General features: G+C 52.9%; 3 protein-coding genes across 5 annotated transcripts; all 3 read left to right on the top strand.

Annotated features, from left to right (window-relative positions):
- The first annotated feature begins 7,404 nt into the window (after positions 1-7,404).
- Positions 7,405-38,580, top strand: TBC1D10A (TBC1 domain family member 10A). Its single transcript, XM_035017359.1, has 9 exons — positions 7,405-7,674; positions 26,330-26,429; positions 30,650-30,757; positions 34,921-35,027; positions 35,712-35,826; positions 35,906-35,971; positions 36,649-36,838; positions 36,946-37,100; positions 37,699-38,580. The coding sequence occupies exons 1-9, from the start codon at positions 7,466-7,468 to the stop codon at positions 38,203-38,205; spliced, it is 1,557 nt and encodes a 518-aa protein (XP_034873250.1). The 5' UTR covers positions 7,405-7,465; the 3' UTR covers positions 38,206-38,580.
- A 2,282-nt stretch (positions 38,581-40,862) lies between these two features.
- On the top strand, positions 40,863-45,407 carry CASTOR1 (cytosolic arginine sensor for mTORC1 subunit 1). Of its 3 annotated transcripts, none has more exons than XM_035017360.1 (9): positions 40,863-41,098; positions 41,715-41,785; positions 42,942-43,129; positions 43,212-43,344; positions 43,608-43,731; positions 44,176-44,289; positions 44,460-44,542; positions 44,642-44,736; positions 44,867-45,407. In XM_035017360.1, exons 1-9 carry the CDS (start codon positions 40,986-40,988, stop codon positions 44,933-44,935), a joined length of 990 nt encoding a protein of 329 aa, XP_034873251.1. In that variant the 5' UTR covers positions 40,863-40,985; the 3' UTR covers positions 44,936-45,407. The 3 variants fall into 3 exon arrangements, with proteins under 3 accessions (XP_034873251.1, XP_034873252.1, XP_034873254.1); XM_035017363.1 differs by lacking the exon at positions 40,863-41,098 and adding an exon at positions 41,291-41,587; XM_035017361.1 differs by lacking the exon at positions 41,715-41,785 and having other exon boundaries at positions 40,869-41,124.
- Positions 45,408-57,312: 11,905 nt separating this feature from the next.
- Positions 57,313-62,770, top strand: OSM (oncostatin M). Its single transcript, XM_035017358.1, has 3 exons — positions 57,313-58,933; positions 60,527-60,660; positions 61,209-62,770. Exons 1-3 carry the CDS (start codon positions 58,900-58,902, stop codon positions 61,755-61,757), a joined length of 717 nt encoding a protein of 238 aa, XP_034873249.1. The 5' UTR covers positions 57,313-58,899; the 3' UTR covers positions 61,758-62,770.
- Positions 62,771-64,957: the final 2,187 nt, after the last annotated feature.

Genomic DNA, 64,957 nt, shown 5'->3' with positions numbered 1-64,957 from the left:
CAAGTGTGATGCAGTTCCGGGCCAGTGGGCAGCGGAGAGACACATGGAGATGAGACTGGAGGGTGGCAGTTTCCTGCAGGCCTGGAATCATCCATCACCTGATTGGCTCTGTGACCTTAGTCAGGTGGCTTACCCTGAGTGAGCACAGGGTCATGAAATTTTCTTTAGTTTTATTTAAATAGTACTTAGTTGTGCCACAGCTATGACTTATTCTAAGAATTTAAAAATTTAACCAATTTTTTGGTTACTGTTTGCTTACTGTTTTAAGTACTCCATCAATTTTAACTTATGTAATATTGAGTTTTCCTGTTTCATACTTGAGTCAGCTGAGCACAGAGACGGTGGGTTGCATGCCCACAGTCCACAGCGTAAGAAGCTGAAAAGAGAATGTGTGCAGAATGCTTGTCACAGGCCTTGCTCCCTAGTAAGAGCCAGATACAGGCTGTTTTTTTTTTTTGGAATTGTGCTATCACAGAGCTAGGTGCTGCTATGGGCGTTTAGAGGGAGGAAGGTGAGAGCCTGTTGAAAACTATTTCCTGATTTGAAACCTAAATCTCATTCTGTTCTAAAGATCCATGTGTGTTTATCCCGAGAGTATCTAGTGCCTTTTCTTTGCAGTCCCTCCATTGGATCCTCCTAGCTGCCCCACGAGGTCATCTCCAGGGCTCAGAGGGGTAAGGCCATTCCCAAGGTCATAGAACCAGTATTCTAGTCACCACCCTACCCTGCTCTGTACCACCAGCAGCCTCCTCGCCCCACCCCAGTCCCATACACACAATCTCAAAGCTTCTGACTCCAGACCTAGGGCTCAGGTGGCCCTTTTACAGTACCACTTGTATGGCTCCATTACAAACTACTGATGCCTCACATTTTTAACTTGGTCGAGGGATGTTATTCCTCACCCTGTTCGACATCTGCCTCCCACCTGGTTGCTGGAAGTTCCCCCAGGGGCCAGGGCTGAAGTGGGTTCCATGTTTTTGGGTATCTAAAATGAAGGCACTGCTGGTTGCTTCTCCATAGTCAACACCCAAAATTGCACTGAACACTGGGAAAGGGGGTCAGGATGCCTGGGGGTGTCCTATGCTCCAAGCTCTCCTTTCTTCCTGGGATTGTTTCTGGGAATGGGGAACAGGGTGTGGTGTTAGGCACTCTTCCCCCACAGATGGCAGATGACGGAGGCTGTGACTGGAGGCCAGGAATGCTTTTGGGTGGAATGTGAGTGAATGGGTCCTTTGAGCCACCCTCTGAGGCCCAAACCGTTTCCTGAAGCTCTTGAATGAACATCTGTCCTGGCTCATTCCCGTCGTAGAAGGCCCATTGACCAGGGTGGCCTTGTGACTGTCAATGGCCATGGGCCCAGCCCTCCACACTTCTGGTATAGGGCCTATGACATGAAGGCAATGCCTTGTGTACACAGCTTTTCTGAATCTCACTGCAGTCCTCAGGATTGTCTGCCCCATTTTTTAGATGAGGGAGATACACAAGGTCATGTGGCCAGTGAGGGCTCTGGAAGGCCAAAGCAGCTCTTCCATTCCTGGTGACCACACTGTCCTCACTGCCTCACCAGACCAGACTGTGAAATGGGGAGAAATGTTTCTGTTGTGGGACTGCTGGGAAAATGGGCATGATTTGATGCTCTCAGAGAGGCTGTCATTTTAGACTTACACAGAGGACTTTGGGAGTTGTAGACATTAAGGAATTTCACTTTCAGTTCCACCAGCAGCTTGACTTGAGTACTTGTCATAGCCCAGAGGAGGCCATCTATGATTAGACCCATTTCACTTTTTATTTATTTTTTAAAGATTTATTTAATTTAGAGAGTGGGGGGAGAGGGAGAGGGAGCGAGAATTTTTTTTTTTTTAAGATTTTTTTTATTTGAGGGGCGCCTAGGTGGCTCAGTCAATTAAGTGTCTGCTTCGGCTCAGGTCATGATCCTGGGGTCCTGGGATCGAGTTCCACATCAGGGTCCCTGCTGTGCCGGGAGCCTGCTTCTCCCTCTGCCTCTGCCGCTCCCCCTGCTTGTGCTCTCTCTCTCTCGCTTACTCTTTTTCAAATAAAATCTTAAAAAAAAAAAAAAGATTTTATTTATGACAGCGAGCGAGAGAGCGCACAAGCCAGGGGAGAGGGAGAAGGAGACTTCCCGATGAGCAGGGAGCCCCATGCGGGCCTCAATCCCAGGACTCTGGAATCATGACCTGAGCCAAAGGCAGATGCTTAACCGACTGAGCCACCAAGGCGCCCCAGGAGAGAGAATCTTTTTTTTTTTTTAAAGATTTTATTTATTTATTTGAGACAGAATGAGAGAGACAGAGAGCACATGAGAGGGGGGAGGGTCAGAGGGAGAAGCAGGCTCCCTGCCAAGCAGGGAGCCCGATGCGGGACTCGATCCCGGGACTCCAGGATCATGATCTGAGCCGAAGGCAGTCGCTTAACCAACTGAGCCACCCAGGTGCCCCTGGGAGAGAGAATCTTAAGCAAACTCTGTGCTGAGCCTGACACATGGCTCGATATCACAACCCTGAGATCATGACACAAGCCGAAATCAAGAGTCAGACTCCTAACCAAATGCATCACCCTGGTACCCCGACCCATTTCACATTTTAAGATTTTATTTATTTGAGAGAGAGAGCAGGAACACAAGCAGGGGTAGTGGGAGAGGGAGAAGCAGGCCTCCCGCCGAGCAGGGAGCCCGATGTGGGGCTCGATTCCATGACCGTGGAATCCTAACCCGAGCCAAAGGCAGACGCCTAACAACTGAGCCACCCAGGCGCCCCCCCATTTCACTTTAGAGAATATATACAAACGCTATATTAGGTTATGTTAGGATATATACTTAAATGGAAATATGTGGTGTACTTGAATTGTAACAATTCTTATGTAATATTTATCTATAATTCAAAAATCAAAAAGGCAAAATACAATATGGCTTAAACACATACTAGTACATAAGATCTTTAGAAGTTTGCTTTTTCTAAGTAAAAGTAAGATGTACCATCTTCAAGTTGAGATCATTAACTTAGGAATTTTCTTTTATCTTACATTGCTATATTTTGATAAAAAGTAAGTGAATAGGGGTGCCGGGTGGCTCAGTTGGTTAAGCGTCTGCCTTCAGCTCAGGTCATGATCTCAGGATCCTGGGATGGAGCCCTGCGTTGGGCTCTCTGCTCACCAGGAAGTCTGCTTCTCCCTCTCCCTCTGCCCCTCCCCACCCTTCGTGCTTTTTCTCCTTCTCCGTCTCAAATAAATAAAATCATTCCAAAAAAAGGTAAGTGAATTATTCTAGATACCCCTGAATCGTGTAATCTGAAGCAAGACAAGATACCTTACTATTCCTTATTACAGAGAAGGTACTGCTATTGCCTTAAACTGAGTTAAGCCAGTCAGTGTTCCCTGTCCCTGAGTTGTGATTAGATTAGGGGTAGGCATGTGTCCTAGTATAAACAGATGACACCTGAAGGAATGCTGCCCCTCACTATTGAGCAGAAGCTACCAGAAGAGTCTGTTGTATGGATGTGTGGTGAGCCTGGAGCTGCTACCATGAGGGTCTCTAGCTCGAGATGAAGCAAGAAGGAGGACAAAGAAAAAGGAAAATAAGGTTGCTTATTACTGGTCAACCTCTGGATCAGACATCTGAAGCTCATTTACCTATGATTTTTTTTTTTAAGATTTTATTTATTTGACAGCGAGAGAGAGAGCACAAGCAGGGGGAGTGGCAGGCAGAGGCAGAGGGAGAAGCAGGGAGCCCGATGCAGGGCTTGATCCCAGGGCCCCGGGATCATGACTTGAGCCAAAGGTAGTTACTTAACCAGCTAAGCCACCCAGTTGCCCTCTGCCTGTGATTTTTTTTAAGCTATAGAACCCACTAAATGCAGTTTTGGGTTAAGCCCTTTTGAATTCTGTTCCCTGTCACTTGGACCAAAAGAGTCTTTCTCTTATCCTCGGTGTAGGGATAAAGAAACTATAGCTTGCCTACTCTTCATTGGCTGCTGGGCACCACCTATCTACCTTCTGAACCTCAGCTCTCCTCTTATTACAAATAAAGGCTCTGACATCTGGACATCTACTCACAGCCAGTGCTGACAGATTTTCTGAGCACACGCAGTTCTACATTCCAGGGTCCGGGAAAGAGGACTTCCCTGGGGCCCGTGTGAGCACCTGGAGCTAAACTTTCAGGAATGACTCCAGTAGGATGAGTCTCCAGGTTGTCCATTCATTTGGGCAGTCCTGGCTAAGCATCTCCTCAATACCTACAGCAGCCAGTCTACCTGGATGTTTCACAGCATTGGCAAAGGCCTCTTAACTATCCAGGGAGCCATGTAACTCTGCGGGGCATTCCTTTGGATCTTTCATTCATTCATTCACTCCTACTTTCTCACTGCCGTCTAACCACCCCATTCTCTGAGCCTGCTTCTCTTTCTCCCAGATCCCCACAGAGAAGCTTCCTTATCTCCATCTATTCCCCACCCCCACCCGCACCCCCAGCATTCTCTATACCTTACTCTGCTTTATTGTCCTTTTCATACACGTGTTCTTCCTCTAGTGCAATGTAAACTATTGATCCAGGTCTTCATCTCTTGTTCAATAAATATCAAAGAGCTCTGAAATTTGAAGAAATGTAACTGAGTGTCTACTATGTGCTGGAGGCTTCAGAGATAGCTTATGTACTTCACCAAGTAATTTTTTTTTTTTTTTTGAGTAAGCTTTACACCCAGTATGGGGCTTGAACTCAACCCCCAGATCAAGAGTTGCATGGTCTACTGACTGAGCCAATCAGGCACCCCCTCACCGAGTAATTATTGACATTCTTATTTTTCAGAAGAGGAAACTAGTGTTCTGAGAAGTTAATCAATTTTGCACAGGAATGCTCAGTTCCTGAGGGGTACATTCATGAAGTGAAGTCTCCCAAGCCATGTTCCATGGGTTAAATTAGGTAAACCCTGCTGCAGCCAACAGACTGTGATGGGAAATATTCAAGACAGTAATGGATTTGCAAAGTGCTTTGTAAACTACAAACACCATCACTCCTGGCTTCCATCTACTAAGTACGTCCATGTGCCAGATGCTTAGCACATATTATCACACTGAAGTCTCAGAACAACTTCCATAAGGAGGTATATTTTCCAGTATTTCCACTTCACAGATGAGGAAATGGGCTGAGAGAGAAGTGACTTAAGGTATACAGTGACAGCAGAGATTTGAATCCTGGGTGGGCTTGTGTAAGAAAATTAAAAGCTGGGGCCTCAAGGCCTTAATTTGAGAAACATTTACTCTCCCAGAGATGGACACCCAGGTGCTTCTTACCTATCCCTCACCCTCACCCCAAATACCTCTGAGGCAAACATCACTGTACATGTGCCTTTACAGAGCCGAACGTGTTTGGGATATGGCCCTAGGACCAGAATTATGAAGTCAAAGGGTTGTGACTACTTTGCCAGGCTTGAGGCCTCACATCTGCTCCCCTTGTGTCTGGCTCCTCTTTCCCTTCCCTGGGTTAGGCCAACATCCCCATGTAAGGCCCACTCGCCCCTCCTACAACCTGGGACTAAGAACCCACCACTGTCTAGAGCCATTGGAGAGGAGGAATGTCTTCCTAGACTGAGAGTTTAAGACCAAAATAGCCTGTGCCCACTCCCATGTCTGCTGTTGCCCTGTTTATGGAAAACCAGAAGCCTATGGAATGTGAAGACTGCACAGTGAAGTCTTCAAGAATGTCTGGGCCATGTGGCATCGAGGACACGGCTGGTGAAATCACTCAAGTCTTAGGACCCCTCACTTGGGGCCATGCCTTGGGCCCCTTAGCAGCCTGTCCCAGGCCCTGCAGCCAGGCCTGGCTCTTCCAGTCTTCTCCTGTTTCTGGATCTGTCTCCCTCAGGTCTATAGGGACTATCAGATGACAACGTGGTTGCAGCTTATAAACTAAAAAGTACTGGGCTTAAGTGAGGAGCTATCATTATGGCTCTAAGAGTTGACAATCCCTGGGGTGGGAAGTAGGCTTTTGGGAGCTAAGTCTATATAGATACAATTGATCCATGCCTCCTGATACAAGCTGTTGTTGGTAAGAGCTAAGTTCAAATTCTGCCTCTGCCACAGCTATTGCTGGGACCTTAGGAGCTGATTCCACTTCCCTACACTTCAGTTTCTTTAACTGTAAAAATGGGACAAAATTGTACCTACCTCATTGCACAAAGATGATAACAGAAGGTGTGACCAATTTGGAAAACAGCTTGCCAGTTCCTCAGGAGGTTAACCAGTTACCATATAACCTAGCAATTCCCACTCCTAGGTATTTGCCCAAGAGAAAGGAAAATATATGTCCATACAAAAGCTTGTACCTGAATGTTGTTTCCCAAAAATGGAAACAACCCAAATGACCATCACTGATAAATGGATAAATAAAATGTGGAATTTGCATTTGGTGGAATATTATTCAGGCACACAGAGGAATGAAGTACTGATACATACTACAACATGGATGAACCTTGAAAACATGCTGAGTAAAAGAAGCCAGACACACAGGCCACATATTGTATGATTCCATTTATATGAAATGTCCGGAAAGGGCAAGTCTGTAGAAATAGAAAGCAGATTTGTGGTTGCCAAGGATGGGGAGTGACTGCTAATGGATAGGAATTTGTTTTGGGGTGATGAAAATGTTCTAAAATTAGGTTGTGGTGATAGTTGCAAAACTCCACAAATATGCTTTAAACCATTGAATTATACATTTTAAACGGGTAATTTTTATGGTAGGTTAATCATGTCTCAAGCTGTTGGGAAAAAGATTACGAGAGAAAGTGGATAGAACTTGGGGCAATGAGTAGCCCAATAAACGTTGGTCATTATTCTTATTAAATAGGTCTCCCAAGAGCTAATTTAAATCCCTAGAAGCAGTGAGCAGGGGCGGCGGAACTTTTAGCTCAGCCTGGGTCTTTAAGCCGTTGAGTGTCCCTGGGCGAGTCCCCGAATCCCGAATCCAGCCTGGGTCTCCTCAGAGCTTCTCATAAATGAATGGGTGAAACCATCCCTACCCATATCTCTTGGGTCTCGAGAGGAGCCTGGGTTCAGGAGGCAGATGCGGAATCCCCAGCGCACTCCCTCGGCCTCTAACCGAGTGGCGCTGCGGGCGACAGGCGGGCGGGGGCAACCCGGAAAGGCCCTGGGAGCTCTTTCAGGTAAGCTCTCTTGATTGACAGCCCGGGGGGCGGGCTCCCGGTGACGGCTGCCCCGCCCCCTCACGTCGAGTCGGTTGGCGCCAGTCTAGGGAGGTGGGCGGGCCCTGGGGTCCGCGGCGCCCATTGGGCGTGGGGGTAAGCTCCCGGGAGGGCCTAGGGCCCCGCCCCTGGCCTTGAGGCGGCCAATGGGCGCGGCGCATGGGCGGAGCGTCGGCGGCGTCGGCGGCGGCCCGGAGGCTGAGGCGGCTGAGGCGGCTGAGGTGGCCGCTGGGGCTGAGGCGGCGGGCGCGGCCGGGATGGCGAAGAGCCGCGGAGAGAACGGGCCGCGCGCGCCCGCGGCCGAAGGGAGTCTGTCGGGGACCCGAGAGAGCCTGGTCCCGGGCCCCGACGCCGCAGCCGCCGACGAGCTCAGCTCTCTCGGCTCGGACTCGGAGGCCAACGGCTTCGCCGAACGCCGCATCGACAAGTTCGGCTTCATCGTGGGCTCGCAGGGCGCCGAGGGCGCGTGAGTAGCGCCGGGGCTCGGGGCTGAGGGCCGGGGCTGGGCGCGGAATCCGCGCGGGGGGCCTCGACGCGGACGGAGCCGCCCTCTGGACTGACCGACACGTTCCCCTCCCAGCCAGAGACCAGCGACCCCTCCCCTCCCTGCCCCACCCCCACCTCCTCCCAGGCGGAGTCACCCGCCCCTCACTCTCGAGCCCGCTTCCGACCTAAGGACAGACAGGCCAACCCTACCTCCCCTTGCCCCCGCCCTCCAGACACATTGACCCGCCCCCAGGAAGCGCCCACAGTGCCCTCCTCCCAACTGCGGGACAGAACGACAGACACCTGGCCCAACCGCACTGCTGCCGCCGCAGCCTTAGGCCTAATTGACTGTGCCACCCCTGGGAGGCTCACAGATGGCTGCCCCTCCCCTGACAGATATCCTCTCTACCCCCATCCCCCAAGACCCACAGACGCCCTGTCTCCACTCTGCTACCCCCACACCAGGGAGATACCTTCGGCAGAGGGACTTCAAAGGGACAGACTGCCCTGCCCTCATTCCACTCCAGGACAGACTGACCCTTACCTCAAGACACGCAGACTTCTGGGTGGACCGGACTGACATTGATCAGCAACCTCCCAGACAGTCCCACCCTGGGGCAGGTAGTCCCTTCCCTTCACGGAAGGGTCACAGAGTGCTCTCCTCCCCCTTCAGAGGCAGATTTCTCTGTCACTGGCAACAGGTGGGCAGACACTCCCCCTTCCCAGGACCCACAGGGTGACAGTGCCTCACCTCCAGGACAGACAGTTGGCTGTCTCTGTGTATGCTGTGGAAACACCCACCTCCTCCCAAAACACAGACTCAAGGGGGCAGGCATAGAGACAGCAGGGTCCCCGCTGGTAGCACACCCTGACCCCCACCCCCAGAGCATCCAGGACCCAGCTGGCAGGCAGAGAAATGTGAGGCAGTCTCCAAGCTGGGTTACTGGGCAGCCACACTGCCCCACAGAACCCTCTGAGCCTCATCCTCACAGAGATCATATATATGGGCTGGCGGTCCCCTTAAGAAGGATAGACTCCAGACCCCACTCCCATCCCAGCTGTCCTGTCACATGAGACTAGTGTTCTGCACAGAAATACAAGCCTCTCTCATGGTGTGCCTCCCCTTTGACAGAGAGCCTCACATAATTACCTGTGGGGGCCCATAGGACTCAGCTAGGACCCTACTCCAGATGGTCCTTTGTCCCCTTCTCTGACTGTCCAAGACTCCCCCAGCCTGTCTTATGACTTACGAAGGTGCCTTGACCATCTCTTAAGAACCCCACCCCACACAAGCAGCCCCATAAAGGTCATTTCCGGGATTTTACCCAGTCCTAAAGCCTCATATTTACCAGGCCTGCTTCTCCTTTGGAGAAATGTAGCTCCCTCTCCTAAGGAGAGTTCTCTCCTACCCACTGGATCTGTCTCCTCCAGCCTCTCCCACTTGCTCACAGCAGGCTAAACATTGCCCAGTGCAGGACGCAGAGAGCACCCCTTATTCTGATGCCTCACCTTGATTTGATGCTTTGTCACAGCTCCCCTGGGATTAACTTGTGAGAAACCAAAGGAGACCTTAGGGTATGTTTTTTGAATTGAGGAGCAGTCACTAGGGATTAGGGCCCTGAGAGGGATGGGGTCTTGACAAGTGGGAAAGGAGTTCCCAATTGCATTTGTGGGTTCTTGGAAGGAAGAGCTCAGATTTGCTGGTGAATTCTAGGAGAAAAGAGTTCCTACTGCTTTCTTATAGGCAGTTAACCAGATATCAGGGTACAGAGCAGTGTGATATAGTGGGAAAAGGCCAGACTTAGGGGGAAAAAAATCACACTTGCTGGCTGTGTGACCTTGGGCAAGATCCTGAATCTCTGAGCCTGTTTGCTCACCATAAAAGGCAACAGTAACATGTACTCCGAAGATTACTGTGGGAATTAAGTGAACTCAGGTATATGAAGGTGCCTAGCACAGTGTCTGACCCAGGTAGTGGCCTAGAAAATGTTAGTTTCCTTTCTTTTCCTTCTAAGGGTCTGAGAATTGATGAGAAGAATGAGGGCGTACCTCTGGTATTTATGAACAGAGAGACGCCCCAGTGGGAGCACCTCCCTTTGGCTGTGTTCCCCCACCAGGCAGCCAGACATCTGTCTTCCCCACACTCCAGCCACAAACCCAGGCTTTGCAGATGCCCTCAGCATCACTGGTGTTTATAGAACTGGGTCTGAGGTGGGATCCCAGGTTCCCTCCTCTGTCCCTGCCTCACTTTCTTGACCCTGTTGATCAACCTAAAATCTCTGGTGTCTGAAAGCTTGACTGTGCCTGCTTAGTTTATATTGTGGTTCCGAAGAAGCCAAAAGTAAGTCCCTGCCCAAGGCCAGAAGAGGGGAAGTTATGGAAAGTTTCAGGGTGACTGCCCTAACGCTAATCTCATGGTTAAGGGTGCTAGGAGTCCATGTGCTATCCCAGAGAAGTGAAACGTTAGCACTAATGGCTGCAGTGGAGAGGGCAGGGAGTCTGGCTCCAGATTAAAGGTCCATTTCAGCCACTGTGGACCAAAGGTTGTCTCAAGACAGTCGGTTTTGGCAGTTGCCAGGGGCTTAGGGGGTGGGGAAGAAAGCAGATCAGAGGCTACCCTGTTCAGGTGACTGTTACGTGCCTGGCGTGAGCAGATCATAAAATCATAGACTGTTGAAACTGGAAGGGATCTTTTTTTTTTTTTTTTTTTAATTTATTTGACAGAGACACAGCGAGAGAGGGAACTCAAGCAGGGGGAGTGGGAGAGGGAGAAGCAGGCTTCCCGCCGAGCAGGGAGCCCGATGCGGGGCTCCATCCCAGGACCCTGAGATCACGACCCGAGCCGAAGGCAGACGCTTAACGACTGAGCCACCCAGGTGCCCCAAACAGGAAGGGATCTTAAGAGATTGACCCAGCTTAGCCTTTACTTTTACAGATGAGGAAACTGAGGCTCAGAGAGGAGAATCACTTGCTTAAGATCACACAGCATATTAGTTGGCAGAACCAAGACTTGAACCCAGGGTTTCTGACTCCTAGGTCAGGACAGTTTCCACTGCCTTCACCATCCATTAATATGGCCTATGGCCCCAGCAGAAAATCAGGTGCTGGGTAGGTGGAACAGAAGGTTCTTAGCAGGAACCTGCCTGCCCTCATCTTCCCTGACTTAGCTCAGCAGTGTAGGAGGCTAACAGGGACAAGCCAGCAAGGGTAACAATATGCTGTCATCACTGGTTTATTAGACTGAGCAGCTTGAGGGCTGGGACCAGGCTTATTCACCTTTTTCTACTCAGGCCTGCAGAGAAGTAAATGCTCAATTAGTATTTATTTACTGAATGACATTTACTGACAGACATTTCAAGTCAAAAAGCTGAAAGTGACCCTAGAGATGGCTGTCATCATACAGATAGGTAAACTGAGGCCTGAGAAAAGTGATTAGCCTCACCTCTTCAGTTTGTTAGGATCAGAGCCAGAAACTAATCCCAGAACTTCTGATTCCCAGCCCTAGGCCCTTTCCACTTCTTTACCTTGTCTGTCTTTTGAGCCTATTCTACAGGATACCTTTGGTGAGCCTGTGATAGTCCCTGCCTGCTCGTGAGCAGTAGCCAGTAAGTGAGGAGAGAAAGAAAGAAACCAGCCAGCAAAGGGCCCTGTGGTTGGCAGGCACACAAACAGAGGTGCTGGCAGCATTAGTTCTTTTGGCTTGGCTGGGGGCTGAGCTGGTTGCTGAAGACCAGGAAGGACCAGAGGAGGAAAAAGAAGTGTTCTCAGTGGAGAAGGGTAGGAAGAGTGATGTTACCATTCCTATCACTTTGGGGTAGGAAGAACAGATCTATATGGGGAGGTTCCTTCTGTAGCATAGAGGAGGTGGTCAGGAAGGGAAAGAAAGATACTAGTTGGATACCAGGTCTCCTGACCCAAGGGAGATGGCCTGAGAGAGGTGGGTTCCTGACCTCCCTCTTTTCCCATGTGATTGCCAGGAATGGCTTCCTAAGGCTGGAACTTCCCACCTAGTTTCAGTCTGCTCTGTGCTGCAGGCCAGATGAGGTGAGGAGCTATGCTTTCTGGGATCCCGTGGGTGTTGGCTTCCTGCTAGGGGAGAGAAGGATCTGAGCTGGGTCCAGAGAGAAACATCTGGAATAGTAGTATTGTCTTCTGCTGATTCAGTTCTCTTGTCCCCTGGGCCCTCCACTATTCCTAGCCAACTGTGGCAGCCCCGTAGAACTGGCTTAATTGGCATCCCTATAGTTTGGTCTGTGCCAGTTTTTGTTGGGGCAGGGCCAGGGCCCTCCTGACAGGCCACAGCCTGTCTCCCTGCCTTCCCACCACGTTCTCCAGCTTATAAGCTCAGAGCATCCTCTTTTCTTGAGTTATTATGGTTCCCAGGAGAGCATGGAACTGGCAGTGGAGTGGTCCCTGGGTGGTCCATCTGGAAGGAGGCAGCTGCACATGTGGAGCCCTGGTCTGTGGACTTTAGACCACAGGCCGTCCATTTTCTCTTTTCTCCAGCTTCAAAGGAAAATCCAGTTTGGTGGCCTTGTGGGTGTTCTGGGGCCTCAGACAAGACTTGGTGAAGTAGGAGGCCAGTGCACCAGCTGCTGCCCTGGGAAGGTGCCTGTGTGTCCGCCTGATAGGAAATCCTAAGCTGTGGGAAAGAGATAAGGCAGCGGGCCCTACTTGATGTTTTGTCCTCCCAGCATCTGGGCCTGAAACAGGACCTCCAGAGGACCAGTGAGGCCTGGCTCTGGTCCAGCCACCCAATCTGCTTACACTGAGGTGGGGGGAAAGAAGATGCTCTGTGTTCCCTCTTCATACAAACTCTGGAGTCTGGTTGTGTTTGTGACTTTGGACATGTTGCTTCACTTTACTAAGCCTCAGTTTCTCACTGTGAAATGGTTGTGATAATACTGATTTTTGCAGGGGTTTTTGTGAGGTTTACAGGAGCTGATGTTTAAAAAGAGTCTAGCACACTGTAGGTGCTCAATGAATGTTCTTGCTACTTTTTTTTTTTTTTTAAGTAATCTCTATACCCATTGTGGGGCTCAAACCCATTACCCCGAGATCAAGGGTTGTATGCTCTTCTGACTGAGCTAGCCAGACACCTCTGTTCTTGCTCCTTTTTAAGATTGGAGTGGCTGGTGGTCCCATCTTTTCATTTTCTACTTGCATCTCTAGATACGATGATGAGTGTCAGTGAGGTTCATTCCCCTGTGAGCAGGAGTGAACCGTAACCAATGTTGCCCCTGAGAGGGGCAGTTATCCCCATTCTATGGATGAGCACACCAAAGATCTGAGAAGAAAGTGCCCAAGGTTTGCCAGCTGGTAAATGGCAGAACTAGGACTAGAACCTGTTTCTCAATGCTAAATCCAGTGACTAAGCCTTGCTCAGGTGGCAGCAGGCAGATGACAGGTGCTCACTAGTCCCTGAGGCCCGCACACCCAGAGCAGGAGTTAGCAGGAACTTGGCTACCTCCCCATCCTGGTGTGGAGGGCAAGGTAGGTCTCATGACAGCGAAAGTCCATAGCCAGCCAAGTCAGAGAAGGAACCAGTGAGAAAGATACTTGGGGAGGCCCTGGAAGCATGGCCAGATGAGGCCTGGTCTAGCCCTCCCATAGGCCAGAGTCCATGCTGCATTGCTGTTGACCCCAAAATACTGCCTAATGGTCATCTGACTTTGATGTCCGTTCTGTGCCTTTGTTTCTTTGTAGCTAAGGCAAGAATTATGCTCCCTGTACAGGTGAGGAATCCAAATGGAGCCAAATTAAGGAGGAATCCCAGATCTTCTGATTCTCAGCCTACTGCTACCCTACATGTCACTCACTGCCCATTCTCTTCCTGACTCCCAGCCAGTTGAGCATCCAGGCCAGGATACATTGTCCACCAGAGCAGAACCCAGCCATCATCCACCCATTGTCAGTGCCCTAGCTGATGACTTTATCCTGCAGGCAGTACATGTGAGGGGGAGGACGCCTCCTTTAGCTGCTTTGCTCTCCTGGGCCCAATGACCCTCCCTGGCAAGGAGGAAACTGTCCTGTCTGCCCCACTGGCAAACCAACACTCCTGATGCTTCACCTGCTTAGAAGCCTCCTATCCAGGATTTCAGGGCAGCTGCCAACTTTGGCTTTATTTTATCTCACCTTTCTCTTTCCTTTCTTATCCCACCCCGCCCTCTGCATGCCCTCTGCAGCTCCTAAGAAACTGTCACAGTTTAGTTCTTCACTGCTCATCAGGTAGGAAAGTAGGCAGCAGACTCAGGAGACTGGGAGAGAAACCCAAGTCTTACTTTTGCCAGCTTATCCATCTTAGTAGTGAGTTTATATACCAAATATTTATTGAGCACCACTCTGCCAGCCCTTGTGATTCGGACAAGGGATACAGAACTGAACAAGGCATTTGTGTCTTGTTGCCCTCAAGAGGTTCACAGACTTGTTGGAAAATAGAACCACAAACAAATCATTACCGTGTTGAGCAGTAAAGGCTATAATTGAGGTGTGTGGTTGCTCTGAAATATATAGGAAGAGGCAGCCAGCTCCATCTATAGGAGCCCAGGAAGAAGTGACATTGATCCAGTCCTCAGAAGGAGCAAGAAGGGCATTTCATTGGGTGGGAGGGGACCTATGTGCAAAGTACCCCCAAAAGCCAGCTGTTTGAGAAATACGGTGTGCAAGAGCGGAGGTGACAAGAAGAGCAGAAGGCAGGAGGAGGATGTGAAACAAGGGGAGGCTAGGAAAGTAGGTTGGGTGGACCATGCGTAGCCTGGAATGTCACACTGAGGCCTCCTGTGTTTCATCAAGGTCAGTCTGGTGCTGGTGTAGACAGGAGCTGGACCGCAGGCAGTGAGACCAGTTGAGGGAGTTCAGGACAGCCCAAAAAGGCAATGGAGAGGCCTGGAAGAGGTTTGGAGCTATGAGGATGAAGAAGCCAGCAAATCAGTAAGGCTTGATGCCTAACTGGCTTTGTGGACTGATGGGGAATTGGGAAGGCTTGGGACAAGATGAAGTGGCCCTGATCTCTCACAGAACCCATACTGGGGCCCTTTGACCACAGGGAGGGAAGGCCTGAAGTGGACATTGGGCTGCTGCTGACTCTGCTTTGTCACAGCCTTGGGCTCCCCAAGGTGCCTGGCATGGCTGGCATGGCCCAGAACACATCAAGGGATTCTTTGTCTCTCTCCAGTAGGAGAGCGGGTTAGCTGGCCTGGTTGGGGTGGGGGGTGGGGTGAGTGGTACTGAGCTTTGTGCTCTCTGCCCAGTAAGCATATTGGATGGCAAAGAAGGCTACAAGGAGAGCCAGACTCCTCTTCAAGGAGAGAGGAGTAAGGCCTGAGGGCATGGAAAACCAGCCTTAAGGTGGCATGCAGCTGGAGAGGGTAGGTATGGGGCTTTGGGCATAGATAAACTGATCAAGGGGAGGCACATGGCAGCCAGGGCCAGCTTGACCTCACCCTGAGTCTTTATTGTGTTCCTAGAACTGGGTCCTCAGCTGGGGCAGGTGGAAATAAGTCCTGTACCTGTGAGAAGGTGAACCCCTTAGCACTTAGGAGCATCGCCAGCCATTTCTCAGAGATGAAAGAGTCTGGCTGGAAATGTGGATTTAGGCTAGTAGTGGGAAAGGGCTCTGAATGAGGCATAGGAGTCAAGGTGCTGGTGTTGGCTCCACCACTGACCCTTATGGAGTGTGACTGAGGTATGTCCTCTCTCCCGACCATGAGGCTAATGCTCCCTGTTTCTCACCCAGCACTTACTATGTGTGCAGCTGGGGATGGGGAATGGGGGATGCAGACCTGGTCCTGCCCTCCCAGGACTTACAGCCTAGCAGGGAAGTCAGATATTCAATAGGTATTAAAGGCGTGGCCTGTGTACAAAAGGATTGTGAGGATCAAATGAGATAACTGGATTAGGAGCATAGCATAAACAAAGACTGCTGAACAGGGGTCAGACCTGAGTCCCCAGCCTCCTCAGTGGATCCCTAACTAGCTGTGTGACCTTGAGAAAATTGCTTAATCTTTCTAAGCCTCAGTTTCCCTCACATATAAACCAAGGCAGTTTTAATGGGATGATGTTGAAGAGCTCTTCTGCTTCTGAGACTGACCTTGGAGTATATGAAAAGTACTTTGAGAAGTTTTTTATGAGGTACCATGCAAGTGCAAGGGGTTGTCATGGCACAGCCCACAGAGACCAATTCTTCCAGCATGCTCTGTTCCTCCTGTGGGAGGACCTCTCTTTGTGTGTAGTACCAGTGACCCTCATGTCTTTGGGAGTATAATCAAATCAAAGGATGCTCTGATTTGTCTAGCTCTTTAGTCTGCAAAGTGCTTTCATTCTCATTGCCTTACAGTAGTCCTTACAGGAGCAATGGGAAATCTGTAGGATAAGTTTTATTTTCCCTGTTTACAGACAAGAAAACCAAAGCTAGGCAAGTGATGGAATTGGGCCTGGAACCCAGAATTCCTCCTTTCCAATTATCTATCTTACCAAAGCTGGTGCCCACTGTGTGGCCTCTCTGGGCCACCTCCCTTCGCCCCCCCCCCCCGCCCCCATCCCGGCTTTAGGACTTCAGTCCAGCCCTAAGTGTCTGTGCTTCTCCTGGTAGGCTTCTCAAGTTGTTTTGAGGTGTTGTGATGAATGGTACACTTCCTGTCCCAGATCTTCACACACAGCCCTTCACATGTACCCTAAGACAAGGCAGGAGCAGCTGGCTAGTGAGGGGGCTCAGGAACATAGTGCAGAGAACTCTTGTTCCTCCTGAGTGCACTCTGGGCCCTGGGCTCTGTGGGTCCAGGAGCGTTCCTTCCCAACCAGCCACTTTTGGAGGATGCTGCTTCTTTCCCTTCCCTTTCTGTCTTGGTTTCACAAAAAGGGAGAACCTAAATTTGGACCTGGGGGAGCCTGGGTTCAAGACACCAGCATACCTGGCTCTGTCACTTTCTAGTCATGTGACTTTTCTGAGGTAAATGGTCCAGGTGGTGGCACTGGGAGAGAAGGGGTGTTATGAGGATTAAGAGGTGATGTTGGTAAAACACCCAGCAGTGTGTGCCACAAAATAAAGGTACAGGATGGCTCTTAACAATTCGAGTGTGAATTATCCTCTGAGGTTCACTTCAGGCCTTTGGCATAATGGTGCAGATCCAGATTCCTTCATGTGCTCTGCCCACCACCCTTGGGCCTTGGGGTAAGGCAGGAGCCAGTCCCACTCAGCTTGTGGTCTGGAGCTTTCTGGCCTCCCAGGGCAGGCTGGGAATCCCCCCCCCCCCCCCCCGCATCAGTTCCTCTTTGAGTCATTTGGAACAGAGTCCTCAGGTGACCCTGTCTTGGAGGGCCTGATCTTCCTTCTCTTTGGTCTGTGAAGATAAAGCAGAAGTGAGAATAGAGGTGGATCTGCTGAAAGATTCAACTTGAAGCATGCAACCATAGTGCTGCCTGGGGTCTCAGGCCTCCTGGGTAGTGACAGTCACTTGGGGAAGAAATCAGAATTTGTGTCATAATTACCACCACCCTCCCTGGGCTTTTTGTCCTGCCTCTGAGTGACCCCTTCCATCCTCGCAGCATAGTCACATGGTAATGCCATTGTACAGAGACGTCTGCATGGTGAACCAGACTGGACCATCATAATCCCCATTTTACAGAGGCAGATAACAAATCTCAGAGAGGTAAAGTGACTTGCCAAGCATCACATAGTTTATGGCTCTGAGTCCACAAAGTTCCCTGGGATCAAGGCTTGTGTGCACCTAGCCTAGTAGTCAGCACTCTGTGCTGGAGTTGAGTGACAGAGTAGGAGAAGAGCATTCACCACCCACGACTGTCTTCTGCTCACCCTGGACCTTAGATAGTTACTGGCTTGCTGAAAACCTGTTTCTTCATCTTTGGAAGGTGTGGGGGGGGGGGGAGGAGGTGATAATTAGAGGACCTATTTCATTGACTTGTTGTCAGAATTAAATGAAATAATGTAAGTTAAGTGCTGAGCATCATGTCTGTTGCATAGCAAGTGCCTGGTAAGTGCTCTAACAGACATTCAGTTACATTAATTGAATATTAGAATTATAATGTTGTAAAAGGCTGTCATCAAGCACATCTGTGCTCAGCCTTGTGCTGGGCTTCAAGGAAGATTCAGAGCTGGTATCAGGCCAGAGAGGGAATGTTCTTTATCAAGCACTTTCTGTATTTTGCCCACCTGATCTCAAGGTAAAAGAGTATTAGAAGAGTATTCCCATCTCACTGTGGAGAAAACTGAAACACAGAGTTCCTGAGATCACAAAGCTAATGATTCTGTCAACACACATTTATTGGGCACCAGTTAGGTACCAAGCTCTATTCTAGGCCCAGGACACACTGTGGAGAGTGAGATGGGTAGAACCCTCCAGGAGTGCACCTTCTCATGGAATGCTGCCTCAGCAGAGCAGATAGTCGGGTGGGGAAGCCGTACCTGCTCCACTAGACTGCTCACATTCCCCAAACAAGCCGTGCCCTTTTCTGTTAACTTGTGCTTGCTCATACGGGGTCTTCTGCCTGCTGTGCCTTTTCCCCTTTCTCACCCTGGCCACTTCCTATCACCCTTCAAAGACCATCTCAAAAGTTAGCTCCCCTTTACCTGAACAACCCCCCAACCACTACCACCACTGTGGGGGCTTCTTGTAGTTTCCTAGCACCTTCTGCATGCTTCTGTGATAACACTTCCATGTGTACCAGTTATCTACTCACCCATCTGTCTCCTCTACCAGATTGACCTCTTCAAGGGCAGGGACTGCATTTTATTCATCTCTTTGTAGATTCAGCCCTGGAACACAGGCTCTGGAGAAATGTGTATAGAATATAATGAGGGGCTGATTGTGTTCTGTCCCTGGAGTAGTTAGGAAAGGCTTTGTAGGCATGAGAGGGAGTTCTGAATGAGGCCATGGAAGATGAGTGGGACTGAATTGGAGTGGGGGCAGGGGTGACAGAGGGCCTTTTAGAGAGAGGGCCACCTAGAGATAGGGTTGGGGAAAGAAGAGGGGATGTTAAGAGAAAATAGGAGGGGCTGAGAGCCAGGGCCTTAGGTTTCTTTTGGACAAGGAGAGGGCAGTAGGGAGCCTTGAAGGAATCAGTGAGTCAAACAGTGAGTCAAAACTAATTTGGTAAGATCAATCAGATCTAGAAGTTCGGTAAGGATGGGTGAGGGGGCTGTACATGAATCAGGATGGCCCCTGGGTGTCCACAGTCAGATTGTGATCTGAGGACATGGTTGCCTGTGGGAAGTTTTGAGCACTACTCTGCCTGCTAAGAGGGGGGGCTTGGGGAAGGGAAGTCTTCTATTGAGAATAGTCTCCATACCTTTCTGCAGTGTCAGGGAGAGCTGCCCTGGGGGTTTCTGCTGTGGTCTATACCTCCCTAGCTGGGTAGGGGAATGGGGATTCCTTGCTTTTTGGAGCCAGCAAGGTTGATGCCTAAAGGAACCATTTCTTCCGCTTGACATCAAGAGGGGTGGAGCTGAACAGAGTGGAGAGCTGGGCAGAGGCCCAGGGCAGCAAGGCCAGTGAAGGGTGGAGAGAACCTGTTTACCATTGTGTACTGACCCAGGGCTGGAAGGAGCAAAGCCAGGGAATTCCTTACGGGAAAGGGAGGCAGGCCCAGAACTGGCTTGCACTGGGAATTGGGGAGAGTGAAGCAAGCCAGACTCTCACCCAGACAGAGAGCCTGGACATTGCCTTACCCTTAAGTCAGTGGCTGCCAGGCCGCAGGAGGGAGCGCCAGGCTGCTGCAGACCATCTTCCTTTTCCACACTGACTCACAGCATGGCCTCGGGCAGATCACTTACCCTCTGGCTATAGGCCTCCCTGACTGTCTGGGGAGGAGGTAGACTTACTGGGTGATCTCACAGTCCTCCCAGCCCTGACTGTCGGCCATTTGCACCACCCCTCTCCAACCCACCCTCTTGCATTCCAGTTTCCTATCATCAGTTATTATGGAGCTGGCATAAAAGCTGTTTATACTTTCAGTCATTACCACCTCTTAGGTTAATGAACTCCAGAGGTTGTTACCCAGCGTGCAAAGTAGGTCAGCCTTTTGTTTATCCTCACTTTTTCCAGCTCTGGGAGAGAGGGAAGCTCCTCCACCCTTGTCCCTGGTTCAGTCATTGGCTGTGCTCTTTCTGCACATCCACTTCCCAATTTTCCACGCTTTCTTGTCGCTCATTCCTGCCCTTCTCGGCACAGAGGGTAGTGGTTCTCTACTGGGTGGTAAAGAAGAGAGAAGAGAATGTGACAGGCACTGAGGCCTTTAGATTATATTGAGGCCAGGTGGTGAGACACTTTATATTTATTGGATAATTTAGTGTCTAATTAGCAGCTTCCACTTCCAGGCTGTGTAACCTTGGGCAGATTACTCAACCGTGCTGAGCTTTAGTTTTCATGTCTATTAAATGGAGATAATAAAAGCTACTTCCTTGGGGAATTGTGTGCATATGTAGTACTTGGCAGAGCTACTTCATGGCCAGTGCTGGAAATGTGTCCACTCTTACTGCCTCATGTGATCTTTACTGCTGCCCTCTAAGGAGGTAGCATTGCCCTACCATATTACAGGTGGGGAAGCTGCTCGGAGTGGAGCAGCCTGCCAATTTCAGACAGCTATAAAGTGATAGAGCTGGGATCAGAAGCCAGGAGTTATAGTCTGTGTCATTAAGTAAATTACTTAATCTCTCTGGGTGTCAGTTGCTTCATGGGTAAAATGGGCATAATCCTGCCCTGCTGCATGTGTATGTGTCTGTGTGTATGAGCCAGTCAGATGAGAAAAGGGATATGAAAGTACTAGGTAAGCTGCAAATACCAGTCACCTAATAGCTACCATTTGCTGGCTGCTCACCAGGCTGGACCCTTATACACATTTATTCCTCACTGCAGTCTTGTAAAATCTGAGGTGTGTATTATGGTCCCACTTAAAGATGAAGTTGAGACAGGGAACGCAAGTATTTTGCCTATGGTCTCCCAGGTGGAGGAGCTGGAATGGAAACCTAGGTTGGTTGGCTTCAAGATCCCCACTCTGTTCACTCTCCCCATACCTCAGCTGGCCTCCAGTGGTTGAGATGAGGAGGATCAAATCCTATCGTCTGTGACCTTAGGCTTTCTGTTTGGGCTTTGTTTCTCTTCAAATGAAGAGGCTTTCTGTTTGGGCTGGTTTGGAGAGTGAGGCTTGGAGGAGGGGGTTAAAAATGGTTCCTTGGGATCAAGATTTATCTTCCATCATCAGATGAAGGGGGCATGGGCATGGGCACCATACCTGGTTGACTGCCAGCCAGAAGGGCTGAGGCGTGCTTGGGCAGAAGGCAGACAGCTAGAAGGACAAGTGGGGAGAGAACCCCAGTCTTTGGTCTTATATAGCCTTGGGAACTGGTCTTGTTCCTCTGAGCTCTTGCAAACTTCCAGCTTCTGGGTTTGGAGAGAAGGCTAGGAAACTGGGAGCCTGCAGAGCATGGGGTCAGCAGAGTATCACTGCTGCCTTGGGCCATGGCCTGGCATAGTACAGCTAAGCCTAGCTCAGCCTGAGAGCTCAACAGAATCTGGGATCAGTCACCCCCTGGCTGCCCAGTTTTGTCTCTTCTGTGCCTCTCTCCCTCAGGAGGGGGTGGCCAGCAAACAGCATTTTGCCCAGGCTTGCCACCTCCTGACTGAGGTTCTGCTTGGGAGCTGTGCCCATCCAGCATATTGGCTTCACTGAGCATTGCTGGGTATGGGCAGGCTTCTCCCTGGGTCAGTCAGAGCACTGGAGATGGGGATAGACTGTCTCTGGGGGCTTGGGGACCAAAGATAGAGCCCCACAGTGGCATCTGGAGAACGGCTGATTTCCTCATAGTCTTCCCAGGCGAGTCCAAAGCAGCACATGAGTCACTGTGGCAGAGGGGATTCCCTGGTTCTACCACTTAACTTAGTAGCTTTGTGACTTTGTCCAAGTCATATAACCTCTCTGATTGGGTCAAGTTTCTCGGGTGCCAAATAGTAATTAATCTATTAATTAGTGAGGGATCCACCTCACTGAGCTATTAGTGGCACAGATAAAATTGACGTAAGCAGAAGTGGCTTGTAGCCCTGAATGCAATTCATATGAAAGTAATGATGTCATGAAGAAAAGCAAGCAGGCACCGGTTGAATACCTGTGAGATGCTTGGTGGGAGTTACAGAAGTTCAAGACCCAGTCCAGTTAGGGACAGTGCTAAGCAATATGAGCAAGTTATAATGAAGTGCTCATTTCATCTCTTGATTCATTAATGAATTACTGCTGAAATCAGTTTTAGGGGATTGGGACCAACATTAAAAGAAGACAAAAGAAATAGGGGCGCCTGGGTGGCTCAGTCGTTAAGCGTCTGCCTTCGGCTCAGGTCATGATCCCAGGGTCCTGGGATCGAGCCCCGCATCGGGCTCCCTGCTCAGCGGGAGGCCTGCTTCTCCCTCTCCCACTCCCCCTGCTTGTGTTCCCTCTCTCGCTGTGTCTCTCTCTGTCAAATAAATAAATAAAATATTAAAAAAAAAAGAAGACAAAAGAAATAGACTAGAATAATATAAAATTAAAATGAGAATTTCAGAATGCATATAAGAGTAAATTATTTCATAAAATGTATTTCCATTATACGTGTGTGTGTGTGTGTCTAAAATCTCAGTATAGAATGTATTTCTTATTGTGGGTCTCAGTTTGAAAACTTTGAGAAATAGTGTTCTAAGTCAAGATTGATGTCTTCAGGTTGGAGGACAGTTAATGAGATCAGGGCAGGCATGGAGACTATGTGAAGGCTGAGGGCTTAACCTGTAGGAGCAGAGGAGTATAGTATAAAGGTTAAGAGCATGGGCTGTGGAGTCAGGCAGGCTTGGGTTTGAGTCCCAGCTCTGTCACTTCCAGCTATATGGCCTTGAGTGAGGCACTTAACTTTACTAAGTCTTGGATTCTACTTCTGGAAAGTGGAGAGAATGGAGAGAATGGTATTATGGTAAGGTTATTATGAAATAGGAGTAGGAAGAAATTGGTAAGTAGTAAATGATGTATAAATGGTAACTACTGTTGCTGCTGGTATTTGAAGCTGTGGTTTTTACTGATATATTGGGCTCTGAAAGGGTTGCTGTGACGTAGAGAGGGGAGAAGAAAGGGCATTCCAGGTAAGGATGGGTGGTTGAAAAGAGATAAGCACGTGTGTGCCTGGGATGAGACTGGTCTGGCTGAGATTTGTGCCGCCTTAAAAGAGGGTGTTGAGATTATAGATAGACATTATCAGGAAAATTTTGGCATTACATGGGGAAGAAAATTTTAATAGTAGAAACTTCAACAATAAGCTTATTGTGATAATGAGGCCCCATCCCTGGTGGAATTCCAGCATGGGTTGGGCCACTAGAGACTGTTCTTATTAGGCTCTTTAATTGCAGAGACTCCCTCAGGCCACCTTAAAGAAAGAGAGGTTTTCTGAAGGATAAGTGAAGCCCTCGAACTGAAGCATCCCTGACATGCCATTGGTCCTTTAAACTGGCCATTTGGTCAGCTTCCCTGTCACTAGAAGCTGGCTCATGCTCTCCCTCCACTGTCAGGAGGAAATTACCTCAGATAGCGTCTACACCATCATGCTATTTGCAGGGACGCCCCTGACTCCATCTTCATCTCCTGGCTCCTTTCTGGGCATCCTTTGAGGATCAATTCACAATTAAAGTCATTCCAATCATCTAGGGAAACAGGTCCAGAGAGGGCACAGGGCTTACCTATTATGGAAGGGATTCCTATACCAGACAGTAGTCTAATCAGATGCCTTTCGAGATCCTGACTGGCTAGACTGAAGGATATGTGAACCTTCTGGTTTTTTTTTTTTTTAAAGAATAGCCTGCAATTTTTTAGGAGCACATCTTGTGCATCAAGAGAAATCTACCTGCAGTTAGAGAGCACGTGATGTGCTGAGTGGTGGGTACAGCCAGACCTCTAGTGTCTTCCTTTTCACCATCTCTAGGTGACTTAAACTCCTCTGCTATTGGAGGAGAAGCCACCCAAATGACCATATTTCCTCAAAAATTTCCTCAGTTTAAGGTTTTAAAAGCCAAATAGATCTTTCGATTGACGTGTACATTTAAAGTAGTGGTGGGTTTTATTTATTTATTTATTTATTTATTTATTTATTTATTTATTTTTTAAGATTTTATTTATTTATTTGACAGAGACACAGCGAGAGAGAGAACACAAGCAGGGGGAGTGGGGGAGGGAGAAGCAGGCTTCCCGCTGAGCAGGGAGCCCAATGTGGGGTTCGATCCCAGGACCCTGGGATCATGACCTGAGCCGAAGGCAGACACTTAACAACTGAGCCACCTAGGCGCCCCTTTTTTATTGTTTCTGAGAAGATCTTGTGTTTTCCCCCGTATAGCTTAAAATCAGTAGTGTCTTAGAATCCAGGAAATATGGTCGTTTGTTTTGTAACCAATTGAAATTCCGGTCTGAGGTTTGATGTTGGGGCTTGGAAACTGCTAAAGCTATTATCTGACATCATTTAAAGGAACACTGAACTTGAATGTGTTCCCCTATGTATCTGCAGTTGGGAGAATGGGTATCTCTGAGGCCCTGCAGTCAGATCTTATCAACAAAGACAGACCTGGAGGGTTGAGGTATCAAACGGGCATGTATTTAATCACTTGGGAATTCACTGGAAGCTGGAACTTCCAGGCAAAAGCCTTGCCCTCTGTGAGCCTCAATCTTCTCATCTGCTCAGTGGGAGGATTGGATCAACTATTATCCACATCCACAACTGCCAAAACTTCCTGTTAACATAGCGTGGACATCCCCTTTCATTTAGTTAACTAGAAGACTCATGTGACTTGTATAAGCTAGTGGTTTGTAGGTGGTGGGAGGCAGCATGTCCTGTGATGTCTGGGCCTTTGGTTTCCGTTCCCTGCGTGTGTAGGGGTTGCCTGGAGACATACATCTGTCAGTAAATGTCTTGATATAAAGGTGTGGTCTCTGGTTTTCTCCTATGGGGAGGGAAAGGAAAGGAGTGTCCTCCTGTCCTGGTTCTGCCTCTAGGTGGTGAGAGGGTCAGCAGTTTGAGAGGAAAATGACCTGTGTCAGTGTATTGAGGGGGCCAAGTTTGCCTCAGACTGTTGTTTCTCCTCAGCTGTTCAGCTCGGAAGCTGCTCTCAGGCCTGTGCAGTTCCCCAGATAAAGCTCAGTAAAGAAGACCTGCCCTTTTGTGTTTTGGAGGCCTCTGTTCTGCCAAAGCCCCTCCCTCTGCTCTTCCAACCAGTAAAAGTCACAGCAGCACGTTTCCTTCCGTCAGAGAGAGAATCAGAGAATCAAGGCCTGGGCCAAGCCCTAGCCCCATCATGTCCTGTTCCTAAGGGCCTCCTCCCAGCTGCCTGAGTGCTTCTGACCCTGCACTCCTTTCTGGGAGGTCAGGCAGGACTGAGTACAGGCTCTTGGCTAGGATCTAACTTGGATTTGAGTCTGGGTTTTTCCACTGATTTGCTCTTTGACCCTGAGCAAGATACCCTCCTGGGTATCTTACCTCTCAACGTCAAGTACTTTTTTTAATTGGAAAAAAAGTAAAAGGTTAAAAAAAAGAAATTTGAAAGATCCATAATCCACCACTTTAAAAGTGATTTTAAGAAGAGAGCACGTATGTGTGTGTACAGAGGTATACACATACATTTTTTTTCATGATTTTCTTACCAATATTGCTCTGTAGGCTAAATAAGAAAGCATCTTTAGAATACCCAGTCTCCAAATGCTAGTCTCCTCCTCTTTGCCCCTGAGAGTTATGGGAACTCATGAATTCCTGGGAACTCACTTCTTGGAGGAAGCCCACTTACTTGAAGCATGCTCTGGCTAAGCCAGGGATTCTGCCCCAGCCTGCCTCAGCAGCCTGCCTGGGGTGGGTCTCCATGCTCCAGTGTTTTCCCCCGTGACTCTAGTGGGCATTCAGAGCCCAGCAGAATGTCAACACCATGAGGGCCAGGACTTTGTTCTAGTTGAAGGAGTGTTTCCCCATAGCCTGCCCAGAAGCCCTGGCCCTAAAACAATGCCAGCACAGCTGTGATAGCTGCTCAGTTAGTAGATGTAGAAATACAAATGATATTTGGTGAGGTTTTGAAGCATGTGTAGGATTTTGATAGGGTAGAGACAACTTGGAGTCTATTCCAGCAAAGGGACTGGCATGAGTAAGGTTGAGTGGTGGGAAAGGGCCAGGGTATAATTGGGGAAACTATGAGTAACTAGCTTTGCTAGAGTGAAGAGGTGAGCATGTTATTTCTGTACTTGTTTGACTTTTTTTTTTTAATCCAGCTTATACCTTGCATGTAGGCCCTCTGAAGAGGCATATTTATCTAGACAGACCCAGGACAGGAATGCTTTGCTTTGGTGCACAGATGCAGGCACTCAGACCTCTGCCCCCAGAGAGGCCCAGTGACCCCTGGCCCCCTGACACATTGGGGGAGTGGGCACTTAACCTGGTGTCTCTTTGGCTTATGCCTTTTAGGGGGAGGGCAGCATTCCCTCTCATCTATGTTAGGGTGTTCATGGGTTAGCAGCCCTAAAGGGAACACAGGGATGGGAGATAGGGACAGGAATGAAGGCCTGACAAGGCTGGTGGCTGGGACCTAAGCCAGGGCCTTTGCTTCTCTTGGCACCTCTGACAGGCCCTGCCCTTTGCTCCACAGGCTAGAGGAAGTCCCCCTGGAGGTGCTGAGGCAGAGGGAGTCCAAGTGGCTGGACATGCTCAACAACTGGGACAAATGGATGGCGAAGAAGCACAAAAAGGTGAGGGGCCTGGCCTTGGGCCTTAGGCTGGGAGTTGGCAGCCTGGGGAAGAAGAGGAAGAGGGAGGAACTGTATCAGCTTAGAGGAGCAGGAGCTTCTCCAACTGCCAGCAGCCTTGAGTGTCCCCATCTGCCAGCTCTGAAAAGGGAACAGAAGCTGGCTGGAGGGCAGGGACTAGTCTTTACTTGGTCCTCCAAGATGACTTCAGATTCACACAGAACTTTGTCCTGGAGTCAAACTTCAAAGCTACTTTTAGCTAAGAGCCCTTAATAGGCAGCTTTCCTCCAACCCTCTTGGGAGAAGTTCTTGCTGCTACTTACCACCCACCTTTCAGGGAGGACTTTATAGTGCTAGTAATAGCTAACATGTGTTGAACATTTGCAGTGTGCTGGATACTTGACTTGAGTGATCCTTAAAACTCTCCAGTGAGGTTGGTAGCAGTGGTACCCCTTCTTTATGGGTGACCCACAAATCAAGGTTTGAACCCAGGCAGTCTACATTTAGTGCCTGCATTCTTCATCACCACTAGATTAATGCGATGAGTTCCCTTTTGCCTCTTGGCCAAAGGAAAAAGAATGAAAAGTAACCTCACAGTTTAATGGTCTTATAAAAATGAAAATACCCAGTGGTCCTCTCCTAGTTAGTCTTTCTTTAGACACTAGCTCTGTTGCCCCATAGGAACATCCTTGTGCACCACAGTGTGTGCGTTGATGCCCTTGGCCACCTGGGCAGGATCCAGTTACTCCCCAGCCTAGTGGAGGCCTGTCCAGGGTCTCTCTGCACAAGTTCCCAGGGCAGAGAGTGAATCTGCTGTCCCACTGGCATCACCTGACATGCTGGTCTGGTCCAGGCTGGCACAGCTGGCTGCAGGGCCTAGCAGAAAGCTCAGGACTGAAGGTCAGATATGGGCTTGGTCCCAGCCCCACTACCTTCCCCTCTTCATGCCTGTGGCTAGCTCTGCAACTTTGTGTGAGTCACTTCACCCTCTCAGCCTCAGGTTCCCTGGTTGAGTGGTAACGACAGTCGTGTTGGAAGGCTCCCATGAGTTGGTGACTGTAAACCCCAGGCCTGTGGAGGAGAGGCACACCTAGGCCTGGGCTCTTGCTTGCTGTTCTATATAGGCTTTGTAGCATTCATTTTTGCTTATTAAACATTTCTCTTAAAAAATTTTGTTTTAAAGATAATTGTTCTCAACTGCTTCCTGCATGACTCTGGGGTCTATTTTTCTGCCTCAACACACACACTGTGGTGCACAAGGATGTTCCTATGGGGCAACAGAGCTAGTGTCTAAAAGACTAGGAGAGGACCACTGGGTATTTTCATTTTTATAAGACCATTAAACTGTGAGGTTACTTTTCATTCTTTTTCCTTTGGCCAGGAGGCAAAAGGAAACTCATCACATTAATCTAGAGGGTGGTGATGAAGAACGCAGGCACTAAATGTAGACTGCCTGGGTTCAAACCTGAGGTTCTTAACCTTGAGCTTCAGCTCCCTCTCCACTGTCTATTGTGACTAGTGGCTGGCAGAGACAGTGGATCCTTCATGTCCCAGCCTCCCTTGCAAGTGGGGATTCCAGAGGGGAGTCTTGGGGACCTCCTTTCAGCAGAGCAGGCAGCACTACTTCCTCTTCCCTTTTGCTTCCCTGGAACTGTGGTTAGAGGCCAAGGGCTCCCCCTGCCCAGTAGGGGCCACCACAGGAGGCTGTACCCTATCCAACCGAGAGGCCCTAGCCCTCTGCTTTCTACTCCTGCCACCTCAGCTGTGGTCACCCTGGCCCTAGGAGCTCTTCTTGCTTGGCTGTGCAGGCTTGGGCTCTCCCCGTGTTCAGGAAGTCAGGAGGGACAATACCTGCTTCAGGAAGTAGGTCCAGACCCAACACTTCTCCTGGACTTATCCTGAGTCCCCAGGAGGGGACTGTATAGAGGCAAGGTTCTTGCTGGAATGCTGTCTTCCCCTGTAGGGCTATGCTCAAACTCTGGCCAAGGCCTCCCAGGGTTCAGCAGGTAGGGTGTGGCCTCACTCAGCTGTCAATCAGAGAATGATAATCCCTTGTGCTTTCTGTTTGCTGAGAACTTTCTCTTGCTTTATCTTTTCTGATCCCTACCATTGCCTCCTCTCTAAGGCAGGCAGGTGGAGCTTGCCATCCCTATCACCTCTGTGCTAAGGAGGATTCCAGAGGCCAGAGTGGGAAAAGCTGGCTGTATTCCTGGTTCTCCATCCTCGCCTCCCCAGCCCCACCTGAGTGAGGGCAGGGACTCTTTGAGAACCTTAATGGACTGAAGGTATTCCTGGGCTCCCCTAGGGCAGGCAACTATGACAGGGGGCTGTGATGATGTAGAGGGGCTGGCTCAGGTCAGGCTAAGCTTGGCCCTGAAGAGAGCCTAAAGGGCCTGTGGCTCTAGGCCATACTATATCCCTTTGCCAAAGTCTTCTCAGACCAAGTGGCCTCCTTAAGGAGACCCTTGTCCCACAGCAGCAGGAAACTATTCCCAGAGTCTGGGGCAGTTCCCTTCCACTCCCTTCCTCGCCCCATCCTCACCCCACCTCTTCACCCCCTTTGCAGGCAGTCCCAGAAGCTCAAGCTTAGCTCCCATGACCAGCAACTCTGCTCTTCCCCCACTGCCTCCAGGCTGTCTGCCTGTCTCCTTCCTGGTTCTTGACACTCTCTGACCCTTGGAAAGTTTTCTCTTATTTGTGCTGGTCATCAGAAAGGCTAGGCCTTCTTTGCTCCTCTGAGAGATTCCAACGGGACTGTTTGAGGGGGTTTCCAGGTGAGGGGAAATTAGGTGTGAGCCTGAGCCCCTTCTGTGTCAGGCATTTTTCTGGGATGGAGGGGTGGAGAGGAAGGGATTTACTGAATACAGACTATGTGTCAGGCCCCCTGCTAGGCATTTTCCCACCCTTCTAATAGAATCCTAAGTATTGCCATTCTCTTCTTAACTATTGATGAGAATTGATTGGCTCAAGGTCAGCACTGGGTTCAAACCCATATCCAGTTGCTCTTCCCACTGCCCTGAGTTCCCATCTTCATCCTAGGCCAGGCTGCTTAGTGCAGGGGCTAAGGGGAGTATCATTGGCCAGTAGCCCACCCCTCCATTCTATAGGAGTGGTGCCTCTGCTTTTGCCCTCACCCTCCTTGACCATTGGCCTTGAGGTCAAGGAGGACAACCAAGGCAGCTGCCTCAGTCTCATTCTGTCCCAAAGCCCAGGTGGAGCTCACCTCTCATCTAGCTCTGAGAGTCCAGTGGAGTGCGAAGTGCATGGGGCTGGATCCCTCTAGCCTGTGTGGTATAGGAGGTAGTGGGTTCCTGATGGTGTGACCTTAATATTTTCCCACTCTGTGTTTCAGTTTTCCCATTTGTAAAAGACATGATGATTTTTCAAACTGGATTTTGACAGCGGAAGCCTTTTTCTAATAAAGACAGCAAGTATAAGAATCGAGCCCTAGCTCTGGGTCATAAACTACCCCAAACACTTCCTCCTTCTCCTCTCCCAGTCTGTGAGTGGTAGGAAAGACCTGTGGCATCGTAGCAAGAGTTGGAATCAGGACTCACAGCCAGGCCAGCTGCCTCTGCCCTGGGCTGGTAATTGTGGGAGCTCAGGGTCAAGGAGAGCAGAGGAGAGGATTCATGACCAAAACAAAGAGGGAGCCATTCTGATCAGCTCCCATCTTCCTTCTGAGTTCTGCTGAGTTCTCTCCCCTCTAGGTGGGCTGTGTCCTGCCACGTGGCTACTTAAACACCCCCATGGAAGGGCCCAGGCCATGTCTCTGGGCACATTCTGGGTCATCTCAAAAGCTACCCTCCCCACAGCTGCAGCTGTGCCCCACACCATGCAGATCCCTCCCTAGTGATATCCAGTGGTGCTCCTCCAACTTGGAGGAGCATTTTGATTCAGAAAATGGTCATGGGGATTCAGAATTATGTAGGAGACCTCCGGAATTATTGTTTTATCACTGGGCCAGGGGACAGTGAGACTGACATCACCTGGTGGCAGTGTATCTAATTATAGTCATTACTCCCCCTGCCCCTGGCATCCTAGGCTCTGCATTGTAGCAATAGTAGCAACAGGAGGGAAGTCCTCTTTTCTCCCCTTTTCTGCTTGCCCGGTGTGCTTACTGAAGGCCTGCCAAACACCAACAGAAGAGCTGGGCTGGCACACAGCCTCCAGAGGACTTGCCTCGGTGGATGCATGAGCACAGTCCTCTTTTTGACTTTCAGATCCGTCTGCGGTGCCAGAAGGGCATCCCACCTTCCCTGCGGGGCCGTGCTTGGCAGTACCTGTCAGGAGGCAAGGTGAAGCTACAGCAGAACTCTGGAAGGTTTGATGTGAGTGGCCCTTCTTTCATCCTACCCTCCCTCCCACATCTCTTGATGTCCTTCACATAGCAGCAGTCCTCCATGTGCTTACTTGGACCTCAGCAGTATGAGCTGATTAATAGGACCACCCATCAAATGCCCCACTGACCAGGCCTGTCCAACCTGTGACTCCTGGGGGCTCTGCCCATCTGAAGCTCCAGTGCTGAGCAGGCTTCAGAGGGATGGACAGATTTGCCATCCTCCATTCCAGCTCTTTCTCTTGTCAACCACCTAGTTTTGTTTTCTTAGGCTTAGTAGGCCACCTCCCAGCTCTTGGTCATCAGGAGGGGACACTCAGACCACTTCCCTGACTCCCTTGGGCTCTGTGCTCTGGGCCTCTGGGGGCCTGCCCTCAGGGTCACTGAACCCTCAGTAACTCTTAGCCTCCCATCCTCGACTCTTCTCCTGCCTCATCCAAGCTGGCCAGACACAGTTCACCCATGCCACTAGTGGGGTTGTCAGCCTTAGGGGTGGCAGAGCCAAACCAGTATCCTTTGGGGTTAGAAACCAGTCAGTGGCCAGAGAGGGCATCCTCTGCAGGCATGCCTTCCCCTCCCTACCCGTTGCCCCCTGCCCCATGGCTGCCAGAGTAAGAATACCACTCCATTCATGGGACTTCTTAGGGCCCACCTGGGCTGGGCAGCAGCTCCAGCATGCTCCCCTATGGGAGGCACTTGGCTCCCCTGGGGTTACCCCGGCTTACCTGCCAGACCTGGCCCCAGGCATCAGGGTTTCTCCCAAGCTCTTAGGGTGGGTGACAGGCAGTGAAACAGAGTTGCCAGCTACCAGCTCTTTGTTGACATACTTCATGCTTTGGCAAACACTCCTGTTTTGCCAAACCTGTTCCCTGAGAAGAGTGGGTGGGGCGGGGCAGCCTAGAGTTTCTGCTTTTGACCTGAAGAGGGTGAGAGTCATTTGCCAGCAGTACTTGGCCATGGGGCTGTAGGGTTTGGTGGAATGTCTGGTTGGAAGCAGCACTGGCAATCAGGGTGATTGGACTGTCCCACAGAGCAGCAATACCAGGCCTCTTGACTCCAGTGTCTTCTTCCATCCCTTTCATTTCAGGAGGCTGCATCCTGGGTGGAGGGGGGAGGTTCAGTTGGGAATCTCTCCCCAAGTCTATGATTTACCTCTGGCTGCTAGAGCATAGGCCTGGGAGCCAAGAGCTTCGTCAGCCTGGCCAGACTCCTGGTTCCATAGTTAGCAAATGTGAGCACATCCTGTGTGAGTAGCAGAGCACAGAGCTGTGTGTGCATTTTGTGTGTGGGTAGTAGTGTATCTGGAGAGAAATCAGCCACCTTTGTGAAGTCTTGAGGGTTGCTTGTGGGAGAAGGCTAAGAAAGGCCTTCTAGATACTCTGAAGCTGAGTGGTGGGTCCCCAAGTCAGTCCTAGGGGCTGGAACAGTGGTTTTTGAGCACACCTAGTAAGGACTTTGCCTGTGGATGACATGGAGGAAGTGAGCAAGGATGAGAAGCTCCCTCTGGCCACTGTGGACATGACAGCAAGAGGCAAGGGTACAGTGACAGGCTATTGGTGGGAGCACCTATTCCTGTATTCCCCTGAAGACCCAGGTGGTTGACCCCATCTCAGCTGTCAAGGCAGATTCTGCAGCCTCTCATGGCTCCATATTCTCCCATACTTGCTACTTCTTCCTCCCTCATTGGTCAGGGCAAGACCTCTGTCCTTTTCTTACCTGGTTTTCTTCTCTGGCTTCACCTCATGATGGTGTGAGTGCCTTCAGGCTCTCTTGGAGGTTGCAGTAGCTGCATCAGCTGCCAGCAGCCCACACCTGCCTTTGATTCCCAGAGCCCTTTCTTCCCACAGGCCCTTCAGCTGTACCTCTTCCTTTCTCAACCCCCCATGTGTGGTTAAGTGCCTTGGGCTGCTGAGGTACCAGGTGAGCACATCCTAGGAACTGACTTCTTGGGTTCTCAGGTCCCTACCTTATGAGAGCCCTCTGGAGAATTTGTGGGGTCCTCCTCCCCTTTCTGACAAAAATAATCCTGCTTTGTACTCAGACAGTATCTAGCCCTGGCTTGACTTGGGAGGTTCATAGGACACACACAAGCCCCATCTTTAGAATATGTGGGACTCTAGAGGTTGTACACCCACTTTTTTAGCTGTGTGCCTGACCAAAAGCCCTCTGAAGGCATCTGGTCCTTCTCTCCACCCTCCAGCCTTAAACACTCTGTCAGTTTTTTTGCTCAGTACTTACTCTCTCATGTCAAGTTACCTGACACCCTAGGGTCTTTAGTTTAATGTTGGGACACACCCGCTGAGGGGGCACAAGAGGGAAAGGGACTTCTATGAAGACACCTGCCAGTCAAGGCCAGGGCCTGGGTCTGTGCCCACGGGTGTGTTTGCTGAGAAATCTGGCCCTCATCCCAGGGGGCCTTCCCTAATGCTGCATCAGCCCTGCAGGCAATGTGTACATAGTCTGCTTCCCTGCTCAGCTCTCTGGGTTTCCTTTTTATTGATTTTTTCCTTTCTATTTTTAGGATCTTTTTAAAAGATTTTCTTTACTCATTTGTGAGAGAAAGAGCACACAAGCAGGGGAATGGCAGGCAGAGGGAGAAACAGGCTCCCCACTGAGCAAGGAGCCTGATGTGAGACTCAATCCCAGGACCCTGGGATCATGACCTGAGCTGAAGGCAGACACTTAACCAACTGAGCCACCCAGGCGTCCCTATTTTTATGATTTTTTAAAAGATTTATTTGTTGATTTTAGAGAATGAGAGAGCACAAGTGTGTGTAAGTGGGGGGAGAGGCAGAGGGAGAGGGAGACAAGCAGACTCCCCGCTAAACAGGGAGACTGATGTGGGGCTCGATCCCAGGACCCTGAGATCATGACCTGAGCTGAAATCAAGAGTTAGACGCTTAACCAACTGAGCCACCCAAGTGCCCATATTTTTTCTTTCTTTCTTTCTTTCTTTTTTTTTTTTTAAGATTTTATTTATTTATTTGACAGAGAGAGACACAGTGAGAGAGGGAACACAAGCAGGGGGAGTGGGAGAGGGAGAAGCAGGCTTCTTGCTGTTCAGGGTGCCCGATGCGGGGCTCGATCCCAGGACTCTGGGACCATGACCTGAGCCGAAGGCAGATGCTTAATGACTGAGCCACCCAGGCGCCCCTTTCTATTTTTTAAAGTTGAGGTATTTACAGAGAGTGAAATGCACAGATCTTAAGTGTGCAGTTCAGTGAATTTTGACAAATAATACATATCCATGTAACCAACAAGCAAATCATGATACAGAACATTTCAAATGATGGGGAAATGATTTTTCTTTGTGTAATACTTTGTTTTTAAAATGGTACTCATGTTAAAGTGTTCACAGAAGTTCAAAGAAAAGAGTAAAACTTTGTCAAAACCCCAGCACCCAGAGATGGCTCTGAGTTTAATGGTTTGACAAATGTCACATCCTTCCAGATAGCACTCTGTGCAGATCCTTCTCTCCTTCTCTCTCTCATACACACACACACACACACACACAAACACACACACACACACACCCATACACCCCTTCCTAAATAGGTGATGCCACTTGCATAGGGAGACAGCAGAGGAGTTGGGATCAATGGCTCTGAGTCAACCTGGCTTCCAGGCCCAGCTCCACCATTTTTCTAACCATGAGGACTTGGGCAAGTGACTTTTCTCTGATCCTCAGTTTCCTCATCTGTGAACAGCATAATGATAGGACTTTTCTTTAAGGTTGAGAAGAGTCAGTGAGGCCCGCGGTGCTGCAGAACAGTGCTAACAGGTGATAGCCATTGCTTTGATAGTAGCCTTCCATCTTAAGGACCTAAGGTATTTGATGAGTCCTGACTAAAGTGCCTGAAGGTTATTTCCAGCCACAGCTATGACAGACACTCTTGACTGCGTGGGTCTTCCTGGAGCCAGGATCACCCCTCAGGGTTTCTAGGGCCCTTCCCTCCTTGCCTCTTTGCCCCTTCTCTCTCATTCTTCTCAGGCTTCCTTACCTGAGCTTCCTGACTTGTCTTAAGGAAGGTCCAGTTCGTGATGGGATTGGGTGGGCATTGCCCCTGGCAGAGGGCTCCTCCAATACCTGGGACAGTTGTATCTTCCCAGCAGCCATCTCTAACTCCTAATACATGCTCTTGATCTTGCTTCTAGGAGCTGGACATGTCCCCTGGGGACCCCAAGTGGCTGGATGTCATTGAACGTGATCTGCACCGGCAGTTCCCTTTTCATGAGATGTTTGTGTCCCGGGGAGGCCATGGGTGAGCAGGCTGGATCTTATGGGCTGGAGGTGATTCTGGGCCCTGTCCCTCAGGGCGTGGAGGATGTAAAATGAGTTTGGGTGTATCTCAGGGGCCCAGAAACTGGGAGCCCCAAACTCCACTGTTAGAGTTTCCCTTTGGTTTGAATCGGATGGGTCTCCTTAGCTTCTTCTCTTACCTTTGGGGCAACTTTCATTTATTCCCCAGCGTGCTAGAGCTTGCCGGGTCCTCTTCTGGAAACAGGTTTTGGTGGGGAGAAAGAGGGTTAGAGATAACTGGGTGGGCAGAAGGTATGTAGGAGGGGAAAGATAGGCAGGCCAGGCCAGAGGCCCAAGACAGACACTTGGGACAAAGCTATCTGGCCAGGGAGACACAGCTGCTGAATGAGAGGCCCACACTTCCAGCCCTGACATACTCTTACCTTGTATCTGGCATCCTGCCTGGCTCTCCCTCTGCTTTCTCTTTGAGCCTCTGCTCTCAGCTGTCATATGGGGTGGGGCAGGGGAGGTGCCCTCCCTGCCTCCTCCTCTGGTCTTGTGAGAGTCTGAGTGCTGCAGTGGGAGACCAACCCCTTGCTGACCATAGTTAGGTCACCAGGGAGGTGCAAATTCTGAGACAGGTCTGGTCTGGTAGGGGGTGGCAGAGTCATACCTATCTTCCCTGCCCCACTTGGCCCTTCTACAGCCAGCAGGACCTATTCCGTGTGCTGAAGGCCTATACCCTTTACCGACCTGAGGAGGGCTACTGCCAGGCCCAGGCGCCCATTGCCGCTGTTCTGCTCATGCACATGCCTGCTGAGGTACCACCAGGCCCTGGACGGGTGAGTGGGTGGGCAGGGAATACCCAGCAGCAAGGCCTCATGTCTCTCTCGCCCATAGCAAGCCTTCTGGTGCCTGGTGCAGATCTGTGAGAAGTACCTTCCTGGCTACTACAGTGAGAAACTGGTGAGTGCTTGCTGGGTCCAGACCAGGCCTGGGACCTGCCCTTTGTGGCCTGTCCAGGCTTTTCTCTCCACAGCCACTGTTGCCCCAGCTTAAAACCTTCCCAGACTTCTGTTGCTTTCAGGTTGAAGACCCAAGGCCCTCCAAAGTGAGGTCTTCTAGGCTCCAGAGTTATCGGTTCCACCCTGGCCTCCATGGCTGCTTCTAGCCATCTGGCTGCTTGGCAGGATCACAGTTCTTCCAGTGCACCAAGTTCCTCCCTGCCTCAGCCTTGAGGCTTAAACCTCTACCCCCTTCATTCCCATAATAACCCCTCCTTTCCTTCAGCTTTCAGCCCTCAGGGAGCTTTTTGTGACTCTGACAAGTGGGACCTCTGGCACAAGCTAATCCAGCATTCCTGGTTCTGCCATATTCTGGGCACTTAGCCACCTACCCCACCAATGCCCACCCTGTCCCCCGTCTCTTTGCCCCTGTGATTCATCTGTCTGCCCCTTTTCACTACATGCTCCACGAGGTAGACCAACTGTGTGTGGTTTGCTCTTCAGTGTATCCCAGCACCCAACTCAAGGTTGGCTCCCTGCAGGCAGTAGCTGCCTGAGGGATGAACGAATGCCTGCCTGGTACTGGGAGCCAAAGTGTCGACTACAGTCCTGGCCCCACGGCCTCACTGTGTTCCCCAGGAGGCGATCCAACTGGATGGGGAGATCCTCTTCTCCCTGCTGCAGAAGGTGTCACCCGTGGCCCACAAGCACCTCAGCCGGCAGAAGATCGACCCACTGCTGTACATGACAGAGTGGTTCATGTGTGCCTTTGCCCGCACCCTGCCCTGGAGCTCCGTGCTTCGCGTCTGGGATATGTTCTTCTGTGAAGGTACTGGGCTGGGCTTGGGGGAACAGCCCTGCCTCTAACCCAGCCCACAGGGGGCCTCTATTTTCAGAGAAACTTCTTACAGGCCCTTTTACCACCCCCTCATGCAGGAGTCAAGATCATCTTCCGGGTGGGGCTGGTGCTGCTGAAACATGCGTTGGGCTCCCCTGAAAAGCTCAAAGCCTGTCAGGGCCAGTATGAGACTATCGAGCAACTGCGGAGCCTCAGTCCCAAGATCATGCAGGAGGCCTTCCTGGTCCAGGAGGTACGGCCCACACCCTCCCATCACCCCTGGGTGGGAGTGGGAGACATGGGGGCCCTTTAGAAGGGGCCTGGTAACTCTCTGCCCCAAAGGTAGGTTACTGGTGCCAGGCCTGGTGCTCAGCAGCTCAGGATGGTATGGGTAGACCTTATCCTCCTGTCTTAATGAGAAGACAGAGGCACAGAGAGGCCTAGGTTTGCAGGGCCTTCCCTGTTCTGAACCACTTGGGAATGAGAGGAGCTGCAACTCATCACCCTCTCTTCTTTCCTGTACTGCATCCATGGCCTTGGCTTTATTTTCCCTTTTTTCTTTCCTTTGTGGGTTTTTGTCTCTCAGGGACTGTACTTAGGTGACACATAGTTAGGCAAGTGGACTCGAGTTGTGGGCAGCTTTCTCCTTTGAGGCAGTGGGTCCCAAGTGCCTGGCTCACCTGGCACTCGGCTCTGGGACTTGTGATCACCACAGGGACCAGACCCCCATTATTCCTAGGGTCAGCCTTTAGTGACCAGGGCTGGGGGATGGTGAGGGAGAGCAGGGCCAGGTTGGGAAGTAGAGGGGAAGTTTCTTCCTGGTGCCCATCTTCCTGTCACCACCCACACAGGTGGTAGAGTTGCCGGTGACAGAGCGCCAGATTGAGCGTGAGCACCTCATTCAGCTGCGGCGCTGGCAAGAGACCCGGGGTGAGCTGCAGTGCTGCTCTCCACCCAGGCTGCATGGTGCCAAGGCCATCATGGAGGCGGAGCCAGGCCCCTGGCCCACCCTGCAGCCTTCACCATCCATCCGCCTGCCCCCAGACGCCCTGCTCCCTGGCTCTAAAGGCAAGCCCAAGCCACCCAAACAGAGCCAGAAGGAGAAGGAGCAATGGAAGCAGGCAAAGGCAAGCGGGCAGCTGGATAAGCCCCCAACCCCAAGTCAAGCCAAGGTGGCAGCCGCTGCAGGAGATGCATGTCCCCCACAGGATGTGCCCCTGAAGGATCCAGCCCACCAGGACCCAGCCCCGCAGGACTCAGCTCCCCAGGATTCAGCCCATCACCGCTCCCAGGATTCAGTCCACCACCACTCCCAGGAGAGCCTGACATCCCAGGAGAGTGAGGACACCTACTTGTAACCCTGGCAGCTCAGGCCTGTGGGGTGGGGTCTCCACACACCTACACGGCTCACAGACTGACATTCGAGGGCCTGCCCATGCTCTGAGGGCCCAGCTGCCTGGCCACTGGGTGGCAGAGAGTCTGGCTGGCCCAGCACAGAGTCTGCCTGAGCCTTTTTATTTATTTTCTCCAGAGTGGAGCATGGGCCAGCCCAGCTCGGTCAGACAGAGGTGAGGGCCAATGGTCAGGGCCTCACTCAGCCCCCTCCTCCTGGGGGGATGCTTCCCAGGGCTAGGGTGCTGTTGTGAGGAGAGAGGGTGGGGTAAAAGGTGGGGTGCTCTTTGTGTAAAATAGAAACATGGTTTTGTACAGAAATAAACAGGCTTGTGTAGAGAGTTGGTGTATGGCTAGGGACTGGGAAGGGGAGGAACCCCTGGTACTCAGCATCTCTTCTCTCTACCCTACAGAGCCCCCATCCTGGCCCCAGCCAAGCACTAGAGCCTCTCTGAGAAGTACCTTTGCCATAGGCCAGTCCTTGTTCCTGACCCCCACTTTCGCTTACCCCATCCCCTCTGCCCCGTGTCCACCAGTCTGCCATGGATGAGGGTCTGCTTCCCAGGCCTTGATGCCTACCCATCTCTGGGGGCAAGGAGAGGAGGTTTCCTTAAGGAGGCCTTTTCAGGGTCTTCCTCCACCAAGTCCCCTTGCCTAGATGCCACTTCAGACCCCAGTAAGGTTCTGAGTGTTCATTTTGGGTTGAGTGCTGGCACCAGGAGTCGGGGACCATGAATGCCCTTACATGCTAAGTCCAGGCCTCCATTGGACACAGAGGGATGAGGGAAGAAGTTTGGGTCTTTAATAGAAGGCTGCCTGCGGTTTCCTGAGCACTTACACGCTGGGCTGGTTGTGTCACCAGCTGATCAGGTAGGCTCTATTATCCCCATTTTACTGATGAGGAAACAGAGGAGCTGAGTGGGAAAGATGAAGCTGGTTGATTTGCACCTAAAACCCCTTAGCTACCTCTCCTGACCAGGGTGCCTGGTGACCTGGCAATGCCCCTTAGGGCCCAGGCGGTCACAACCTGATGACTGGTGAGGGTGAGGACAGGGTGTCCCTGGGAAAGGCCCCCCCCCCTTCTGCTGAGGAAGCAGCTTTTCCAGTCAAACAATAGCGGCTGTTCCTGGCAGGCTACCAAGCTGGGCTGGGCCATGGTGGAAGGGGGTGGGAGAGGGAGGAGAACTCCCTAGGAGTTTTCAGGCATCACAGAACCTGGGCCTGGAACATCTTGTCCTGGTACAGCTGGGGATACTGAGGCCTAGGGAGGTCAAGTGTCATATGAGCCTATCAGGGCAGGCTACCCACTTTCTGCCTCCCACCTCTCACCCCTGTATTTTCCCACCCCATCTGTACCTGCCATGAGAGGCTTTGAGGACAGTCCCCTCCCCCTGGCTCTCCAGGGGACAGGCCAGGATGTGGCAGCTGCAGTGTTCCACAGGAATCCCTTGAGCCAGAGAGTCAAGGGAGGGAGGGTGCTGCCCAGCTTCCATCCGCCTACAGTAGAGGTTCTTGAGCAGGCAGGAGGCTTGTGTAGGCCTGCTGGGTCCCAGTCAGGCCTGTGGCCGGCTTTAACCTGTTTGGTTCCAAGCCTTAGATCTGAAGCCTGAGGGCCAAAGGCCCTCCAGAGCATGCTCTGTCTGTCCTGCTACAGGGCCAGCCTAGGTGTGCTGATACCTGCTTAGCCTTGGAGTCTTCTTAAACCTGAGGCGGCCTGAGCAGAACCCAGTTCTAATGTTGAAATGAGCCCAAGTTGGTCTAACAAGCCTCAGATCTGGGGCATCTGCCAGTGCTGGGGGCCTCCGTGGGCATGAAGCAAGTTTACATGTGCTCAGGCCAGCTGGGTTCTGCTAATGGCTGCAGGCTTTGGGAGGCCTCAACAGGGCTCAAATCTCAGGTCTGAGATCTGACTACCCAGTGAGCCCCAGACACATGGGCCTGTCCTCTGAAGTCTGGGCCTTGAGCATCCCTGGCCCAAGCACTTAGTCTTGAAGGATCTCAAGCCATAAGCCTGGCCACCTCCATCCCCTACCCCCACAGTATGTTATTCAGATGTAAGTGTCTGGGGCCCTCCTTATCTCTGTGATCCTCGTGGGTAGGCGCCTTCTTCCTCCATAAGGGGAAGGAGGGAGAAAGGTAAGATACTGTTGGGAGAGAATCAGAGTCACCGGGGCTGCACAGCCTACTCCTACCCCTCCATACTCCAGAGTTTTCTGGTCAGCACTCTGGTCCCAGCTGAGCCCCGGTTCGTCTCGCGGCCCTTCGGAGCTTCAAGGATATCAATCACAAGACTGAAGGACAGAAGCCATTCCACACTTCCCGCCTCCACATCGGCTTCCGATCCCAGCGAGAGAGGAGACCTGCGGAAAAGGCGGAGCCCCAGAGAGGGGGCGCGGCATGGGCGGGGCCAGGAGGACTCCAGCGGGTTGGGATCAGCCTGTGACCCCCGAGCCAATGCTAAAGGGGCGGAGTCATTAGGGGCGGGGCTCGGCGGGCTGGAACGGGAGGGATGAGGCGCTGACCTTAAGAAGGAGGCGTGGCCACTTTGGATAGGCCGCCCGCCCCTCAGGGCGTGGCTGTCAGGGAAGTGGACGCGGCGTGGGGCTGGGAGGGTCCGCAGCGTAGCTGGCGGCATGGACGCGGCCGCGCAGCGGCTCCTTTAAGCTCCCGGCACCGCCCCCACTGCCCCGCCCCCGGCGGCGGCCTGGGTCTAGTAGGCGGCGGGGTCGGGTCCGCGCGGACTGTGATGGAGCTGCACATCCTAGAGCACCGGGTGCGGGTGCTGAGCCTCGCCCGCCCAGGTCTCTGGCTCTACACCCACCCGCTCATCAAGCTACTCTTCCTGCCCCGCCGCAGCCGGTGCGCGCCCGGGTTCGGGGGCACAGGTGGGGGTGGGTTCCGCTGTTGCTCCGGGACGGGGTCGGGAGATTAACATCGCCGCGGGGCGAGCGGGAGCGGGTGGGGGGGGCGCTTCTCCTCCCTACCCCCCCCCCCGCCGCCATCCGGCTTGGGCCTACCCTCCCTGGGACCGCCGCCTATCCGGCCCCGTGAGGCCCCCTCCCAGGGCCAGTTAAGGCGCAAACAACCTGGGATGAGCAATGCTTAACTCCAAGTGGTGTCAAATGGGGGCAATTCCTTCAACTGGCGACTGCGGGGAGCTTCTTCCAGACGCTTTCCATCGGGTCAGAGGAGCTGGTCTAGGGGGCCCAAAGTCCGACTCCCCCAGGGCTGTAGTCGCGGGTGAGCCTCTCCTCCTTCCCGGCATGGAGGGTCGGGAGCTCCTACAGAGGTCGGGAGGCGAAAAACAGTTCGTCATTCCGGTGATGAGGCCCACACCCCACTGGCCCGGTGAGAAAATTGAGGCTTGAGGGGGCAGGGAGGCGCCCAGCAGGGGTCTTTCTGGGCGAACTGGAGCGAAGTCCTGCCCGCCCCCTCCGCCCAACCCAGGCTGAAGATGCCCCCCACCCCCATCCAGGTGCAAGTTCTTCAGCCTGACGGAGACCCCAGAGGATTACACGCTCATGGTGGACGAGGAGGGCTTCAAAGGTGGGGGCTGGGCTGGGGAAGGATGTCGTGCTCCCCTCTTTGTGGGATTCTCACTAGATCCTGGGTTCCAAAATCGCAAGAGCTGGGGCCTTGAAGGTAGATGGGTCTGGGTTCGAATTCGACTCTGCCATTGACTGGCTGTGTGCCCTTGAGCAAGTCACTTCCTCTTTGTAAAATGGGTATAGTTATGGTTCTCTATTAATAGGGTCCCATGAGAACTTTATAGACAGGGCTGTGAAGGGCACTTAGCAGCCTCAGGCCAGTGGCAGGGCCTCAGTGACAGTTCAGGGCAAGAATCAGAGGTTCCTGTGGCAGTTATATCCCCCTGGCCATTATTTCTCCCTGGACTTATCTCTCTGGTGCTGATCACCCCCTCCCTGGCTGGTCTGGGAACTCCAGGAGTCTGAGGGTTGGGAAAGGAATGCAGGAGCAGGCAGCCAGCCCACGTCAGGGTCCTGGGGGGCCTCCTGGCTGCAGTTGGGAGATTAGCAGCCACCCAGGCCCTGGCTCCTGCTCTGGACTGGACGCCAGCCTGGTTCCTCCCTGGTCTCTGAAGCTGACATCTGGCTCCCGCTCCTGCCAGCCTGACCCCTCCTCACAGGCCTGGAGCCTCAGGCCACAAAACTGAGGCTTGGCCCATCCTCTACTGCAGCCCTTCAGGCCTTCATTTCCCTGTTTGTACTGCAGGAAAGTCTAGGTCTGCCGAGGGAGAGGGGCATCCCTCAGCTAGCCTTATTTGCTGGCGCCCCCTGGTGGTGCCACATGGTATAAAAATCTCTTAACCTCGGAACGCTATCATGAGGTATATGCTCTCATCCCATTTTACAGATGAGGAAACAGATTCAGAGAAGTTATATCGTTTACCCCAGGTCAACAGCAAGTAAATGGTGAAGCTGGGATTTGAACCCAGGTCTGTCTGAATCTGGAGCTCCAGTCTTAACTGGGAAGTTTCCATCCCTAGCAGGCCAGCACCTGAAGCACTTCTCAGTCCTTGCATACATGCAGTTCTTAGGAGCAGAACTTGGGAGAGGGAGACAGCCCCAGTCTCCACACCCTTACCTTGGTAGAACCCCATCCCCCCACCCCCAGCACAGACAAATGAGGGGTAGGGGCCAGCCCCATAGGCCCTGACCTGGTGTATACTTCCTACTCGCAGAGCTACCCCCATCTGAGTTCCTTCAAGTGGCTGAGGCCACATGGCTGGTGCTGAACGTGTCATCCCACAGCGGTGCAGCTGTGCAGGCTGCTGGGGTCACCAAAATTGCCCGTTCAGTCATTGCGCCATTGGCGGAGCACCATGTGTCTGTGCTGATGCTGTCCACTTACCAGACGGACTTCATCCTGGTGAGTTTTTGGCAGGCTCCAGTGCGGGGCAGGGTGGGCATGCCTGGGGACTCATGTGATACGTCATCCCCCTGTGGTCCAGGTGCGGGAACAGGACCTGTCCGTGGTGATCCACACGCTCTCCCAGGAGTTCGACATTTACCGAGAAGTGGGCGGGGAGCCTGTGCCTGTTGCCAGGGATGATTCCAGCAATGGTTTTCCCCGTTCTCAGCATGGTGAGGCTACCCTCTGACACCCAGATCTAGGCAGGGCCTCCTCTTCCCACTGGGGCCCTTCCCTTGTGAGGGCTGGTCTGTGGGCGTGATACCAGCTGGCTGACACTGACTGCCTCACAAGATAGGGAGATGTGGTGGAGGAAAGAGGTGGGTTCCTGTAGAGCCTGACCCTACACCCCACCCAGGCTCCTCCCTATCTGGCCACCAGGGGGCGCCCCAGCCCACAGTCGCCCTGACAGCTGCTGCCTGGTCCCTCCTAACAGGGCCTAGCCCCACCGTGCATCCCATCCAGAGCCCACAGAACCGCTTCTGTGTCCTCACACTGGACCCTGAGACGTTGCCAGCCATCGCTACCACGCTCATCGATGTCCTCTTCTACTCATACAGGTGGGCCTCGTTTGCACCTTGTCTCTTTGTCCTCACACCGTTGTTCCCTATGCTGTGTCCCACCACCTTCTGCATGTCCCTCTGTGCTCACACCTTTTGCGCGTCCCTCAGTTCTGCCACTCTGTGCCCTGTTCTGTGTCTTGGGTTCCTGGCAGCCTGCAATGCCCATGTGCCCCTCACTGATGTTCAGGGAAGATCCCGATGCCACAGCTTCAGCCCTTTCCTGTAATGTGAACTGAGATCACCCTGAGCCATGCTTTGGTCTGGCTGTCTGCCAACCCTGGGGTCCAGTGTCTTTGGAGGAGGCGAGATTCATTGTCCTCTCCCCTGACACCATCAGGAGATCAGGGCCCTCAGACAGGGGAGGAAAGTGGCCCAGAGAAGGGAGGAGACACAGTGGGCTGGGTGCCCCAAAGAGCACTTGAGCCTCCTGTCCTTTTCCAGCGCCCCCAAGGAAGCAGCCTCTGGTGGTACTGGACCCAGCTCCATTACATTCTTTGCCTTCTCCCTCATCGAGGGCTACATCTCCATCGTCATGGACGCTGAGACGCAGAAAAAGTATGTGACTCCTGAGCCCCGTGGACCACAGAGCCCAAGCCCAGCCCTAGGGAGGGAGGAGGTAGAGTGTCAGACTCTGAGGTCACCAGGTCCCCCTGCTTCCAGAGGCTCACAATGGGGCAAGGAGGGGACGGGTGGGTGCTGTGCCCACTACCCACCTGCCTCTCCAGGTTCCCCAGTGACCTCCTGCTGACCAGCTCCTCAGGAGAGCTGTGGAGAATGGTGCGCATCGGTGGACAGCCCCTGGGCTTTGGTGAGGGCTGCTTCTTGTATGTTGGGGACTTGGGGAGGACCTGGGGGAGCGGCCAGGATGATCCACATGGACTCCCCTCCCCGCCCCCATAACCCTCAGATGAGTGTGGGATCGTGGCCCAGATCGCAGGCCCCCTGGCTGCGGCCGACATCTCTGCTTACTACATCAGCACCTTCAACTTTGACCATGCCCTGGTGAGCGCCATGGGTTGGGCTCCTGGAAGGACACTGAGGCCCAGGAGGGTGGGGAGGGTGCAGGATGAAGTCCATCTAGGCCAGGAGGTCGGCGTGGCCCTGACCGCTCCCTCTGCCCACCTGCCCACAGGTGCCTGAGGATGGCATCGGGAGTGTCATTGAGGTCCTCCAGCGACGACAGGATGGCCAGGGCTCCTGAGGCCTCCACGCTCTCCCTTCACCCCAGGCTTCCAGAGACTTCTCTAAGCTATTTCCTCAAGCTCTGGGATGAGCCCTCCCCACCCCCATTCCTGCCGGGGGACCCCCTTCTTCTGCTCTCTGTACGTAAACTGCGTGCAGGCACCGGCTCTCACGTGGACACGCGTGTCTGCCCACACAGGGGAACACGGTGCTCTGGGCTTCCTCCGGGAACCCCTCACCCCATCACTCCCTGCGCGGCCTCAGCGTTTGCACATTCCCTGCCTGAGGTCCGAGCCATCCCCCCTCTCAGCGCCCCGGGCCAGCTGCTCCCTGGACAGGGCCCTGATTTCCGTTCTGCCTCTGGCTGGGTTGCCTTCCCTGGCCAGCTGATTCTGACAGTGCCTGCCCCTCTGGGGGGCCTCTGAGAAAAGTATTTTTACATCTTTCTCCCTTTTTTATTGACTTGTTAATAAAGGGCTTGTAGTTATGAAGGGTTGGGCTGTAGTCCATGGGGGTTGTCTGAGCTCGGGCATGGCTGCTCTTCGGCTCCTCCCAGCCCCTCTGCCTGAAGTCCTGGTCTGTCCCTATGTAGCTGGCTCTGGCTGGGCTCACCTAACTCAGTTCTCACCTCCGGGAGAACTGAACCTTTGAGAAGGGAAGTGACTTAGCCAAGGTCACCTGATTCCCATCCAGGGCTACCTGCCTCTGAAGCCCAGCCTCTTTCTTCCTTCCTTGCTGTTTCTGGAATAGCCCAGAAAGTTCTGAACATGGTTAGAGACTCAGAGACCCTCCTGCCTGGAGGTCCCCCAGCCTTCCCTGCCACCTTGAGTGTGACTGGCCTATTGTGAAACCCCTCAAGGAGGGCCCCAAAGCACCCTTCTTCCAGGCTGCTGCCTGCTTGCTTTTGGGCCATGCCTGAGTCCTAGAGGTCCCTCACAGGAGTCCCTGTTGGCCAAGAGATCAGTTAGTTCTTGTCGCCAGGGCTCTCCTGGAGTAGTAGTGGGAGGGGGCCAGCCAGAGTGGGGACCTGGGAGTTCAGGCACTGGGCTTCCTCTGGCTAGAAGGACAGGACAGGGGCCTGGAAGCCACCTGAAACCCACTCTGCCTTCAAAGGCTACCGTTCTGGGCCAGTGATGGGTTTCCTGTCACAGAGGGGCTGCCTCCTCGCTCCGTGAGACCGGGATTCCACTGTGAGCCAGATGGGACCCTATAGATGTCCCGGGGAGGTTATCAGGTACCCTCAGCCCAGACCCGCCTGCACTTAGGAAGGGAAGAAGGGTGTGACTTCGGCGTATTCAGAGGTCGTAGTAGCTCCCCAGAAAAGCCAGAACGGGGGCCAGGCCTCTGGCAGTGTGCCCGTCCTGCCCCTGGGAACTCAGGGTCTGCAGATCACAGGAACAGAGCACACAGTCCAGCCCGGTGAGTGAGCAGTCGGGGACCCTAGGCCAACCCCTTCCCTTCAGCCTCCGTTTCCTCATGTGTATCAAGGTCTAGGAGGCAGCTCCTTCAGGACCTCTCTACTTCTTGGTGCTGGGAAGGGATCATTGCTTTGTAGTTTGACTTTCGGGGGAAGAGGGAGTTCTGGCTTCTCTCTGGAGGGCACACCTTGGGCCCTGGCTCAAAAGTTGTCCTGAGCTAAGTGGGGGCTTTAGAACCAGAATCCTTGGGGCTCCTGACCTGCAGGTAGAGAGCTCCTGGGCCCCATATTCAGCTCTGGGGCGTCTGTCCATCTGTCTGCTTGTGAGTCACTGCCTGATTCGGGTGTTTCTGTTATCCTGGCTTTCCGGGTGGATCAGGCTTTGCCTAGTCCCTCAAACCAGGTCCTAATCTGGCATTGGTTCTTGGTACTGCCCACAGGATTGGCCTGGGTAAGAGGGCCCCAGCGGGCTAGTCTGACTTGGACCCAGGCCTAGAGCCCGTGTGTGTCTTTGCCACATAAGTGTGAGTCTATGTGGAGGGGTTTTAGCTCCCAGGGCATTAGGGTCCTTGGGGGTCACTGGGTCAGCTTGGCCATCAGCAGGTTACAAATGGGGAGATCTGCTCTGGGATTGCCAGGGACCCCAGGACCCACCAGGGGTCAGGGCACAGGGCTTGGGAGGTGACTTGGGCACACTCAGCTGAAAGTGGGACGTGACCCTGGATCTCACACTTGTCTAATGCTCTGGGTGCCATCAGATAGACAGGCTTTAAGCTGTCCCAGGCTGAGGTGGAGGCTCACAGAATCACCTCTTTGTCCCACCCCTTTGTCCCAGAAGGCAGAGTGGGTTTCAGGTGGCTTGTCCCTGGAGAGTTCTAGAACCAAAGAACTCAGTCTGGGCAGCCCGGATTTGGGCTCAGTTTGGGTCATTCATAACTAAGGTTGGGGGTGTTCACTGGCACACAGTCCACGTCCTTGTCCTTCCAAATCTGGGCTCCCCTGTCCACCTGTCCACATCAGCACAGCCATTCCTGAGTGCAAGGGTCAAGGCCCCAGACTGCAGAGCCCGAGTGCCCATCCTCATAAAGATGGAAGCCTTTGCCTGGGGAAGGCCCTGCCCACAGTCCCTTGGGGAGTAGAAAGGTGCTGTCAGCTCTCCTATCTGCTGGGAGGATGTGAACCTGTGGGGTCGGGTGGGGGGGCTCTTGGGTGGATGGGGACGGGAGATGAGGAAAGCTCAGGCAGGGACACTCAGTGGCTCATGTCTACCCTCTCCAGATTTTACCTGCCCATACAGAGGAATGACCTTGTAAGTCCTTGAAGTTATTTGAGCAGAAATTCAGGGTTTAAAGTCCTCATCCCCACCCCTGCCAGGCAGGCTGTATGGTCCCATGCTTGTTGCCAAGTTGCTCTAAAGCTGGCTTCTTGGTCCTGTGTAGAAGGGAGAATAAATCCATACATACCCTCTTGGATGTCCCACCTGGCTCCAAGATCCCACAGGGTGGGAAGGGACCAGGCAGGAGGCAGGAGGCAGGAGGGCAGCCCCATCTGCAGCTAGCTGACTGAGTCCAGGGAAGCTGATTCCCCCATCTGTACAAGAGGTGGGAAGGGATGTGCTCCAGTCATTCATGTATTCAACACACGTTCTCGCACGTTCTCGTTATCCCCCCACACTTTACATGAGGGGAAACTTAAGCACAGACAGGTGGAGGGACTTGCCCAAGGTCACAGAGCTGGGCATGGCAAAACCCGAATGCAGAAAGGTTAACTGGGGCCATAGCCTGGGGAGGGCCCCCGGGGGAAGGGACACTTTAGCTGAACCCTGAGGGATGGGGATGATTTTGCAAGATCCCTCGCAATCCCAGCTGTCTGCGTCGGTGGCAGTGAATGTGTGGGCAGGCACGCGAGGCCTGGCCCTGGGCTGGGCCCAGTGGGTGTGTTGGGCAATGGCCGTGGTTTGTCTCACTTTCCCAGGCGGGCCCTGGTGCTGGGGTTCTGGAGCCAAGGGTGCCTCAGATGGGGGTGCCCGGAGCTACCTTCTTGGGGGGGCATTGGTCATGATGCCGATATGGCTGTGGATGTTTCACGGGTGTCCGTGTCCATGTGTCCCAGTGTGTCCTCGTGCCTCTGCAGCTAGATGTGCATCCGATTTCGTCCGAACCTCAGCTGTGTGCCTGGCTCCATTTCTGCATGCGTCCCGTGTATGCATGGTCCGAGGCATCTGTGCCTGTTTGTGCGCATGTGGACGTGGGTGGTGCTGGTGGCTGTGCGTCTGCTCTTGTCTGTGGTGGGGCAGTTTCTGTATGTCCGCATGTGCCAGTGCATGCATCCGCATCTGGTGTTTTCGTGTTCACATGTGTGTCCGTGTGCACCCTCCTGTCCACTTTCCTTCTCTGGACCCACATCCTCCCGGGCCTTCCGGCCTCTCCCTAATCTCAGGAGGCCCAGCTTGCTGCGGTCACCAGGGGACTGCTGGGCTGTGCTGGGTGCTCCCTAACTCCACCCCTCCACCTTCGACCTCCACCCCAGCTGCCTCAGCCTCCCCAGACTCCCTCCTACCTTTCTGTCTACTCCTCCTCTGTCCCTCGTCTTCTGTCTGCAGCCTGAAGCAAGCCTGATCTGGCTTTCTGCCCCTCAGTCTGGGCCCTCCGCCGTGACACAGAGAGATCGACACCTCCCCCTGCCCCTACTACCAGCTTCCCAGCTCCTCCGTCCTCCACGGCCTGGCCTTCCCCACTTCCCAGGGTCCTGATTCAGCCCACAGTTGTCCTCACCTGTGCTTCTTCAGGCTTCCTGCTGGTCTCCCTGTCATCTGGCTGCACAAGTGAATTTTCCTCAGCAAAATCTTACTATATCCCCTCCCTCCCTGATCATCGGCCTTGGGTAGACCCTTGCTCGGGAGGTCTGCCTTTGAGACCTCCTGGCCGCAACAGCTCTTCCGGCTACTCTGCTCTTGGGCCTTGCCTTAGACTTGCTCTCCCCCAGAGCTGGGACCTTCTTCCTGGGACAGCTGCCAGACCCTGTCCTGAGCTGGCATGCCCCGGCCTTTGAAGATGAGCTGAGCCTTCTCTAAGTCAATGAGCAAGAAAGAGCTCCAGGACAGTCGCTAACCAAGCAGTAACAGGAGGGGCTGTGAGAAGCCTCTGACTCTCTCTGGACCCCTTGCAGTGGACTCGCTGCTTTCCAGCCCCTTGGTTTTCCTGGAGTTGCCCTGTTTTTAAGCTCTGCCTTAAAAAAAAATTTTTTTTTTTTTTAAATTGAGGTGAAAGTCAAATAATACATAACTGACCATTTTAAAGTGAATAGCTCCCTGGCATTTAGCACATTCACAATGTTGTGCAACCACCACCTGTATAGTTCTAGAACGTTTTCGTCACCCCAAAAGGAAACCCCATATGTAGTCACTCCTCATTCCCCTTCCTACCAGCCCCTGGCCACCGCCAACCTGCATTCTATCTCTGTGGATTTCCCTGTTCTGGACATTTCACGTAGATGGGATCTATGTGACTTTTGGCCTCTAGCTTGTTTGACTCAGCCTGATGTTTTTGAGGTGCATCCAGGTGGTAGCATGTATCAGTACTTCAATTCTTTTTGTGGCTGAATAACATTCCATTGTATGGACGTACCACTTTTTTTTATTCATTATCTGTTGATGGACATTTGGGTTCCCACCTTTGGCTATTAATGTGGGGGTGCCCAACATTTGTGTGCACTGCCATATTCTGCTTCTCTTCCTTCCTTACATGCTTGCTCTGTGGACAGGGTGACCTGGCCCCAGCTGGCCACGTTCTCCATCACCCATTGAATGTCCACCAGTAGGCCTTTGGACAGAGCAAGCTTTGATGGCCTTTTCTCCCCTTGGAGCTGCAGGATGTTTCTTTCTTTCTTTTTTTTTTAAGATTGTATTTATCTGAGAGAGAGAGAGCACAGCTGGGGTGTGGGGGCAGAGGGAGAGGGAGAGGGAGAAGCAGGCTCCCTGCTGAGCAGGGAAGCCTGGTGAGGGGCTCGATCCCAGGACCCTGAGATCGTGACATAAGCCAAAGGCAGACGCTTAACCGACTGAGCCACCCAGGTGCCCCTGTTTCTTTTCTTCTTTTCTTTTTTTTTTTTTTTTTAAGATTTTATTTATTTGACAGAGAGAGACACAGTGAGAGAGGAAACACAAGCAGGGGGAATGGGAGAGGGAGAAGCAGGCCTCCTGCTGAGCAGGGAGCCCAACACGGGGCCCAATCCCAGGACCCTGGGATCATGACCCAAGCAGAAGGCAGATGCTTAACGACTGAGCCACCCAGGCGCCCCGTGTTTCTTTTTTTCTTATCAAGATAAACACCCAGAGTTTCCTTGGCATCTTCCCAAGAAAAAGAAGGGGAAGAAGGCAGGTCTTTCACAGCACCTGTCCCAGGTCATTTCCTCCAGGCATCCCTGCTAGCGAGTCCCACCTGTGTGTCCCGGACTTCCCTTTGGGACCAGGGCTATCATTTGTAGACAGCCCCATGGGGACCCTGGCTGGTTCCCTCCATCTTTTCTCCAGTTGCTTTCTCTGTTGAGCAAAGTCTCTGAGCTTTTGCAGCAGTTGGCACCAAGAGAAGGCTCCAAGCCCATCCCACTTCCTCCCTCCATCCCCTCCACCCCTCCTGCTTCCATCCTCATACTGGTGCAGCTCAAAGGACTCCCCACTGCAAGTGCCAGGAAACCAGCTCAACTAGCAGAAAATAGGCTGACATCATTGTCCTATATAGCTGGGACTAGCTGTGGGGTTAGTCCTGGCTTCAGGCAGAGACCAGGGGCTCAGGGAGGTTGCTTGGCCTCTCTGGCTGTGCCGGCCACGTTCTCACCCACTTGATAGGACCGCACCCCACCCCATGGAGCTGGGGAAAGTGACTTTTCCCAGCTCCAGACTGGTGACATCCCAGCTCTGAAACCTTGGCCGTGTAAGGGAGGCCTGTCTCCTGAGTCTGGCATCAGTCTTGGGGAAGGATTCTGATTGGTTCTGCTCAGGATGCAGGTGCAGTGCTAGACTCCAGGGTACTATAAAGGCCAGGCTGGGTTGGGTGCTCCCTCCTATGGCCTGGGGTGAGAAATGAGCAGGCTGACAAACGGTGGGTTTCCAGATCCCTCCACATGCTCGATGTTGGCTTGTGTGTTTATTCACCCTTTAAGACCTGGATATAAAAAGGCATTCACAGCAATTTCACTTACCTAAAAGCCTAGTCTTTCTTGCTGATCCTGGTGCCTGACACATACAGTGAATTACTTAAATATAGGTTGAATGAGGAAAAGCCACCATGCTTTGTCTGTTTTTGCAAAATGCGGGATTGTCCCCTCCAGTGAAGGCTTCTTTCTATGAGGCTGTCAGGTGCTGCTTATGTGGAATTCACTCTGAAGTGAATAAAGGAAGTAGGAGAAATGCCTTGTCTTTTTCTTTTTCAGCTTGTGTTCCAGGAAAGTGTTGAAATCTGCAGTGGGTGAAAGAATATATTTTGAATTCACTTTAAAAAAATATAAAGGAAAAAGTCAGCGTCTTTAAAATCAAAGCTTCCTAAAAAAGAGATCACGTGCTTTGGTGTATTGTGAGTGATATAATTCTGATTTCCTTGGGGAAAGGTGACCAAGAGAAGGCATGGGAAAGGCTCCAAGAGAGCCCGTTCCTGCCAGCAGCAAGGTGGGCCTGCACTTTCAGGAGCCTGGCTGCAGGTACACTGGATGTGGGAGGCACACATCTGGGTCCTGCAGCCTGGAAGCCACGGCTGACCTTTCCTGGGGCTTCTACAGATGGCCACATCTGTATGGCCGTGCATTCATCCAGTCACTAAGGATTTATTGAGCACCCACTATATTACGTGGCCTGTGCTGTGCTCTGGAGAGGCCATGGGGAGCCACAACTACAGCGGATACCCTCTTGGAATTTGGGGGGGGAGCAAGGACCAGCCTGGGGTGGAGGAAGTTCAGGGAGGGCTCCCCTGAAGAGGTGAAGCTTGGACTGGGTGACAAGTTCATTCAGTAGGAGGAGATTCAGACATGGGAATAGCAGATGCAAAGGCCATGGGGTGAGAGCTCTGTTTCCCCGAGGGACTAAGGAAGGTCAGAGAAGGGGGTGGGATAGAGAGGTGTGGGTGAGGCTGGGGAGATGGGCAGGGCCTGGTGGCTGTGGTAATGACCTTGGCCTTACTCAATGTCAATGTGAAGCCAGGGAACTGTTTTAAGCAAGAGGGTAGCATCAGGCTGTGTTGTACAAGCCCCCCAGGGGGGCTGCTGTGGCAGTAAAGCCATTTTGTGGGTGGCCCCATTTCCTCCCTCCCTCTCCATTAGACTTCCAGCCACACCTGCTTTTCTCTAAACTAGACCAGGGCGCCTGGGTGGCTCAGTTGGTTAAGCATCTGCCTTGAGCTCCGGTCATGATCCCAGGGTCCTGGGATCGAGCCCCGCATCGGGCTCCCTGCTCAGCAGGGAGTCTGCTTCTCCCTCTCCCTCTGTGATCTCTCTCACTCTCTCTCAAATAAATAAGATCTTAATAAACAAACAAACAAACAAACTAGACCTATGCAGTCTTGCTTGCTCGGCACCTCATGCAGTTCCCTCCACATGGAATTTGTAGCATCTCTTTCCTGCATTTCTGCCAATTAAACTGGCATTTTCTTTCCAGACCTGTAGAAATACCAGCCTCCTCCTCCAATCACTCCCTGGCTGGCCCTTGACCAAGTGGATCTCCATCTTCCCACTGTGAAAGCCATATGTTTTCCAGTTTGCTGAGCCATGTGGGCTGCGTCAGTTCTGGGCAAGCCACTGTGTGTGTGGTGTGCTGGCCAGCTACGTGGGCCGAGGACAGCTGCCTGGGCTCAAACTTGCCTTTGCTCCCTCCCAGCTATGTGACCTCCTGCCAAGTGCCCCATCTCTCAGGCCTCAGTTTCCCCATCTACAGGATGGAGACAATGATCTCTGTGAGGATGGTTGGGAGGATTCACAGAGCTAGCCTTTAGTAAATGCTCAGAACTGGTCTCGGCACACAGAAGAGCTCCAGAAACATGTCTGATTATTTAGCAGTGGGCAAACAACATATGTCTGGGGCACCTGAACATTTTTGGCAAGAATATGATGTTTCAAAATAGGCATTATATGTTGTCATCATGAGAAAAGTCAGGACTCCATTGGGCTTCCTGATCCTTGTTTAATGGTTAAGGTTGTTTTTATTTACAGTGACCTCTCAGTGCTTAGAGCCACTAAGGGACCCCATGGGGCTCTGTAGGGTTCTAGGCCCTCTGTGTTCATCTCTCATGTCCCCTCATCTCACACAGAGGAATCTGGGCTCAGAAAGGGTGGTGAGGGGGGACGGTTGTTCTAGGCCAATCAGAGAGAGGATAGCAGGGCAGCACTCGTATCTCCTGGTCTTCCCACCTCAGAGTGGACGCATCCCCCCCAACCCCTCTGCCATCGAAGACAGTAAGAGAACAGAAGGTAGCTCCTTCTCTCCCTCTCTGTTGCAGTTCCCTGAATAGGTGTTCAGGCCTCTGGAAGGTGGCTCAATTACCCAATTTGGGGGAGCCACTGGGCACACGGGGGACATGGCTTCCCACACTATGGACACACCAGGTCCCAGAGGAACTCTGTAGCAGGTCTCAGCCAAAGGATCCTCCAGCCTAGGGTGACCTCACTGGCCTCATGGGGAGGGCCCTGGTAGATCCTTGCTCACCCCAGGGTTTATGTAACATCATCTTTCCCAATCGTTCTCAAACCCAGGCTATGACATAAGCAAATGTGCGCCTTTGTCTGTCCCGGTGACTGGCTGGCTGGCGGGTATTTCTGGAGGACTAGCTGTGGGCCAGGCATTTGCATGCATTATTCACCGAACTACACTCACCGTCCTCTTGAGGTAGCATTTGCCGCTGCATTTTTAAAAATAGAGATACAAAATATATATTATCAAATTTCTTTTTTTTTTAAAGATTTTATTTATTTATTTGAGAGAGAGAGAATGAGAGACAGAGAGCATGAGAGGGAGGAGGGTCAGAGGGAGAAGCAGACTCCCTGCCGAGCAGGGAGCCAGATGCGGGACTCGATCCTGCGACTCCAGGATCATGACCTGAGCTGAAGGCAGTCGCTTAACCAACTGAGCCACCCAGGCGCCCCTATATTATCAAATTTCTCATTTTAAGTGAATTCAGTGGGTTTTAGTATATTCAGAAGATTGTGTAACCATCCCCACTATTTAATTCAAAAACACTTTCATCACCCCAAAAGAAACCCCATCCCCATTAGCTATTACTCCCTGTCCTGAGACCCCTCCAGGCCTAGCAAACACTCGTCTGCTTTCTGTCTCTATGAATTTACCTATTCTGGACATTTCATACAAATGGAATCATGCAACACGTGGCCTTTTGTGACTGGTTTCTTTCGCTTAGCATCATGTCTTTGAGGTTCATCCACATTGTAGCATGTATCAGGACCTCATTCCTTTCTGGGGCTGAATAAGATGCCATTGTATGGATAGACCACATTTTTAAAATCCATTTTCTGTTGATGGACATTTGGGTTGCTTCCACTTTTTGGCTATTGTGAATAAATGCTGCTGTAAATATTTGTGTGCAAGTTCTTGTGTGAACATATGTTTTCAATTCTCTGGGGTGTACATGTTGGCATGGAATAGCCGCAGGTATGGCATCTCTATGTTTAAGCGTTGGGGGGCCTGCCAGACTGTCTTCAAAGTGGCTGCACCATCTTGCATTCCCACCAGCAGTGTGTGAGAGTTCTGATTCTCCCCTGTCCTCACCAGCACTTCTTATTGTCTGTCTTCAATGACAGCCACCCCAGGGGGTATGAAGAGGTACCTCATTGTGGTTTTGAGTTTGCGTTTTCCTGATGGCTAACGATGTTGAGCAGCTTTTTATGTATTTATTAGGCATTTGTCTGTTTTGAAGAAATATCTATTTGTTTCTCCTTTGCCCATTTTTATTTTCATTATGTTTTTAAAGATTTATTTATTTATTTTTGAGAGAGAAAGAGAGCACACCACGAGAGAGAGCGAAGGGGGGTGTGGAGGGGCAGAGGGAGAGGGAGGGAGAAACATAAGGGGACTCCGAGCTGAGCACGGAGCCCGACATGGGGCTCGGTCTCAGGATTCTGAGATCATGACCTGAGCCAAAACCAAAAGTTGGAAAAGCTTAACCGACTGCACCACCCAGGTGCCCCTGTTTTGTTTTGTTTTTTTTAAGATTTATTTATTTATTTGAGAGAGAGAGAGCGCATGTGTGAGGCGGGGTGCAGGGCAGAGGGAGAGAGAGAACCTCCAGCAGACGCCCCGCTGAGCACGGAGCTCGATCTCACTACCCCGAGATCACAACCTGAGCCGAAACTGAGAGCTGGATGCCCAACCGACTGAGCCACCCAGCTGCCCCCTCCTTTGCCCATTTTAAATTTGGGTTGTTTGTCTCTTGATTGTTAAATTGTGCCACTGCAGTCCACAGGGGAAACTGAGGCTGAGAAAAGGGATGCGATTGGCCAAGAACACTAGGCTCATAAGCAGATTAAGACTGGTAACTGGGTTGGTGTCTACCTCCCACCTTAGCAGGTCAAGGGTCACTCACTGTCTCTCTTCCCAGATGAGTGGCCTCCTTCCTCCAATTCTGACCCATTCCCAGGCCACCCCAGGTCCTGTTCTTGCATTTAAAGCAGTAGAGCCCCACAGGCGGAGGGTGGGCCAGAAAGACAGGGGAACAGTAGTTCTGAGGAACCAAGCCAGTCCTCTTTCCCCCTCCGAATCACGTGGACCCAGCTGACGTGGCCCCGGGAAGAGGGGACAGCCCGGGCCTGTGGTCGGGGAGCCTATTTATACTGGCTGGGCCGTGTTGCAAGCCCTTCCTGCTGGCGAGAGGGACGTCACTGGGCGCTGACCTCACCAGAAACGCTGACGCATCTTCCCCTCATGCTTTGCTCGGTTGGCCAGACGGGTCTCCTCACCTTGGGGCCACTCCCTGTCCTCGGGCACATCACTGTCCCCTCCCACCGAGCTCTGGACACTCCCCCATGGTCCTCACTCCCTGCTGCCCTCCAAGCATGCCCTCCTCTTGCAAGCCGTTATGGGTGGAATTTTATCCCTTAAATTCTTGTGTTGAAGACCTACCCCCACAGTACCTCAGAATGTGGCTGCATTTGGAGATAGGGTCCCCCTCAAAGAGGTGAGGTACAATGAGGCCTAATCCAATATGACTGGTGTCCTTCTAAGAAGAGGAGATTAGGACAGACACACAGACAGGGGGACAACCATGTGAGGAGACAGCGAGAAGGCAGCCATCTACGAGCCAAGGAGAGAGGCTGCAGGATGATATCGGCCCTGCGGACCCTTTGGTCTCAGACTTCTAGCTCCAGAATGGTGGGAACATACATTTCTGTCGTTTCAGTCCTCCTGTCTGTGCTATGTTGTTACGGCAGCACGAGTAGATGAATATATAAGTCCTCTTTGCCGTTGGTGGCCCTTGGCCCTGGGGCCTGCACACCGCCCTCCGAATGTGGTCTTTCAGACTCGACAGCCCGGGTTTGGACGCCCCCTCGTCTTAACTGTTCCCACCCAGGGCGATGCAGGGGAAAGCAAAGGCATGTAGCTTCCCCCCAAGTGTGGAGGGTGGTCCGCAGTAGCTGAGAGGGGCAAGAAGCTCTCCTGCCAGTCGTAGCTCTCCAGCCCAGAGCCTGGCCCTGAGCTTCTCAGTTGCCTCATGAAAGGGAGCCAAAGCATCCCTGCCCGGGAGCTCTCCCTTTCAGCGCTGTTGCATGATGAGATCAGGGCTGTGAAATGAAGAAGGATCCCAGCTTGGCATGGGCCCCAGAAAATGGTCTTGCGGGGGTGGGCACAGGGATGAGGAATTGAGCAGAAGCGACGTTCTCAGGAGGAGAATCCAGAACTGGCCCTCGGGGGTGGCAAAGGCGGGTGTGGTGAGCTCCATGCTGAGGTGCCAGGGAGTGGGTGGGAGGCGAGGAACAGCCTCCTGGGCATGGGTGGGGGGGGGGTCTGGCTTTGCCCACTACGGGATCCTTGGGAGTGGCTGGCTCAGAGTAGGGCCAAATAAAAGTTCATTGAACAAATAAATGAGTAATGGTGAACGTGTCTGCAGAGGAGAGAGCAGGTGGGAACAGCCCTGGTGGTCAGGATGGGTGTCGGGGACAGGGATGGATAGGAGGGTGTCTGACCCTCCCTCAGCTCTCCTGTCTAGGCTCCACAGGCCCAATGCTTTCCCCAGCTGGAAGCTTCCAGGGGTCTCACCCTGGTTCCCCGGGCTCCTGAGGCTCTCCTCCCCACTGGGCTCCTGAGGCTGGCCAAGGACCCTCTTCCAGGCCTGGTAGATATGCCGGGGCGGCCTCTCCGCCTCCCTGTCTGCCCTAGCCCAGGCCTCACTTTACCCGAAGCAAAGTAACAGGTTGACTAGAGAGGCGTGGTCTCCAGAGCTCCTTCACTCTGACGTCCAGAGGTCTGCGAGGAGCAGAGGACCAACCACAATCACTATCTTTCAGAGAAAGTGAAACCTGGTCCCCAACCGTCACCACGGTGACTCCCCCACCCTGGCTTCCCCTCTGAGCTCACAGCTTCCCCATCTCCTCTGCCCCCCACACTACCCCTCAACAGCTAGTACTTGGAATTAGACTTTCGTCTTTCTTTTTTCCTTCAAAGGACTTTTGCCTTTTATGTTCATGACAGCGGCAGCACTAAGAGCCTGGCCCAGGAAATGCTTTTCGAATCCTCATTTTACAGGTGGGGCCGCTGAGGCCCAGAGACGTTAAGTGACTTTCCTCTGGTCACACAGCATGTCAGCAGGCTTGAACCCTAATTTCCTGTGTCTCTTGTTTCCCCCCAGAGGACCCTGTCTGTAAAGAAAGGGCCTGGCTGCAGGCTATGGGCCTGGGATAAGGAAGGCTGATTGCTGGGGGGCGGGGGGCATGATGGGAGAAAGGAGATGGCTGGGAGCCCCAATGGGGGATGCAGGTCCTGGGGCCAGAACCACAATCTCGGGGCTGCCAGCCTGGGTCTGGCTCTGTGCCCAGAGCCCGGTGGTTTCCGCTCACAGATGTCCCAACAGCCCTGGCAGGAGGGCAGGAAGGGCACTCAAGAAGGAAGATGTCTCGCTCCCCTCAGCCCCAAACCACAGTGGCTTGTGAGGCCGATGGCTCCTGGGCCAAGCCTGGCCTGCGGGCCCTCCAAGGACCCAGTTGGCACACTCTCCCCTCTATCCTGGGCACGGCTCCCTGCAGATGGCGTGGACCCCCTTGCTCCCTGCTCACCCCAGGAAGGCTGAGGCTGCGGTTTGCATCATCCTTGGGCGTGGGGCTGACCTCGAAGAACGAATTCGAAGAAAACAGGAGGAGGAGCAGTTTGCCACCGCACCCAGCGCCCATTGGCCGCCCGTGGAAACTTTGGTTTTTGGGGTCATGTTCCCAGAAGGCCTGCCCTTCCCCCCCCCTCCCCACCCACCTCACGAGGTGTTGGCCAATCGCCCTGGCGGGCATAAAGTGGCTGCCAGCCCGCAGGGCTCCCAGCCAGGAGGTGTCACCCCCAGCAGGCGCCGGCCGGAGCTTGGGCACCCAGCATGCGGGCACAGCTTATGCAGAGGACGCTGCCCAGTAAGTACTTCCTTCCTCTCCACCAGCACCCGCTTGCTGTGCCCACGGGCACCAGCGGGGAGCAGGGGCACCTTCTGTCCTTCGGGAGCTGGGAAGGCCAGGCACCAAAAGGATGCTGAGAAGGGGAGAGAGCTGGGAGGTCAGCAAAGAAAGTGGTCCACTGAGAACACAGCATCTTCATGGGGTAGAGAAGGAGTATCCCTGGAAGGCTTCTAAGGGGAGGTGATATAGAGGCGACTGCGAGAGCAAGAGAATAAGGAAAGGGGATAGATTGAGGGAGAAGCCAGGCAAGCAGGAGGGAGGTGGGTGCCGTGCTGGGCAGAGGAGGAAGCTGCAGAAGCTGAGCAGGAAAGCAGTGTGATGTCTGGAGGGGCGGTGAGGCCTCCTTCTTGCCCTGATTCACAGAGTCTGGGATGGAGAGACGCAGTCTGCCAGGCCCGGGGACCCTGGAGCCCACATAATCACACAGCACGCATAGCCACACCCACAGGGTGACATGCACACAGAGCCACGTGATGTCATTCAGAGCCCTCAATCTCACCAACCTGGGAACCCCCACATGCAGCCTGGGCCCCCAGGGTGGGCTGGGCACAGCGATTGTGTGCAGCCAGTTCGTTCCTCTGCCTCACTCAGACCTGGACACACACCCATGAAGACACCCTAGTCCCACGTGCACACAGCGCTCACATGGAACCCCACCCCCACCCCGCCCAACCCGGCTGCAGATACCTGGGGAGGTAGCGAGGAGTGCCCTGTGGTCTCAGTGCCTGGGTGGCCAGCCCCTCAGCCGTCCCCAGCAGCGTCTTCCCCAAGGGGCTGAACGGTTCTTAGGAAGGGAACATGGTGTCACCGCCTTCCGGGCCATTGCGCCACAGGCCCCTTCCGACCACATGGCTGCCGGTGCCTGGGGGGTGGGTGTGGGGAGGCTGCCAAGCAGTAACTATGCCCCCCCCACCCCAAACAGCCTGGCTCATAGCATCCCTGGTGGGCATGATAGAAGTGGCCACTAATGGAGAGAAGAGGAAGGTGCACGAGGTCGAGGACAGTGCTGGCCTTGTGTGACCTGGGCAAGCCCTTCTCCCTCAGTGCCTTGATTTTCCTGTCAGTAGAATGGCGCTATGGTCTAGATGATCCCACACATCCTTTGCAGACAGAACCTTCTGCGGGAAAGGCAGCCGCTCTGGCTTGTGCAGGCATGGCTCCGGGCACCAGGCTGCTCCCAGGCTGAGCCCACCTGCACAGAATGCCAGGGTCTGTGACAGGGGAGCCCAGGGTCTTGGCCCAGAGGTCTTGCAGAGAGCAGCCCCACCTGGGCTGCCCTGCATCAGATCCTGAGGTTGGCAAGATTGGCAGGCACAGGAACTCCTCTCAAGGGCCTGCTTGGTGAAGCCCAGCCACTATTCTGGATGCTGGGCAGTGACTCACTGGGGAGGTGGTGGTGGCCCCAGCAGGTGCTACAGCGCATACACAGGGCCCAGCCCCACCCTCGACAGCACGAAGCCTGAGACGATGGGCTATGCCCTCTGAGGCCCTTGGGGGTGGCCTCCCTGACCTCCCCAAGTCAGGTGACACCCCCTCCCTTCTCCGCCCCAGGTCTGGTCCTCGGACTCCTGTTCCTGAGCACGCCGGCCATGGGCAGCTGTTTGGACAAGTACCAAGAACTGCTTGGGCAGCTCCAGAAGCAGGCGGACATCATGCAGCGCACCAGCCTGCTCCTGGACCCCTATGTGAGTGCCTGGCCCCTGGTGGCATCTGAGGCTCAGACAACTAGGTTAAGGCAGGAGTGAGCCCAGAGAGGATGAGACCCAACTCCCATTCACGCAACTCCTACTCCATATGGGGCCGGTGGGGAAACCAAGTCCCTGTGTTATTCCAGGGCCACAGTGAGCTTTCCAGGCCTAACTCTGAAACACTAAGGAGACGACAGAGCTTTCCCAGCTTGTCTCAACCCTCAGGTGTAGTGTAGAGACACAGCAGTGACCAAAACAGAGACCTGCCCTCCTGAAGCCCACGGTTACACTCCCCGCACTACAGTCACCACCTGGGCAGTCACCCCAACCAGCGCCCCAGCATCCTTCTGTCCCCTGACACTGGGGAGTCCTCACCCCTCTCTGGCCTCAGTTTCTTGATCTGTACAACAGGAGGATTGGATGGGGTGCACGAGGTCCAGCATTTCAAGGCAGACCAGAGCAGACTTGTCTGTGTGTGTGTGTGTGTGTGCACGCATGCACAGTGGGGGCTCTAGCCTCACCCCCTGATTCTCCTTTCCCTCCAGATCCAAAGCCAAGGTCTGGACAAGGATGGACTGAAGGAGCACTGTCGGGAGCGCACCGGGGCCTTCCCCAGCAAGGATGCCCTGCAGGGGCTCGGCAGGTGGGAATTCCTGCGGACCCTCGACACCACGCTGGGCCACGTTCTGCACAGACTGACTGCCTTGCGGCGGGACATCCCCAGAGCCCAGGACTTGGAGATGCTGAATAGGGCGAAGCAGAACATTCGCGGGTTCAAGAACAACATCCACTGCATGGCCCAGCTGCTTCCAGGCTCCTCAGAGACAACGGAGCCCACTCCGACAGGCCCGGGGACGTCTCCGTCGCCCACCCCCACCTCAGACACCTTTCAGCGCCGGCTAGAGGGCTGCAGGTTCCTGCATGGCTATCACCGCTTCATGCACTCCGTGGGGCAGGTCTTCCGAGAGTGGGGGGAGAGCCCAAGTCGGAGCCGGAGACACAGCCCCCACCAGGGCCTGCGGAAGGGGACCAGCAGGATGCAACTCTCCAGGAAGAACAAGAGACTCCTGCCCAGGGGGCAGCTGCCCCGGTAGCCTTAGGGGCAGCCCTGGCAGATAAAGGATCCACAGGTACTGTGTAGGATGGCATCTCCCCTGGGGCCTCCAAACCCCGCTCCCCTCTGTTCCCCACCTCTCAGAAGTGCACTTTAAGGGGTGGGAGCCAGGCAGGCCGCTCTACCTCCTCTGGGCTGGGACAGTAGGGTCAGGCCATTGAGCCCCCAGCCCTGAGTTCCCCAGTCTCGGTGGGGTGGCCGGCTCAGGCCACGCGGGGCCAACTTTCCATTGATTCAGGGGTCTGATGACACAGGTTGACTCATGGCCAGACTGACTGCCCCCCCCCTGCTCTGCTCCCCAGAGGCCTGCCGGCCCTTCCCTCTCATGACTTGCGGGGCTGTTGCCCCCAGACTTCCTCCTTTCCATGGTGGCTTGGTTCCGAGGGGGAGGTCAGGGCCTGAGCAGGCCTCCTATGCCTCATTGCCAGTCTCAGGCCAGACACCTGGACATCTGGGTGACCTCACTTTAGGCAGCTGTGACAGGGGCAGAGTGTCCTAGAAGGAGCACTGATCTGGGTGGGTGGGGGGACGCTAAGAACAGGGCTCAGGTCCCAGCTCAACCCCTAACTCACTGTGTGGCCTCAGACAGGCCACTTTACCTCTCTGGACCTCAGTTTTCTCTTTGTGATTCAAGGGGGTTGGTGTAAAGCCCTCTCTGCTTGCCAGTCGCTGGGATTTGGTGACATAGAGTGGCTATCGGAATGCAGTGCAAACGGACATGGCCAGAAGACTTGAGTTCTCTATAGACCTATTGCCTGGAAGCGCTCAGTCGTGGGTCCCGGCTGCTGGCTGCTCCCCCTGGTGGTGCATCATGAAATATCCTCACGCTGAAACAATGGTTGGGGGGCGGGCAGAAGCGGCTGGGCCAATTCTTTGGGGGGATATGACTAATTTATCGATTTTTATCAGTTTTTATCTGTTTCCTATTTATAAGGCTTATTTATGATGTGTATTTAATGTTAATATTGTGCCAACATATATTTAAAACTTGCCTGGTTTCTAAAGCCCCTGTGTCTCTCTGTTACCTTGTTGGAAAGGATTTGGGGAGTCTGGCCTCTTGAAGAGATGGAGGCTCCGACTTGGTGGGGTGTCTCAAACACAGACAGGGCATTTATCTCATCTGAACGTGACTCCTTGAGATGCTAGGGGCTAGGGGTGTCGGGGTTTAGGAGCAATAAGGGAGGGAGGAAGGCTGGAGCTGTGGTCCCCTGTGGGTGTGTGCCTGGGAGTCTGTATGCTGATGTGGGTTCCATGAAATAGACAAGATACTAACAGACCCTGCTTCAGAGGTGGCCTGTGACCTGCTCTGTCCTTGAACCTGCTTCCTGGGGGGCCCTAGGGAGTAGGAATTCCACCTGGCCACCAGAAAACTGGGCTCCCTCCTGATGCTCAGAAGCTCCACCTTTTCTTTAATTTTGAAATTTCTTAATGCGTGAAAAGAACATCCCCGAAACAGAACAGGTATTAACAGTGAAGCACTATATAAAGGAGCCCCCTCCCCACTTAGTAAATAGGGATATAGTATAAACAGATGTGAAAGAAGGTGAACCCTTGAGGATTAAATGCAAACCCTAAAGTTGTACACAACATGACGTTGTATATATGTCGACGAAGGCTAAGGCAGCAGCTACGAAGGAAGAGCTAACAGAAGTGGATGAACTTGACCTGGATCCGTCCCTGGCCACCCCACCTCCTGGGACTGAGGGCCAAGATGGGAACAGGACTTAACATCAGGGGTGGAGGAGAGCCTCATGTGGGACTCTCTGTAATAGATAAGATCCACTTTGCAGATGAGAAGACTGAGTCTTAGGGAGACTGAGTGACCTGCCCACGTCCTCAGAACAAATTTACAGGGATGGTGGGCATGTGTTGAATTCAGGTCCTTCAGATGCCAGGGCAGGAGCATCTTCTGTTACCCTTCAGCCTCTGTAACTTGGCCAACAATGTCATTGAGTCCCTGAGGGCACAGAGTTCCCAGGCTAGTGGGCAGACAGGCAACAGACACGCAGAAGAACCAACAGGACATTGCAGCATGAGCTCGGCAAAAACTGACGCAGGGTGATGTAACAGTGAGAGACCCAAGCAACAGGGGTGGTCAGGGTGGCATCTGGAAGAGGCATCTCTGAAACTGGAATGATGCACAGGAGAAGGGGCGGGGCCTGCAGGTGGTGGGAACGGCTAGGGCAAAGTCTCCAAGCATTCAAGGATCAGCATATAGTGAGTGGGGGGCATCGCTGATTTATCAAAAAGGCCCAGACAAGGAAAGTGTCTTACTCAAGATCACAGATGGAACTCCAGTGCAGAACTCCAGGCCCTGACTCGCAACCAGCAGTTTTCCCGGGCAGTGCCCAGTATGTTCCAGATGATTTACCAAGTACCTAGTAAGAGCTTCCCACTGTCCCCCACTGGGCTCTCCGCTGCTCTCAAGGCTCCGGCCACACAGGCCACCTTTTGGCCCCCGATATGCCCAGGGCTCCCTCCTACCATGAGGCCTCTGCCTCTGCTGTTCCCTCTCTCTGCAACCCTGTTCCCTGTCATTTTGATCAGTGCATCCTCGGCTATTCTTCCCTATCACCCACGGTCTGGGTCCAGCAACTTGGTTATCTGGAAACTGTCTTATTGGCAGGCCCTCCCCCGCTGTGATGTTTTACCATCTGCCTCCCCTCGCTGGCCTGGAACCTGCCAAGATGGAGATGTCACCTGCTTCCCTCTGCTCCATCCCAGCACCCAGGAGGCGTTCATCGAGGAGCAGGGCAGGTGGGGCCCTGGGGGGAGTCAAAAAGCTGAGCAGCATGGGGGTGGGGGGCTTTCCTGAGGCTGAGCTGCTGGGAAGCTGTGGGTGGGAGGTAGCAGACGCTGAAAGCCAGGCACGCTCAGGTTCTCAGAGTGGAAGGGGAGCTGGGGCTGCGGCAGGGCGTGCGGTTGCCCACGGAGTGAGCAGACGTTGGTCTGTGGAGGAAGAACTGGGAAGCCCGGGGTGGCTGCCCCCCCACCCCTGCCTGGGCCCCTTGCCAGCCCCCTCCTCTGTGGATAAGCCCCAGGAGAGGTGTCTGGCTTTGAGCTGGAGCAGCACCCACCACCCACCTACCCACATAGGAAGCAGATCAGGGAGCTCCAGAATCTGGAGAGGGAGTCTCAGGGGTCCCACCTCCGAGGACTTGTCACCTCCACGCTGTGCCC

The sequence above is a fragment of the Mirounga leonina genome, unplaced genomic scaffold, assembly GCF_011800145.1.
Source record: "Mirounga leonina isolate KUSES-001 unplaced genomic scaffold, KU_Mleo_1.0 Mir_171, whole genome shotgun sequence".
Classification (NCBI taxonomy): Eukaryota; Metazoa; Chordata; class Mammalia; order Carnivora; family Phocidae; genus Mirounga; species Mirounga leonina.
This window is presented reverse-complemented; position numbering and strand designations above follow the sequence as displayed.

What these genes read in the sequence shown, in the direction of transcription:
- CASTOR1 (XM_035017360.1), top strand. Translation starts at nt 40,986, where the DNA reads ATGGAGCTGCACATCCTAGAGCACCGGGTGCGGGTGCTGAGCCTCGCC. An exon ending in GGACGAGGAGGGCTTCAAAG is followed by an intron (nt 41,786 to 42,941) that starts GTGGGGGCTGGG and finishes TCCTACTCGCAG; the next exon opens with AGCTACCCCCATCTGAGTTC. An exon ending in GTCCTCTTCTACTCATACAG is followed by an intron (nt 43,732 to 44,175) that starts GTGGGCCTCGTT and finishes GTCCTTTTCCAG; the next exon opens with CGCCCCCAAGGAAGCAGCCT.
- TBC1D10A (XM_035017359.1), top strand. Translation starts at nt 7,466, where the DNA reads ATGGCGAAGAGCCGCGGAGAGAACGGGCCGCGCGCGCCCGCGGCCGAA. An exon ending in AGAACTCTGGAAGGTTTGAT is followed by an intron (nt 30,758 to 34,920) that starts GTGAGTGGCCCT and finishes TCTTGCTTCTAG; the next exon opens with GAGCTGGACATGTCCCCTGG. An exon ending in TCATGCACATGCCTGCTGAG is followed by an intron (nt 35,827 to 35,905) that starts GTACCACCAGGC and finishes TCTCGCCCATAG; the next exon opens with CAAGCCTTCTGGTGCCTGGT.
- OSM (XM_035017358.1), top strand. Translation starts at nt 58,900, where the DNA reads ATGCGGGCACAGCTTATGCAGAGGACGCTGCCCA. An exon ending in TATGCAGAGGACGCTGCCCA is followed by an intron (nt 58,934 to 60,526) that starts GTAAGTACTTCC and finishes TCTCCGCCCCAG; the next exon opens with GTCTGGTCCTCGGACTCCTG. An exon ending in GCCTGCTCCTGGACCCCTAT is followed by an intron (nt 60,661 to 61,208) that starts GTGAGTGCCTGG and finishes CTTTCCCTCCAG; the next exon opens with ATCCAAAGCCAAGGTCTGGA.